General features: G+C 39.8%; 1 protein-coding gene and 4 pseudogenes across 1 annotated transcript; 2 read left to right on the top strand and 3 right to left on the bottom strand.

The window, feature by feature from the left end:
- Positions 1-24,847: 24,847 nt before the first annotated feature.
- On the top strand, positions 24,848-25,423 carry LOC100755712 (annotated as a pseudogene).
- A 3,309-nt stretch (positions 25,424-28,732) lies between these two features.
- On the bottom strand, positions 28,733-29,998 carry LOC100755420 (annotated as a pseudogene).
- Positions 29,999-31,473: 1,475 nt separating this feature from the next.
- On the bottom strand, positions 31,474-32,732 carry LOC100755136 (annotated as a pseudogene).
- A 12,636-nt stretch (positions 32,733-45,368) lies between these two features.
- LOC100762404 (uncharacterized protein C3orf38 homolog) lies at positions 45,369-48,046 on the bottom strand. The gene is given in 2 exon segments (XM_027432594.2): positions 45,369-47,750; positions 47,981-48,046. A coding segment is annotated over 1 exon segment (1,632 nt). The 5' UTR covers positions 47,308-47,750; positions 47,981-48,046; the 3' UTR covers positions 45,369-45,675.
- A 10,680-nt stretch (positions 48,047-58,726) lies between these two features.
- Positions 58,727-59,538, top strand: LOC100762696 (annotated as a pseudogene).
- The last annotated feature ends 12,551 nt before the right edge of the window (positions 59,539-72,089 follow it).

The following is a 72,089-nucleotide window of genomic DNA, read 5'->3' as shown; positions in this document are numbered from 1 at the left end:
GATATGGGAAGAATAAGAACTTGCACAACAACAGAAAAACCAATATGACACAACCAGAATCTAGGGACTCTACTCCAGCAAGACCTGAAAAGCCCAACATAGTGCATGAAGATGAGATGGACCTCAAAAATTATCTCAGCAAGATGATAGAGACCTTCAAAGAGGAAACAAGAAAATCCCTTAAAGAAATAGAAGAAAAAGCAAGCAAAAAATTACACGAAATAGAGGAAAAGACAAACCAAAAAATTCAAGAAATAAACAAATCTCTTAAAGAAGCTAAAGAAACCCAAGATAAAACAACCAAACAAGTGAGGGAAGCACTTTAAACAGTTCAAAGCATGAAAGCTGAAATAGACACAATAAAGAAAACACAGAATGAGGCCATGCTGGAAATGGAAAGACTGAATAAACGATCAGGATCTAAAGACGTGAGTATAACTAATAGAATCCAAGAGACAGAAGAGAGAATCTCAGCTATTGAAGACTCACTAGAGGATATACATTCATCAACCAAAGAAACCTCAAGTCCAACAAATCCCTAACACAAAATATCCAGGAAATATGGGACACAGTAAAAAGGCCAAACCTAAGAATAATAGGTGTAGAAGAAGGTGAAGAAACACTGCTCAAAGGTACAGAAAACATATTCAACAAAATCATAGAAGAAAACTTCCCCAACCTACAGAAAGATATGCCTATGAAAGTACAAGAAGCTTATAGGACACCAAACAGACTGGACCACAAAAAGAAGTCCCCCCGACACATAATAATCAAAACTCCAAATCTACAGAATAAAGAGAAAATATTAAGAGCTGCAAAGGAAAAAGGCCAAGTAACATATAAAGGCAAACCAATTAGAATCACACCTGACTTCTCAATGGAAACTCTGAAAGCCAGAAGGTCTTGGATAGATACCCTACAAGCACTAAGGGAGCATGGATGTCAACCCAGACTACTGTACCCAGCAAAACTTTCAATCATTATAGATGGAGAAAACAAGATATTCCATGACAAAAACAGATTTAAACAATACATATCCACAAATCCAGCACTACAGAAGGTTCTGGAAGGAAAACTCCAACCCAAGGAACATAACTACATGCACAAAAACACAGGCAATAGATAATCTAATTTTGCCAAACACAAAAAGAAGCAGGAGAGCAAAATCCACACACAATGACACAACGAACAATAAATCCAAAACAAACAAGAACCAACGAACCATGGACATTAATATCCCTAAATGTCAATGGTCTTAACTTACCCATAAAATGATATAGGCTAATAGAATGGATATGAAGACAGAATCCATCCTTCTGCTGTTTACAAGAAACACACCTCAACTTCAAAGACAGGTGATACCTCAGAGTAAAAGGATGGGAAAAGATTTTCCAATCAAATGGCCTCAAGAAACAAGCCGGTGTAGCAATCCTAATATCTAACAAATTGGACTTTAAACTAAAATCAATCAAAAGGGATGAAGAAGGGCATTTCATACTCATCACAGGAAAAGTCCATCAAGATGAAGTCTCAATCCTGAACATCTATGCTCCAAATACGAAGGCCCACATTTGTAAAAGAAACATTACTAAAGCTCAAACCACACATAAAACCACACACACTTATAGTCGGAGACTTCAACACCCCCCTTACGCCACTATACAGGACCACCAGACAGAAACTCAACAAAGAAACAAAGCATCTGAAAGAAGTTATGACCCAACTGGGGTTAACGGATATCTATAGAGCATTCCATCCAAACTCAAAAGAATATACCTTCTTCTCAGCACCACATGGCACCTTCTCTAAAATTGACCACATAGTAGGCAACAAAGCAAACCTCCATAGATACAAAAGAATTGAAATAACCCCCTGTATCTTATCAGACCACCATGCATTAAAGCTAGAATTCAGCAACAATACAAATGGCAGAAAACCTGCAAACTTTTGGAAAATGAATAACACCCAATTGCACCATTCCTGGGTTGAGGAAGAAATAAAAAAACAAATTAAAGACTTCCTAGAATCTAATGAGAATGCAGACACAACATACCCAAACTTATGGGACACTCTGAAAGCAGTGCTAAGAGGGAAGTTCATAGCACTAAGTGCCCACATGAAGAAACTAGAGAAAAGTCACATTAGAGAACTGACAGAACAACTGAAAGCACTAGAGCAAAAAGAAGCAAACTCACCAAGGAGGAGTAGACGCCAGGAAATAATCAACCTGAGAGCTGAAATCAATAAAGTAGAAACTAGGAAAACATTACAAAGAATCAATGAAACAAAGAGTTGGTTCTTTGAGAAGATCAACAAGATAGACAAACCTCTAGCCAAACTAACCAAAAGGCAGAGAGAGAGCACACTAATTAACAAAATCAGAAATGAAAAGGGAGATATAACAACGGACACTGTGGAAATCCAGAGAATCTTTAGGTCATACTTTGAAAATCTGTACTTCAAAAAATTCGAAAACATAATGGAAATGGACAGTTTCCTGGATAAATATCACTTACCAAAATTAAATCAAGATCAGATAAACAGTTTAAATAGACCCATAACCCCTAATGAAATAGAAGCAGTCATCAAAAGCCTCCCAACCAAAAAAGCCCAGGACCAGATGGCTTCACTGCAGAATTCTACCAGAAATTCAAACAAGAGCTGATACCAGTACTCCTCAAACTGTTCCGCACAATAGAAGCAGATGGGATATTGCCAAACTCTTTCTACAAGGCTACAATCACTTTGATACCCAAGCCACACAAAGATATGACTAAGAAAGAGAACTACAGACCGATATCCCTCATGAACATCGATGCTAAAATACTCAATAATATATTGGCCAACCGACTCCAAGAACATAGAAAAATCATCCACCATGATCAAGTAGGCTTCATCCTAGGGATGCAAGGATGGTTCAACATATGAAAAACCATCAATGTAATCCACCATAAAAACAAACTGAAAAAGAAAAACCACATGATCATCTCACTAGATGCTGAAAAAGCCTTTGACAAAATCCAACATCACTTCATGATAAAGATCTTGGAGAGAACAGGAATAACAGGAACATATCTAAACATGATAAACGCATATACACCAAACCAATAGCCAACATCAAACTAAATGGAGAGAAACTCGAAGCTTTTCCTCTAAAATCAGGAACAAGACAAGGATGTCCACTCTCTCCATACCTCTTCAATATTGTACTTGAAGTTCTAGCTAGAGCAATAAGACAAGAACAGGGGATCAAAGGAATACAAATAAGAAAGTATGAAGTCAAACTTTCACTATTTGCAGATGACATGATAGTCTACATAAGTGACCCGAAAAACTCTACCAGGAAACTCCTACAGCTGATAAACACCTTCAGCAAGGTAGTAGGATACAAAATTAACTAAAAAAAATCTGTAGCCCTACTGTATGCAGATGATAAACTCAATGAGAAAGAAATCATGGAAACATCACCTTTCACAATATCCACAAGCAACATAAAATATCTGGGGGTAACACTAACCAAAAAAGTGAAAGACCTGTACAATAAGAACTTTGAGACTTTCAAGAAAGAAATTAAAGAAGATACCAGAAAGTGGAAAGAACTCCCATGCTCTTGGATAGGCAGAATTAACATAGTAAAAATGGCAATCCTACCAAAGCAATCTACAGATTCAATGCAATCCCCATCAAAATCCCAACACAGTTTTTCACAGACATTGAAAGAACAATACTCAACTCTATATGGAAAAATAAAAAACCCAGGATAGCCAAAACAACTCTATACAACAAAGGATCTTCTGGAGGCATCACCATCCCTGACTTCAAGCTCTACTACAGAGCCATAGTTCTGAAAACAGCTTGGTATTGGCACAAGAATAGACAGATAGACCAATGGAATCGAATTGAAGACCCAGATATTAACCCACACACCTACGAACACCTTATTTTTGACAAAGGTGCTAAATCCATACAATGGAAAAAAGATAGCATCTTCAACAAATGGTGCTGGCACAATTGGATTCGGACATGCAGAAAATTGCAGATTGATCCATACCTGTCACCATGCACAAAACTTAAGTGCAAATGGATCAAAGATCTCTCCATAAATCCAGCCACACTGAATCTTCTAGAAGAGAAAGTGGGAATAACCCTTGAACAAATTGGCACAGGAGAACGATTCCTGAACATCACGCCAGAAGCACAGACACTGAGGTCTGCAATCAATAAATGGGACCTCCTGAAACTGAGAAGCTTCTGTAAGGCAAAGGACACAGTCAGTAAGACAAAACGACCACCCACAGAATGGGAAAAGATCTTCACCAGCCCCACATCTGACAGAGGACTGATTTCCAAAATATACAAGGAGCTCAAGAAGCTAGCCACCAAAACACCATACAATGAAATTAAAAAGTGGGGTGCAGAACTAAACAGAGATTTTTCAACAGAGGAATCTGAAATGGCTGAAAGACACTTAAGAAAGTGCTCAAAATCCTTGGCCATCAGAGAAATGCAACTCAAAACAACTCTGAGATACCACCTCACACCTGTCAGAATGGCTAAAATCAAAAATACCAATGACAACCTATGCTGGAGAGGTTGCGGAGAAGAAGGAACACTCCTCCATTGCTGGTGGGAGTGTGAACTTGTAAGACCACTTTTGGAAATCAGTATTGTGGTTGCTCAGAAAAATGGGAATCAATCTACCTCAAGATCCAGCCATTCCTCTCTTGGGTATATACCCAAATACTGCATGCCCATACAACAAGGACATATGTTCAACCATGTTCATAGCAGCATTGTTTGTAATAGCCAGAACCTGGAAGCAACCTAGATGCCCCTCAACTGAAGAATGGAAAGAGAAAATGTGGTACATTTATACAATGGAGTACTACTCAGCAGAAAAAAGCAATGGAATCTTGAAATTCGCAGGCAAATGGATGGAACTAGAAGAAACCATCCTGAGTGAGGTAACCCAATCACAAAAAGACAAACATGGTATGTACTCACTCATATATGATTTTTAGACATAGAGCAAAGGTTTACCAGCCTATAATCCTCTTCCCCAAAGAAACTAGAAATCATGAATGACTCTAAGGGATAAATGGACCCCAGGAATGGGAAGTGGCATGAACTCCCGAGCTAATTGAGAGCATGAGGGTAGGGGAGTGGGTGCTGCCACAATAAGAGCACAAGAAGAAGAGGAGAGGAGAAGAAATGGAGGAGCAGATATATTGAGTTGGGGGAAGAATAGAGGAGAGAGAGCAGGATGAGAGATACCATATCAGAGGGAGCCACTATAGGTCCGAGAAGAGATCTGGAACTAGAAAGATCTCCAGAGACCTACAAGGATGACACGATCTGACAGTCCGGGCAGTGGAGGAGAGGATGGCCTACAAGCCCTTCCCCTAGAATGAGATTGATGAGTACTCTCTATGCTATCGTAGAGTTCTCATCCAGTGGCTGATGGAAGCAGAGACAGACATCCACAGAAATAACTGAGCTGAAATCTGGAACCTAGTTGAAGAGAGGGAGGAATGAAGAACGAAGGGGTCTGTACCAGGTTGGAGAAACCCACAGAAACAGTTGGCCTGAAAAAGGGAAAGCATATCGACCCCAGACGCTCTTTGGGAGGCCAGTATGGGACTAATCCAGCCCCCTGATCATGGATACCAATGGGGAGGCCCCTGCATTCCTGGGAGCCTCCAGAGGTGGTCTGGCATTTTGCCCTGGTGTGTGTGGGGGACTTTGAGAGCCCATCCCACTTGAAGGGATGCACTCTGTCTCTGAACACATGGGGAGGGACCTAGGCTCAGCACAGATTTGGTGGACTTGGTGGAGCCCTGGTTGAGGGCCCTACCCTGCCTGGGGAGTGGTGGGTGGATGGGGTGGGGGGTAGGTTGGAGGTGGGGGAGAAGGAATGGGGGTGAGGGGAGGGAGAGGGAGAGGGGAATTACATGTGAAACAAGCCTGTTCCCTAACTTGAATTAATAATAATAATAATAATAATAATAATAATAATAATAATAATGAGAACAAAACCTTCTTTTTATTTAGACAGAAATGAGGATATGATGGGGGAAGTCCGTCTGTGTAAATGTTTGTCTTATTGGTTGATAAATAAAGCACTGTTGGCTTATAGGAGAACAAGTTGGGCAGGACTAGGAGAGAAGAAGGATTCTGGGAAATGTAGGAAAGTGATAGAGTCATCATGTGATCCCGGCAACACAGGACACAAGCCGCTGGTGTCCTCAATAAAATACGTCTTTATGATATATAGATTAATGGTTATGGTGGGTAATTAAGACTGATCTAGCACATAAGAAAGCCTACTCATTGTCATTGTCCAGCAGCATTGTAATAAATATTAAACTCAGTGTGTTATTTGGGGGTCCAAATGTGGTGACAGAACCCAGGCACCTGGCAGAAACAATTATAGTTACAGGGAAGCATTATGTGAAGTTGGGAAGGACTCAATGGTTTTGATTGGTAATTTGCCAACTTGAGAAAAACTAGAGTCATCTGGAAGGAGTGAACATTAACTGAGAAATCACTTTTATCTGACTGGCCCGCAAGGAAAATCGTGAACATATTCTTTATTCCTGTTTAATGTGTCAGAGACTAACCCACTACAGTTCCAGTCAAAATTGTTCAGATTATATTGAGTTATAGAAAACAGCAAGCTTAGAGACTCATGGTTAGAAAGCTAGTGACCACCTTCCCTCTGTGAACTCAGTGTCAGATCTTGACTGGAGTTGGAAAGTATAAACCCTTTTCTACAGGCTTCATCAACATGGACCATATTATCAGATTCTGTGCATAATGAAATTCAGGTGAAATTATCCAGGTGGAATCAATAGGAGTATGCACCAGCATCTTGATTACAGTCCCTGAGACATTAAACTCTTGAGGGTAATGAGCTTCCCACAGTCCAAAGGAAACAAACTGCACAACAGCATTGTCAAATTCCCACAGGTGCCAGTTCTGGCTGTTCACAATGACTATTTCAAACACCAAAGCTGATAGGCTGCTAAGGAGGCCAATCAGCTTGAAGATGAACTTCTTCCCATTGGCATATCTGAAGATGAGATTGAATAAATATATAGTCAAGCCAGGAACTCAAGGGAGGATGGGAAATCAGAATAAGTCATGGGTTACATAGCACACATAATTTTATTTAAGTAGTCTATCTACGTATTAGTATAAATAACTGGAGGACCCAGCCTTCAGTAAGCACCATGGTATGCAAAAAATCCACAAATGTGTTTAGGGCTAGACTTTTCTCTCTAAGGGATAAATAAGGAAACACAGGCTTTCTGTGCTTTACTCTATTTCTCTTTTACTTCACCTTGAAAATCTGTTCTCTGAAAATTTCTCTTGCTTCTCTACATAAGTCTACACAGTTTCCTAGTTAGCTCTACACCCCTACTCCTTGCTCTTTCCAGGAGCTTCTTGCTAACTCTGCAAGAAGCTAGAGTCTCCAATCTCTAGCTCTATACCCTTCCTCCCACCTCCTTCTTCATAGCTCTACTCAGCCTCTCTCTGATCCAAAACTCTGGACAATAATATGTTAGACTTCAGGGCCCAACCTATCCTCATAACACAAGATAAGTTACATAGTTTCTCTTAGGCTAAGGATGTCACATTGATCAGCCAGTGAGCACATAGACTAAATGGTTAGGATTCTCAGACAGAAAGTAAACAGTAGGCTGAACCTTGATCCTGTATCATATACTGAGCCAGGAATTACGTGCAAAAAGCCAATTATTGTAGAAGGTTATGTCTACCAAAGTTTCCTCTAGCCTGACCTTGGATCAGCAATATACAACACCTGGGAAAATGATCCCAAGTATTTGTCTCTAGGGGCGACCAGATATTCATCTCCAGGGGCAATCAGTTTGCTTCAAATATGTTCGGAATTCTAAATTAGCTGTCTTTGAGACTAAGAATCCTATTACTCTCCTATGCCAGCCTGAATAATGAAAAATAGTCTAGTGTTATTTCTTTTCATCAGAATTATACATTCCTGATAACCCATAGCTATATGTGTGCCCAATAGATGGAATATTTACATGAGATAAGTACACAAGCAGTGGGAAAACACCCATAGCAGTTCTTAGGGAAGAAACACACTTCTTAGGGAAGAAATAAAGTGGCACAGGAGACAAATTACAGACAGGAGCAACTGGTTTCCACAGGTATTAATCCCATAGACATTGCCTAGTGGGGCTTCTCAACAGAGAGTCATTCATCTGGTTGGTCGACCTGCTGAATACTAATTTTCACCAAGCTGTATGCCCCCATGAGCCTCTGCACATTTGGATTCACTATACTACAGATAATAGTATAGGAAGCCCTAGACTCCATGACTGTAACAAAAGTTTCCTATATAATTGGTTTTGTTTAGGAATTTCGCTGTATTTTTCAAATGTTACAATGTGTGCATTTGTTAACTAAGAACTTTAATGCTTGAAATTAATAGTGAAAAATAGTTTGCAACATGCTTACTTAAGTTGTGTGTGCAATATGTAAATATAATAAATAACTAAAATGAGAGTTGTACACAAAGAATGCTCAAATATAATTTCTAAATTATGGTCGTTGACTACTACATGATTTTGCAAACTAATGTCTGCTGAATGAAAAATCAAATTGAAAAACGATCCATATGTTATTACCATTCATATATAAACTCCATATATGAATATTTTATCCACGTGTGTATATATACACATTGCATATATACATAAATTCACACACACACACACACACACACACACACACACACACACACACACACACACACAAATATCTGTGAACACAAAAGATACCCCTCAGAATAGTTGTAGGTAGATGAACCTAGCAGTGTAGAGTGACTTTTTATTTGTGCAATTTTCTAAAATGTTTAGTTTAAAAAAACTCTACATATTTTATAATTAAAGCCACAGTGAGCATAACTTAAAAATATATATTTATCTGATCTATGTATATAGATCAGTGGCATAATGTTTTGTGAAACTGTTGGAGACCCTGATTCTATTCCTGTGATCAAAAAATAAAATCTATGTGTAAAAGACAAGGATATATGGACATTTCCATAATTGATCCAGAACTTATCAATTTTCTGATAATCTACTTTATATGATTTTTGTATGTAACACATTCTGACTATATGTGTGGACAACTATAATCTTTATCACAAAACTGAGACTCCACAATTACTTTGTGAAACAGCACAGTTAAATAACTTCTCATTTCAAATCTTTGGATGTGGTGTTCATGCTCATGAGGAAGTATGCCCTGAAGGATGGCACTGAGTACTTAAGAAAGGAAGCAGGAAAAGTTTTGTAGCCTCCAACATGTGGAGAATGTCAATGCCACTGCACATGCAGAAGTTTTCAGGAGTCTGTAAACAGGATCACCTTGTTGACATTCCTTCCCTATAGCTAACTACTGCTCCACAGTCCCTATGGAATATGCATTTTGTCGTAGACAAGATAGTTGCTGTACTATTTGGGAAGTTATATCACCAAAATGGGTTTTCAATTCATGGTGGCTTGCCTAACACCCTGCTGACACCCTCTCTCTGTCAAGGCAGATTTGAGGAAGTGGAGTGAAAGAGCAGTGCCCTTTGAAGCACAATTGAAATTAGGGTGGAGAATGCTGTTGTGGCAGACAAGTGAAATAGCCTGGCAGGATCTGCTTCTGTGCTTGTCAGAATCCCATGGAGTAGATACCAGTGTTTCAGAGAGATCCAATTAAAAACCATCTATGTAACTCATTTTTCGTTTTTACCTTCGCATATCACGGGTTGTGGGGAGATCCATTTGAAGATGCCAAAATCATAAATATCTTCCAAACTACAGGAACTGTTGACCAGACAGAGAGTCACATAAGAGGTAAATCATCTTTGGTAAAAGAAGTTGTATAACAAATATTTCAACATACAGCTATGTCTCCCCAAAGGATAGGTTCACACAAACCTATCCTTTCCTCTCCTCTTCTTTGCTTCATTGGAGCCTCATTTATACACTTTAGGGGTATCAGCCCATCTAATATTACCATCTCTCCAATGAGATCCACACAATCATTATCCCCATTTTACAGACAGAAGAGAAACACATGAATCTAACTCACATGTTCAACTTCAGGAATCCACATAGGGATAAAGGTCAGTACAGGCATCAGAGCCCTCACAGACACCCAGGGATTCCCAGCACTTATAATGTTCAGCAGGATTTATTTACAAGGAAATCACATCAAAGAATAATTAATCATATGCCAGTGACACCCTTATCATTCTTTGTCCTGTGAAAAGAATGAGATTAATAAAAACTACATAGAAAACATATTATACTTGCCTCTGTCTCTTCTATGAAGTCCAAATGTTAGAGACTGCCAAGTGTCAGAACAGTAACTCTGAAAATTCTCCTGTTTCCATGGCCACCAGAGATGAATGGCAGATTATGAGCAATGAACCAGTGTCATGACATATATTTTTAAAGGAACAGAGTGGTTAATGTCCTTCTCATATGACAAGATTTAAAGGAATAATTAGTTTATTTATTATATATGAAAAGATTCCTCATACAATATAATTGGATCAGAATATAAAATACAATTAGATTTTCACCTTTGCCATTTCTATTGAAATCCTTCCCTACATGCATACTTACCCAACTGCATGGGTATTTGCTCAGGACTCCTGCTCTGTGCAAAATCTGAAAACTAACAGAAGTCTATGGAGACAAAAATTACAGAAACAGAACACTAATAACCATCTCTCTAGAAAACAAACTGATAACTCTTGTGTTGGCTAACTCTTCTTGACATGAGACTAACCCTGAAATGTAGTGGATATCCTAGTGATACTACACTGAAAAAATAAAACTAACTTCCTTTCCCAAGCAGGTATCAATTTCAAATAGTTTCTTAGTTAGTTAAAATGCTTTGTGTCCTATCCCAAAGTATATGACAGATTTAGAAGACCCCTATGGAAGGCCTCACCCTCCCTGCGGAGGAGAAAGGGTATGGGATAGTTAGGGTGTTAGTTGGGGGAGCAGGGGAGGAGGAGAGGGAGAGGGAATTGGATTTGACCTGTAAAACAATCTTGTCTCTAATTCAAATAAAAAATTAAAAAAAAATACGTTGTGTCCAATGTACTGTCATGGTGCTGGCATATTATCTGGCTTGAACTTGTGAAGGTCTTGTGTACGTGCCGTTACAGTCTCTCTGAGTTCTTGTGTTGTAACAGTCATGCTGTGTCTGGAAGACCCTGTATCCTCTGAGTCATCTACCACTTCTGGCTCATACAATCTTACAAATTTCTGTCAATGTGATCCACCATATAAACAAACTGAAAAAATCCACATTATCATCTCATTAAATGGTGAAAAATTCTTTGAAAAATCTAGCACCCCTTCACAAAAAGGTCTTAGTTATTTCAGGGATAAAAGGAACGTAGCTAAAGATAATAAAGGCAATATAAACCAAGACAAAAGCCAGCATTTACTAAATGGAGAGAAACTCAATGTGATTCCTCTAGAATCGGGGAAAAGACAAGGCTGTCTACTCTTTCCATATCTCTTTAAAATTGTACTTGAAGTTCTTGCTAGAGCAATAAGACAACAAAAGGAGATCAAGGGGATACAAACTAGAAAGGAAGTAGTCAAACTTTAACTATTTGCAGATTATATGATAGTTTATATAAGTGACCAAAAAAATTCTACCAGGGAACTCCTATAGCTGACAAACAGTTTCAATGAAGTGGCATGATACAAGATGAACTAAAAAAAAATCAGTAGGCAGAGAAAGTAATCAGAAAATATTACCCTTCACAAAGGCCACAAACAACATAAATATATCTTGGGGTAACTCTAACGAAATGAGTGAAAGACCTCTATGACAAGAATTTTAGGTCTTTAAAGACATATATTATAGAAGATATCAGAACATGGAAAGATCTCCCATGTGCTTGGAGAGGTAGGATCAACATAGTAAAAATGGTAATCTTACCAAAAGCAATCTACAGATTCAATGGAATTTCCATGACAATCCCAGCACAATTCTTCAGAGATCATGAAAGAACCATACTCAACTTTATATGAAAAAAAAAAAAAAACAGGATATCCACAAAACCATCCTAACCCTAACACTAACCCCTCTTATTATCTGCATATTCTTTTGTTTGAAAAACCTCAGAAATTGATTCTTTGAGATCATGTACTCCAAAAGGACACATTGTACTACGGAAACCTGAGTTTGATCCAGGGACTGACATAGTACAAGTAAAGAACCCATTCCTGCAAATTATCCTCTGTTATCCATACAGGAACTGTAGCACATGCAATAGCTTCCCCATAATAATAATCAAGTAAAACAAATGTAAAACATCCTTAATAAAAGAAAACAGAGTCTCACAGAGATATTGAAGGGACCAGCTCCCCATTTTGGCAGCCATAACAGCCGAACACGTATTTGTCTGGCCTTGTCTTAGTCACTAAGGTCAGATGCCTGCCCCTTTCAGCAGCCATGACAGTAACACGTGCTTTTCTGACCTTGCCTTGGTCACTAGAGGTTAGGTGTCTGCCTCGTGGTAAGGAACCAATCACAAGTTAGCTGGTGGTGGTATGCTTTATGGCTCTGGGTGTGCTTTATGGACAAGTGCACAGCAATGACGCACAGAGCACAGAGCATAGCAACCACCCTGGGAGGGTCTATGGGCCATAACAATTAGTTGGCCAATCAACACAGGGCAAGCCCTCCAAGCCTGGAGGCACACCAATCCTGAGCCTGTGCGTACCCCTAGACACTCCCCTTATGTTGCCCTACAAGATCTCTAGGCAGCCCCCTCGAGCTGTCTTTGCTAGCCATCTGCCATGCGGGTGGGTGAAAGACCCGAGCTAACATAGGGTTAGCTTGTTAAACAACAATAAAGCCTCATGCTGTTTGCATCGAGCTTTCGAATCTGCCTGGTGATTGGGGTGACCTCAGTCCTGGGCTGAGACCCCGGAGGCCTGAGTTTTCTGGGGGTCTAACAATATAAACACATCCCCATGTTCATTGCTGTATTTCTACATAAAATAGCTAAGATGGGGAAACCTTCCAGTAAATCTTCAGTCCCCACAATGTGGAGGCAGAGAAGGTAGAACTCTGTGAGTTTAAGACCAGCATGATCTACATAATGAGATACAAGACAGCCAGAGTAACCAAGGCAGGGGGGCTCTAGTGTAGCAACCTTGAATGAAAATTGTTTTTATCTAATAGTATTCTCTCTTTTTTTGTTTTTTTTCGAGACAGGGTTTCTCTGTGTAGTTTTGGAGCCTATCCTGGCACTCACTCTGGAGACCAGGCTGGCCTTGAACTCAGAGATCCACCTGCCTCTGCCTCCTGAGTGCTGGGATTAAAGGCGTGCACCATAATGCCTGACTATCCTAATAGTATTCTTTAACACTTTGTTAACATAGGTTTCAGGGGAGAGATGGAGTAGGTGTTAGCAAAAAGACAAGTGTTTTCTAAAAAGAGATGTCAGCCTTAACATGTAATAAATGGAAGTCACTGTCATTTTCCTCATAGGCCAGAATGCATGCATTTCCAGGCATAGAGTTCCAGACATGCAGTTCCAGGATCCTGTGATAGAGTTATTGAGTCCCAACACTGAATAAGTTTCTTTTGCTCTTTATATAATTCCAAATTTGATTGCTGTTCCAAATCCAACTTCATATAAATGGCCCTCATCCTCATCCTCTCACTCACACCTTGCTAATCACAGAACTTGGGCCAATCCTATTGTGGAACCATGGGCTCAACCCATTCACCTCAGTAAGGACCTGTCTGAATCCTATTCATGTCTCCCAGGCTTATTACAACTCTCTATTTCTGTGCTCTGGAAAATATGGAAGATTCTTTCAAGTCTTTCTGAATCTTCCATAAAAGCATCATTCACTCCACTCAGAGGGGCTTATTCTATTCAATGGTTGTTATCTGCAAGTCCTTTTTTATTTCAATTGAGTCTCAGTTCTGCCCTCAAGGGCACCTATTGCTGAGTCATAATGGCTACCTTGGGGGAAGGGTTGAGAAGAGGAGGAGTCAACAACACAGACCCTGAGAGTCAGATTCAGGTGAAAGGAAAACAGAGACTCCCTGAGTCTGTAACATTGACTTCTCAACTCCTCCTCCTCCCCCCCCTAGGGATCCCCTAGGACCCAGCTACAGGCACCCTCTTTTGTTTTCCACACAATACCACAAAAAACCTGCTATAAAATTGACCACACACTCAGCAAGAAAGCAAACCTCAAGTAACACAAAAAAATTGGAATAGCCACCTGATGGCTTCATGATCTTATTGGATCATGAAGGATTAAAGTCAGAATTCAACAACAACACAAATTGCAGAACACCTACACACTCATGGAAATTGAACTCTACAAAATTGCATCACTCCTGGGTCAAGGAAGAGAGGAATTAAAGACTTCCTAGAATTCATTGAAAATGAAGACGCAACATACCAAAACTTATGGGACACTCTGAATTCGGTGCTAAGAGGAAAGATCAATACAATAAATGGCCACATAAAGGAACTGGAAAATACTCACACTAGAGGATTAACAGCACACCTGAAAGCTCTAGAACAAAAAAGAGCAAAGTTCCCCCAGAGGAGGAGACTCCAGGAAAAAATCAAATTGAGGGCTGAAATGAATTACATAGGAAAAAATAAAACAATACAAGAATCAATGAAACAAAGAGTTGTTTCTTTGAGAAAATCAACAAGATATACAACCCTTTATCCATACTAACTAAAAGGCAGAAAGAGAGCATGCAAATTAACAGAATCAAAACTCAAAAGGGGGAAATAACAACAGACAGTGAGGAAATCCAGAGAATAATCAGGCCATATATTGAAAACCTGTACTCCACAAAATTAGAAAATTAAAAGGAAATGGACAATTTTCTGTATAACTATCACTTACCAAAACTAAATCAAGAACAGATAAGCAATTTAAATAGGCCTATATCCCCAAATGAAATAGAAGCAGTTATCAAATTCTCCCAACCAAAAATAGCCCAGGGCTAGATGCTTTACCACTGAAGAATTCTACCAGAAATTCAAAGAAGAGCTAATACTAATACTCCTGAAAGTGTTCTACTCAATAGAACCAGAAGGATCATTGCCAAACTCTTTCTACAAGGATACCTTGGTACCAAAGCCACACAATGACACAACTAAGAATGAGAACTACAGACTAATCCCCCTCATGAACATTGATGCAAAAATAGTCAATAAAATACTGGCAACTTGAATACAAGAATAGGTATGAAAAATCATGCAACATGATCAAGTATGCTTCATCCCAGTAATTCAGGGATGGTTCAACAAGGCAAATCCATTAATGTAGTCAAACATATAAACAAACTGAAAAAGATAAAACACATATCATCTCATTAGATTCTGAAAAAGACATCGACAAAATCCAACACACCTTCATAATAAAGTTCTTGAAGAGATCAGGGATAACTGGAACATCCTGAAGCATGCTAAAGGCAATGTACACTAAGCCAACAGCCAACATAAAACTAAATGTAGAAATACTCAACTTGATTACTCTAAAATCAGGAACAACACATGGTTGTTCACTCTCTCCATATCTCTTCGATGTTGTACTTCAGTTCTAGCTATCAATAATAAAACAAATGGAAATCAAAGGGATACAAATTGGGAAGGAAGAATTCAAACTTTCACTGTTTGAAGATGATGGTATAGTTTACATAAGTGACCCGAAAAATTCTACCAGAAAACTCCTACGACTGACAAACAACTTCAGAAAAGTGGCAGGATAGAAGATTAACTCAAAAAAAAAATCATGAGCCCTACTTCATACAGACAATAAATGGGCTGAGAAAGAAATCAGAGAAATATCACCCTTTACAATAGCCACAAACAACATAAAATATCTTGAGGTAAATCTAACCAAACATGTGAAAGACCTGTATGACAAGAACTTTGAATCTTTAAAGAAAGAAATCAAAAAAGAGACCAGAAAATGGAAAGATCTTCCATGCTCTTAGATAGGTAGGATCAACATAGTAAAATTGGCAATCTTGCCAAAAACAATCTACAGATTCAATGCAATCTCCATCAAATTCCCAGCACAATTCTTCACAGACCTTGAAAGAATAATACTCAACTTTATATGGAAAACAATCACAAAAACCAGGATATCCAAAACAACCCTGTACAATAAAGGAACATCTGGAGGCATCACCATCCCTGATTTCAAGCTCTACTATACAGCTCTAGTAATGAAAACTGCTTGGTATTGGAACAAAAACAGGCAGGTAGACCAAGGGAATAGAATTGAAATCCTTGATATTAAGTCACACAACTATGGACTGCTGATTTTTTACCAAGAACCTAAATTTTACAATGTGAAAAAGAAAGCATCTTCAACAAATGGTGCTGGCATAACTGGATGCTGGCATGTAGAAGACTACAGATAGCTCCATACCTATTGCCATGCAGAAAACTTAAGTCAAAATGCATCAAAGACCTCAATATAAATTCAGCTACACTGATTTTCTTAGAAGAGAAAGTGAGAAGAACCCTTGAGCAAATTGGCAGAGGAGACTATTTTGTGAACATAGCACAAGTAGCACAGACACAGATTGAAAATCAATAAATGGGACCTCCTGAAACTGAGCAGCTTCTGTAAGGCAAAGGACACAGTCAACAAGACAAAATGGCAGTGCACAGAATTGGAAAATATCGACAACAACCCCACATCTGCCAGAGGACTGATGTCCAAAACATCCAAAGAACTCAAACTAATCACTAAACACTAAATAGTCCAATTAAAAAGTGGGGTACAGGACTATACAGAGAATTCTCAAGAAAGGAATAAAAATACTTTGACTTCTTTACTATTTTCATTCCCCTGGTCTCCTTCAGTTGTCCCATAGATCTACCTAAGATTTGACGTGCTTTATTGATTAAGTGTGGAGAGAGTGAGCATCTTTGAGCTGTTTCCTATTTTAATGTCAGTGCTTGGAATTTTTCTTGATATAGGTATAGGTTAGCTGTTGGCCTGATGTAAATAACCTTTATTTTACTGAAGTATGTTTCTTTTACTCCTTGTCTCCCTAGGACTTTTAGCATCAAGTGTTGCTGGATATTTTTTTACTTTTTTTAATTTGAATTACAAACAAGATTGAATTACATGATAATCCCAGTTCCCTTCTCCCTTCTTTCCTCCCCTACCTCGCCCCAACTAAGACCCTACCTATCACATATCGTTTCTTCTAATCTACACCTGACTCAAACTTTCTGCTCCCTCATGACCTCTGCATTCTTCCTTTTCTACCCTTCTCATTCTCGAAGCTCACTCCCCCACTTCCCATGTTCTCAATTTGCTCAGGGGATGGGAACCCCTTTCCCCTTCTCCAGGGGACAAAGTTTCTCTCTTTTAGGGTCCTGCTTGTTTACTAGTTTTTCTGGCAGTGTGGATTGTAGGCTGGTAATCCCTTACTCTATGTCTAAAATCCATATATGAGTGAGTAAATATCATGTTTGTCTTTTTGTGATTGGGTTACCTTGCTCAGAATGGTTTCTTGGAGTTCCATCCATTTTCCTGCAAATTTCAAGATTCCATTGTTTTTATTCTGCTGAGTAGTACTCCATTGTGTAAATGTACCACATTTTCTCTATCCATTCTTCAGTTGAGGGGCATCTAGGCTGCTTCCAGTTTCTTGCTATTACAAATAATGCTGTTGTGAACATGGTTGAACAGATGTCCTTGTTATATGAATGTGCTTCTTTTGGGTATATGCTTAGGAGTAGAATTGCTGGTAGACTTATTTCCATTTTCTTGAGGAATTGCCATACAGATTTCCAAAGTGGCTGTACAAGTTGGCACTCCCACCAGCAGTGGAGGAGTGTTCGTCATTCTCCATATCCTCTAGCATAAACTGTCATTAGTGTTTTTGATTTTAACCATTCTGACAGGAATAAGATGGTATCTCAGAGTTGTTTTGATTTTCATTTCCCTGATGGCTAAGGATGTTGAACACTTTCTTATGTGTCTTTCAGCCATTTTACATTCCTCTATTGAGAATTGTATATTTAGTTCTGTACTCCATTTTTTAATTGGATTGTTTGGTGTTTTGGAGACTAGCTTCTTGAGTTCTTTGTATATTTTGGAGATCATCTCTCTTTCAGATGTGGGGTTGGTGAATATCTTTTCCCAGACTGTGGGCTGCCATTTCGTTTTGCAGACTGTATCCTTTGCCTTACAGAAGCTTCTCAGTTTCAGGAGGTCCCATTTATTAATTGTTAAACTCAGTGTCTGTGCAACTGGTGTTATGTTCAGGAAGCAGTCTCCTGTACCAAATAATTCAAGGGTATTTCCCACTTTATCTTCTAATAGGTTCAGTGTGGCTGGGTTTATGTTGAGGTCTTTTATCCATTTTGACTTAAGTTTTGTGCAGGGCGAAAGGCTAGGGTCTATCTGTAGTCTTCTACATGTTTGCATCCAGTTATGCCAACACCATTTGTTGAAGATGTTCTCTTTGATCCAGGGTATATATTTGAATTGTTTGTCAAAAATCAGGTGTCCATAGGTGTGTGAGTTAATATTAGGGTTTTCAATTCTATTCCATTGGTTTACCTGTCTATCTTTGTGCCAATACAAAGCTGTTTTCAGGACTATAACTCTGTAATAGATCTTGCAGTCAGGGATGGTGATGCCTCCAGAAGTCCCTCTATTGTACAGGGTTGTTTTGGTTATCCTGGGTCATTTGTTTCTCCATGTAAAGTTGAGTATTGTTCTTTCAAGGTCAGTGAAGAATTGTGTTGGGATTTTGATGGGGATTGCATTGAATCTGTAGATTGCTTTTGGCAAGATTGCCATTTTTATTATGTTGACCTGCCTATTCAAGAGCATGGGAGATCTTTCCATTTTCTGATGTCTTCTTTAATTTCTTTCTTTAGAGACTCAGAATTCTTATGGTACAGGTCTTTCACCTTTTTGGTTACTGTTACCCAAGGTATTTTATGTTGTTTGTGGCCATTGTAAAGGATGATGTTTGTCTGATTTCTTTCTTCACCAATGTGTCATCCGTAAATAGTAGGGTTACAGATTTTTTTTGAGTTAATCTTGTTTCCTGCCACTTTGCTAAAGGTGTTTATCAGCTGTAGGAGTTCCCTGGAAGAGTTTTTCGGGTTACATATATAGACGATCACATCATCTACAAATTGTGTAAGTTTGACTTCTTCCTTTCTGATTCGTATTCCCTTGATCTCCTTTTGTTGTCTTATTGCTCTAGCTAGAACTTCAAGTACAATATTGAAGAGGTATGGAGAGAGTGGACAGCCTTGTCTTGTTCCTGATTTTAGAGGAATTGCATTGAGTTTCTCTCCACTTAATCTGATGTTGGCTCTTGGCTTGCTGTATATTGCTTTTATTATGTTGAGGTATGTTCTTGTTATCCCTGATCTCTCCAAGACCTTTTTCATGAAAGGGTGTTGGATTTTGTCAAAGGCTTTTTTGGCATCTAGTAGATGATCATGTGTTTTTTCCCTCAGTCTGTTTGTTTGGTGGATTACATTGATGGATATTCATATGTTGAACCATCCATGCATCCCTGGGATGAAGCCTACTTGATCGGGATGGATGATTTCGCTGATGTGTTCTTGAATTCGATTTGCCAGTATTCTATTGAGAATTTTTGCATCAATGTTCATGAGGGATATTGGTCTGTAGTTCTCTTTCTTAGTTGTGTCTTTGTGTGGCTTGGGTATCAAGGTTATTGAAGCCTCATAAAAAGCATTTGGTAATGCCCCTTATGCTTCTATTGTGTGGAATACTTTGAGGTGAATTGGTATTAGTTGTCCTTTGAATTTCTGGTAGAAATCTGCACTGAAGCCATCTGGCCCTGGGCTTTTTTTGGTTGGGAGAGTTCAGATTACTGCTTTCAATTTCATTAGGGGTTATAGGTCTATTTAAGTTGCTTATCTGTTCTTGATTTAATTTTGGTAAGTGAAATCTGTCCAGAAAATTGTCCATTTCCTTTAGATTTTTGAATTTTGAGGAATATAAGTTTTCGACATATGACCTGATGATTCTCTGGATTTCCTCTGTGTCTGCTGTTATGTCCCCTTTTTCATTCCTGATTTTATTAATTTGCATGTTTACTCTTTGTTGTTTGGGGAGTTTGGATAAAGGTTTGTATATCATTTTGACTTTCTCGAAGAACCAACTCTTTGTTATATTAATTCTTTGTATTGCTCTCCTAGTTTCCATTTTATTGATTTCAGCCCTCAATTTAATTATTTCCTGGTGCCTGCTCCTCCAGGGTATATTGATGTCTTTGATTTCTAAAGCTTTCAGTTGTGCTATTAATTCTCTAGTGTGATTATTCTCCTGTTTCTTCTTGTGGGCATTTAACGCTATGAACTTTGCTCTTAGCACTGCTTTCAAAATATCCCATAGGTTTGTGTACGTATTCTCATTGAATTCTAGGAAATCTTTATTTTTTTTTTTATTTTTTCCTGGCCCCATGAATTGTGCAATTGGGTGTCATTTAATTTCCATGAGTTTTTAGGTTTACTCTATTGTTGTTATTGTTTAATTCTAATTTTAAATCGTGGTGGTCTGATAAGACACAGGGTGTTATTTCAATTGTTTTTACCTGTTGAGGTTTGCTATGTTGCCAAGTATGTGGTCGATTTTAGAGAAGGTTCCATGTGGTGCTGAGAAGAAGGTAAATTGTTTTGTATTTGTGTGGAATGTTCTATAGGTGTCTGTTAAGTCTAATTGCACCATAACTTCTATTAGTTCTTTTGTTGTTAAGTTTCTGTCTGGTGTTCCTGTCTAGTGGTGAAAGAAGGGGGTTGAAGTCTCCCACTATAAGTGTGTGCAGTTTTATGTGTAATTTGAGTTTTAGTAATGTTTCTTTTACAAACGTGGATGCCTTTATATTTGGGACATAAATTTTCAGAATTGAGACTTCATCCTGATGGATTTCTCCTGTGATGAGTAGGAAGTGACCTTCTTCATCTCTTTTGATTGATTTTAGTTTAAAGTCCAATTTATTGGATATTAAGATTGCTATCCCTGCTTGTTTCTTGGGTCCATTTGATTGGAAAATCTTTCCCCAACCTTTAATTCTTAGGTACCTTCTGTCTTTGAAGTTGAGGTGAGTTTCTTGTATGCTGCATAAGGAAGGATTCTGTCTTCTTATCCATTCTGCTAATCTGTGTCTTTTTATAGGGGAGTTAAAACCATTAATGTTGATGGATACTAATGACCATTGATTGTTCATTCTTGTTTGTTTTTGATTTGGTGATGGTGGTGAGATTATGTGTGGGATTCGATCCCTTTTTCCTTATGGCTATTGGTAAAGTGGGTTGATCTATTGCCTATATTTTTCTGGTTGTAGTTAACTTCCTTGGGTTTCAGTTTTCCTTCCAGAACTTTTGTAGGACTGGACTGGTGGATATGTGTTGTTTGAATCTGGTTTTGTCATGGAATATCTTATTTTCTCCATCTATAATGATTGAAAGCTTTGCTGGGTATAGTAGTCTGGGCTGGCATCCATGATCTCTTAGTTTAGGTAATATATCTATCCAGGACCTTCTGGCTTTCAGAGTTTCTATGGAAAAGTCAGGTGTGATTCTGATAGGTTTGCCTTTCTAGGTTACTTGACCTTTTTCCTTTGCTGCTCTTAATATTTTTTCCTTGTTTTGTATGTTTGGTGTTTTGATTATTATGTGGCGAGGAGACATTTTTTTGGTTCAGTCTATTTGGTGTTCTTAGGCTTCTCATATTTTCATTGCTATGTCTTTCTTTAGGGTGGGAAAGTTTTCTTCTATGATGTTGTTGAATATGTTTTCTGCGTGTTTGAGTTGGATTTCTTTACCTTCTTCTATACATATTATTCTTAGGTTTGGTCTTTTCATGGTATCCCATATTTCCTGGATATTTTGTGTTAGGGATTTGTTGGACTTAAGATTTTCTTTAGTTGATGAATCTATTTCCACTAGTGTGTCTTCAACTCCTGAGATTCTCTCTTCCATCTCTTGTATTCTGTTGATTATGCTTTCATCTGTAGTTCCTGAACGTTTACCCAGCTTTTCTATTTCCATCATTCCCTCAGATTGTGTTTTCTTTATTGTCTCTATTTTAGTTTTTAGGTCTTGAACTGTTTCCTTGAGAGATTTGTTGATAACTTGTATTTTGGGGTTTGTTTTTTCTTCCATTTCTTTAAGGGATTTTCTCATGTCCTCTTTGAGGTCCTCTATCATTTTTCTGAAGATGTTTTTAAGGTCATTCTCTTCTGGTTCATCTGCATTATGATGTTCAGGTCTTGCTGGTGTATTGATCCTAGTCTCCGGAGGTGTCATAGTGAGTTTTCTGTTGTTGAATGTGCTTTTACCTTGTCCTCTTCTCATCCTTTCTTCTGGTGGGTGTAGCAGGAGTTTCTTGCTCTCCTGGTGGTTATGGGACCAAGGTTTGAAAGATTTTATTTTACTGAGAGAAAAAGTTTTAAAAGATTTTAGTTCACAGAGAGAAAAGTGTCCCACAGGCCTTGGACCATTACAAGGAAGGTGGCCCCAACCCCGGGCACATTCTATGGTTTACACAGGGGAAATCGCCAAGACAACTCTGTTTGGGTCACACCTAGCTAGCCAGAAGACAATCAAGAACTCTCCAGAGTACATTCTATGGTTTTTCCTTTGTGGAACACCAGGTCACACTTGGTGACCTCATTAATATGAAATCATACTTTGTTATCAATCACTTTATAATTAATTGCTTTGTACCCCTTGCCTGTATACTGATCTGTGGGGTTATTTCCTATATAAGGAGCTTGCACCCCATGCTGGGGTGTGCAGCTTTCCCAATATTGCTGACACCCAATGCGCATTCGTTCAATAAACCCTCTTGCTTTTGCAGCTCTTGGTCTGGTTTCTGAGCCTCAGGGGCTCCTCGGGACCCTGTGCCCCTTAGGGGCCTGGGGGTCTTTCAGGTTCTCTTCTGGTAGATGCAAAGAGATCCAATACTCTGATGTCTGTACTCTTCTCATGGATGGAGGTGTCACTGTTACTGGGGCATCAGCAGTGTTTGGGTGTCTTGGGTCCCTCTGGGCCAGCAGATGGAGACAGAACTGCCACTGGATGCTCAGTGTGTTGGATCCTGCTGCCAAATTCAGTCCATCACGCAGATCGCTCACGTCTGATGACACTGAGCAGTGACGACAAATGGGAACCAGAAATAGCCCCTGGCCTACCTGAGCCAGCTGATGGAGTCAGAGCTGCACCCGGTCCTCGGTGTGTCAGATCCTGCTGCCAAATTCGGTCCAGTGTGTAGATAGCTCGTGTCAGATGACTCTCTGGATATTTTTTTATAATTCCCTCTCTCCATCTAATGTGAAATTGAGTTTCAGTATGTTTATGTGGTGGATTACATTTTTGGTGTGTATTAGACCATCCTTACATCTCTGGGATGAAGTCTAGTTGAACAAGGTGGATAATCATTTGGTTGTGATTTAGATTTGTTTTGTACGTACTTTACTGAGAACAAATTTTTTAATTAGCAGTCATTCATTATTCAAATTATTTAATTAGTTTTGTTTTTTGTTTTGGTGCTAGGGTTATTGTTGCCTGTACAAAATAATATTAAATGATATTTCAGTTTCTATTTTACTGATTAGTTTGACGAGTGGTGTTAAGAATTTTTGAAGGTGTGATAGAGTTTTGCCCTCTACCCATCTGTCCCTGGGATTTATTTGACATGGAAACTATTAATTACTGATTCTATTTCACTAGGGGTTACAGATCTATTCAGACTGGCCTTCTGATCATTGACTTTTATGCCATATATAAAATAATGCATCCATATATTATAGATTTTCCAATTTGTTAACATGTACATTTTTAAAACATATCTGTATGATTCTCTGAATTTCCTTAAAGCCTGTTGCAATGTCCTTTTTTTCTTTTCTTCTCCAAATTCTTTTTTTTTAGAACAGGGGCATGATAGTTTTTAATAACCAAAATTCTTAGTTTATGTTAAGGTTCATTTTTTTATGTTTACTCTGATATACCATCTTATACTTGTCAGAGTGGCTAAAATCAAAAATCCTGAGGACAACCACGAAGCTTCTTCTATGAATGTGGGAATGTCAAAAGTGGGCTAGGTTATGTGAACATCACCAGTGAAACTTAAAGCATGATGGGTGCATTTATGTAGAGGACTTGAACTGGGCAGGTGGTTGAGGGAAGTTTTATTGTGAGGGGATTCAGCAGGGGAAAAGTGTGTGAGCTCCTAGGCAGGAGCTAATATGTGAGTGAAGGGATGGTGTTGTTAAATGGGATTATTTGGAGAACAGAACAAATCTATCATAAGGATGTGCATTTAGTGCTGTAATTATAGATCAGGGAGTATTAGAATCATGCTGGCAGGGGAGGTACTGCAGACCATATTATCAACTGGAACATCATCTGAGTTTACTGCACTACTATTTAGAAGTATGGGCTTGAAAAGGCAGACCTGTTTCTGAAGAAAGAACTAGGGACATATGGTACAGGGACTATTTGATCACAGTTATTCTGTGGAGTGAAGTGATGAACCTGGCTAGTGAAAATAGGTCAATATCACCAGTAAAGTCTGATGTAGGACCTGCAAATAAACACTTGGTATGTTCAGTTGGTACAGGGAGGCATGCATCTGGAGGATGCTGAAGGGAGATTAATCAAAGTAGCTGTAAGACAAGCTGTGTCTGGGACTGTGAGGAGGAAGATGGCATAAAAGCTTATGTTGAAATTCTGCTCCATAGGGTGCAGAAGACATGGGAGTCCATGGGCACCTCCAGGCTCTACACCATGTTGATGGTGCTGCAACCTTAACAAGTTTTCCTGGGAATAAGGAAGATAGGCTGTGATGCTGGCCACTGGGATGACTTTGGTGTCAAAGTGCAGGAAGCAGACACCATTGAGGAGAGTGCTGAGAGGCAGCTTCAGGAAGAGAGTGGTCTGACAGTAGATGACCTACACAAGGTAAGCAACATCTCATTTGAATTTGTGGGTTCCTCCAAGCTGATGGATGTACATATCTTCTCTACTCTCCATGCGCATGTGATGCCCACAGAGAATGAAACATGCACCCTCAGTGGTTTTAATTGGACTAGATCCCCTTTGCAGACATATGGACTGATGACAGCAACTTGTTCAAAGAAGTTCTGTGGTTACTTCAAGTTCCAGTATCAGAACACCATCCTTGACTACTCACTGCATGAGGTGGATGAATTCCAATTCATAGGTCTGGCCAGTTCTGGCCACACTCAAGTTGCTACACAGACACAAGCTGTCGGTCCAAGGGTTCCTCAAGGAGGGGCTGGTATTTTCTGTGTGCAAGGTGTTGGGGTTGGAATATGAAATTTCACTGACAGGCTAATATGCTTGAATGCTTTGTCTCCTCCCACTGTTCCTGTTTTGGATGTTTGTGGCAACTTTAGCAGACAGATCACTTATGGGGAAATTGAGTCACTGGTGGTCAGAGACACATGTAATGGGACTTAAGGATCTATAGGTAGGCCCCACATCCTGTCTGTTCTGTTTCCTGATGATGTGACCAGCCAACTCATACTGCCACTATAACTTTTCTTCCCTAATGGACTGTATCGCCTTGATGGATCCATGAATCAAATACAAGCTTGTTCCCTTAAAAATCAGGTTGCAAAATTTTTGTAAGCAATGGAATGGAGCTGTACCTGCAAGAGAAGCTGTGATTTGAACAGTCTGGGTCCTGGGAAACAATCAGGGAAATATGGTACAGGAGAAGACTCGGTAGTTCTGGGTTTCAGCATGCTGCACTCGAACTCCTGAGATTCCCATCAGGCACACCTAGTGATAGATCCACATTTCCAGAGCTAAACAAGAGAACTGTAATGCAGCCCAGGTGTGTCTATGAAGGTACTTCCCAGGTAAATCCAGAGTAACAGTTGAATGACCAGAGATAGAAGTCATGGTGTGGGAATGTCCCTTTACGAGCAATTTCTGTGGCTCTCATGCAATGAAAACAAAGAGCCATTTATCATGTTTGTCCAGGCATTCATTTTTGAAGTTGAAGCATGGAAGCTGTTGTCCGTGTGGTATGGGAAAGGCATCACTTGGAAGAAAAGTGAGCTGTGTGACTACAGTTAAGCCTACTTGTATACATGGTACAGATCATCTTGATTCTGGATTAATGTGGTATGAAATGAAACAGAAAGATATGGATGACCAGAACTAAAACTAGAAGGGGGGAGTGACAGGGGTAGAAAAGGTTCAAGGGATCTGATGAGAACACTACATGTTTCTATCTGAATTGAGAATCACGAGTTATACCTGGGGCTGTGTTTTTAACATGTGCAAGCTTTGTTCTGGGGATCTTTATAAGGTATGTCCTCTGGGGGAACCTACATTAGGAGGGCTAGCTCTGGATTCTGACAAAGCTGCTTCCAGGAAACCTTTTGGTTTGAGCTCATGTAGGATGTATTCTATCAGAACTCATTAGGGAAAACTGGAGCCTGAGGTAAATAACCAAATCTAAACCTGAGAGTACAGAGAAGGTACACATAAGTTGTTGGGGTTGGGTGGGTATTTTCAGGAACTGTATGTTCAGTGCTAAGTCTGGTGGTGAATGATGATTACAAGCCTAGTTCTGGGGACTTTACTGGAAAATATTGGTATGCCATTTAAGCATCCAGAGGTTGGGCAGGATTATTGCTATGGCACAGTCATGGTCACTTCCTACACTATTTAAAAGGTAAGCCAACACTCAAAATTCACTACCAAAGCAAGGCAGATATAGGAACACTTCTAGAAGATGGGTTTCTGTAATTATCAACAGGCAGCCAGGGTACTATTGGGAGTGTGATAGCAAAGGTCAGCTTGACTCTGGGGTAAACTAACCAAGAAAACTGAGGGGAAACTTACTTTCCTAAATTAGGCCAGGCACAAATGGAGGTGGTTCCAGGTGGTTCTGAGGAGATCACCTAGCAAATAACATGCATGAGCGATACATTTCATGCTATGCCCTTTAAAGTGGAGATGGAACAGTTGAACTTGATTTGGGTCAGGGGTTTGCTCACTAGAGACAGTCATATAATTATTATACAATTATATAGTCATATAATTATTGAAGGAACTTAGGACAGGAATCAATGGAGAATCCTGAGGCAGGAACAAATGCTGAGACCATGGAGGAACTCTGGTGACTGGCTTGCTCTGTGTAGATAACTGCAATTACTTTATAACCCAGAACCACTTTTACAAATGTGACACCACCCACAGAGCCCTGGGTCCTCCTTGATCAATTATTAATCAAGAGGCTGCTCTACATATATTTCTACAGTAGGCGAATTCCTTGAAGGCATTTTCTTAACTAAGATTTACCTCTTCTCAGATAGCTCTAGATTGTGTCAAGTTGTCAAAAATAAATCACAGCCAAACTCCACAGCAACCTGAAGAAAGGACTTGTTCCCCGTACCATGATCCACATGGTATTGAATTTTTGGCAAGGGAAGATCAAATATTATGTAACCAGGCAAAGTGTGTCAGAGCTGAAGTTTTGGCAAGGGGGTCTAGAAAGGCTCTTGCACGAAGATGTAAAGGAGAAGTCCATGCTGCAGCAGGCACCCAGGGTCGTGAGGATGAAAGAATCATGATATGCTTCTTGGTGGAAAATTGCATGTGTGTAATATAGACAGCTCAAGAAAGAGACAATATGCTACAGTCAGCAGAGATGAAGGGGATTAGGCCCTTTGAAGGCAAAATGACTTCAACATATTATTATGTGATGTGGAGATATGGAGCTGCTTGATTTGGGGATTGCCCTCATGGATTTAGGTTTTTATCTTTTTGTAAGCCCTTGCCTTGATATGTCCCAAGTCCTCGCTTTCATAACTGTATTATTTACTCTCTATCATCTTATGTTAGAAGTATGGGAGTAGATTTATGAGTGTCCAAGTTGGACTTCTGAACAAATTTATGACTATTAATGACTATGGATAATTTTAGAAATGGCATAAATTTCTTTTTCTCTTTGAAATTGCCTTCATTCTATTGACAACAAGAATGATAAGATTATATCCATGTCTTACAGGTAGTATGATTGGAGATAGTGGGAGTGTCCAGTGGGTATGTATGTTTGCTAGCAAACATAATGGAAGTTGGAACCTAATGATTCAGAAGGTAAAACAAGAAAAATGAGTCAGACCTGAATTGGCTGTGGACACAGATGGTGCCTTGCAAGACTGTTAGATCTGCAGAAACCACAATTAAGTAGAATCTCACCCAGTGCTAGAGGTACCATCATACCAAGGACTCCTCTAGGTCTGTGGGCACAGGCACAGAAGAGAGGAAAGGAAACATCTCCAAGCCATTCCTTATGGCTGAGGTGGGCAGTAGTAATCCAACTACCATGTGTGACTCATCCAAGATGCCTGGATTTTGGTGATTGGGCATGATTGTGATAAGAGAGTACAAGGTAGGGAGGTAGAAGACATGGAGAGGTAGAATGGTTTGTCAGCTGGAGAGAGGCCCATCTGGAGAGGTGAGGGTGGTGAGGGACAGACAGATGTGAAATATCTAAACACATACCTATGGCCTTCAGATTTTAACATATGAAAACATTCCAAGAAAGAAACACTTTAGACATATACAGGAGGAAGTAATTAAGAAAGGCCCAGAGAATCAAGTTGATGCTTTATTTAGAACAAGTTGATAACTACAGTATTTCTGTGCATGAATAGGAAATTTCTTCAAGGAACCTTCTGACTGATGCTGCAAATGCAGGAGCCCTCACTTCAGGTCTCTTGATCAGCCACTATGCAAGCAGGCTGGGCCTTCAACTGACTATGTAGTTTCAAAGAGCTTATCTCAGGGAGAAAGAAGATCAAACCAAAGAACGACATGGTGGTTGTCAGAACCCCTATTGGGAACACAGCAGTATAGTGTTTGTGTATTAAGGCTTCTTATTTAATTGGGAAGTCAGGTGGAAAGTCAAGAGAGGTTTGGCCCAAATATTTACAAAGTGGTTCCAGCTCATGGAAACAAATGTGAAGAGGATGCTAACATACAAAACCAAGGCACAGTCCTTGTAACAATAAAACTCCAACTCTATGAATGGCAATTTCATGTGGCTGATTTTAATGGGATTGCACCAAAAAACAGAACTACAGGGTTCATTAAAATGCCCACAGACTCAGGGTTTGTGCATACTGAAATTCAGTTGAAATGATCCAGGTGGAATTTATAGGGGTATGCACCATTATCTTAACTGCAGTCCCTGATACATTAAATACTTGAGGGTAATAAGTTTCCCACAGTCCAAAGGACACAAATTGAACAAACTTGTTGTCGAATTCCCACAGGTACCAGCATTAGCTGCTTGCAATGTCTATTTCAAACACCAAAGCTGATAAGCTTCTATGGAGTCCTCTCAGCTTGAAGATGCACTCCATGGTGTTGGTAAATATGAAGATGATATTTAATGCAGCTATTGTCAAGTTAGGAAAACAAAGTAACATGGAAAATCAAGATAAGTCGTGTTTTACAGAGCACTAAGCTCTCCTACCTTGTCCCTGCTGTCACATAGTTGTGTTTAAGTAGTCTATCTGCATGTTAGGGTTCAACATTCTACAGACAGGAGTAGAAGAAGCCGTAAACTCCTTGAATATAACAGAAGATCTCTCTATGATAGGTTTTGGTGAAAGTAGGTCCTCCATAAGAGTGACATACATGTTTCCATGGCAAAGCGGAAAGGGAGATCTCCTGAGCTATTTGCCAGCATAAGCATAGGGGAAAGTATGTTAGAAGAAAGAGAAGGACTATGCAGGGGAGGGGGACAAGAACACCTGAACAAAGTGGGAGCATGGGGCCTGGGTGAAAAAGAAGGATGTAGGAAGGGAAGAAGGGGAATGGGGCAGAGAACAAGAGGACTGAGACAGGGGAGGAATAGAGGAGAGCAAGAAAGGAGATGCCTTGATAGAGGGAGACAGTACAGGTATGGAGAAAGGTCTGGCACAGAGGAAATATTAGGGGATCCACAGGGATGACCACACCTATGAATCCAAGCAGTGGTAGAGAAAATGCCATTGATGCCTTTCCCCTATAATGAGATTGGTGTCTACCTTGGTTACCATTTCTACAGCCTTCATCCAGTAGCTGTTTGAAGCAGAAACATGCACCCACAGCTAAGCACTGAATACCCCTGGAATCCAATTGTGGAGAGGGAAGAGGGATGAGCAAAGAAGCCAAGAGGGTCCTTCAGAAACCCCCAGAACAGTTGACTGTAGGGAGCCGTCCCTGCATTCTCCATTACAAGATGGCGCCTGCATCCGGCAGGCACCGAATGTAAACAAGATTATTGCGCAGGCGCTGGGTAATTTTCCATTCCTTGATCTCTGCCTATTCCGTGGCGTCATATGGCCGGATGAGCTGCAGCCAATCATGGGGTGACACGTCCGAGGCGGCGGTTGCCAGCCTTTATTAGGGGACGGGATTCTTGGCTCGGGGTCTCCGCTCTGGGAAGCTTATGCTCTTTCACTCTCAAGACGCATTAAAGCTTGTCTGCAGAAGGATCCGAGTGTCCCGTGTATGATTTCTTGCTGGCGAGAAATACAGAGCGCGCGGGACAGTTGACCTGACCGAGTGAGAACATGGAGACCCTTGTCATAAAGCTGGGGAAACAGCATTGAACTGAGCTAAGCCCTCTGAATGTGGATGCCAGCTAGGAGTCTAAGACAGTCTATGGGACCTCTAAACAGTGGAACCAGTTTTTAACCCTAGAGCACAAATGGACTTTGGGTGCCCATTCCCTATGGAGGGATATTATTGCAGCCCAGATACAGCAAGGAGGGACTAGGCCCTCCCCCAAAAGATATGAAAGACTTTAAAGGTCCCTGGTGGAGGGCCTCACTGTCCCTGGGGAGGAGTTGGGGGATGGGTTGGGGGGGGTTGGTGGGGAACATGGGAGGATGGGAGGGTGAGGGAATTGGGGGGATAGATATGTAAATATGAGTGGTAATCAAAGAATTTAAATAAAAATATTTCATTAATATTTAAATTTACAGGGAGCTATGCATCCTTCTTTTCATTCAGTACAATTACAAGATTTTGAGATTCACCCAGGTTGCAAATGATACCACTGTGTCTTTTGTTCAGAGTAATCCTGTTTTTAATTAATAGTTTTAGTAGTTTACAAATGACTGATATAACAGCGTCAATGAAAAATGTGTGAGAAAAGTAGATTCTAATATTGATCTCACACTGTATAAAGTATCAAAAATTTTGGTGAAGACAAAGCATTACTTCATTGAGAAATATTTCTGAATGCTAGGTGTTAAAATTGTGGTTTTGGTGCCAAAGGGTGTCCACCCAATACCACTCAAATGTAAAATGAGAGCATGTCATAATCAAGTATGTTGCAATAGGAAAATCTTTTAGTCAAGTTCCTTCCCTTTCTCTTTCTCATTATCTACATCTTCCTGTTTTTGCATTATCATTTCATTATTTTTAATATTCTTAAAATATTAACAGAGTTGTAATTCCATCCTTTCCTCATAAAAACTTCTTGAGTATATTTGGTATAGCATAGCCCTTGTGTACAATGAAATCCTTAAAGGCAATTGTTCCGTAGAGAGTTTCAAGTACATCTGGTTTGTAAAACCTTCTACCTTGAATTTCAAGCAAACTCTTGGGGTCAGTTATAGGCTCTTTACTGGCTATTGATTTCAACTGTTTGGGTTTTTGATATGATGGCCCATAGTTAAACTTCTCCTTGGTGGACTTAACACAATCATGTGGTTTTTGGAGTTCCATCTCAAATATTGATGATGCCTGTTTGGAGAATCTGAAGCCCTTTGCTTAATCCTCTGAACTACTTGAGCTTGGAAGGAGGATGACAGACTTTATTGTCTGAGGATTCCTTGCAACTTGGTTGGTAAGCATGGTCCATGTCACATTGTTGCAACACACCCAAGCTTCCTAGCACTTCATTCCATTCATAGATAACATCACCTCCTCTTTGTGGGTATCTATAATTAAGAGAGTCAAGCAAATTCTGATTTCTGGATATGTTTCTAGAAACAAAATTTCTTTGACATAACCTGGAATTCTCAGCAATTCCAAGATTGAATTTTCTGTGAAGGCATTTCCCATTCTTGTTGTTCTTGTTTGCTTCCCTTTGATTTTCCAAGTTAGGCCACTTATTCAGATTCCAGTCATGTTTTGGCATCTGCAGCAAATTTATGAAGTGGTCTTCAGCATCATCTTCCATTTGAAACAAACGATCCAGATTGTATTGGGTCCTTCTGCTTCCTTGCTGCTCCACTGACATTGAGCAAAGCAGTCCCAAACGCCAGGGCAGCTATCTCTGTCTTTTATTGGTGGCAGTACTGGGTGCTTCATGACAAATTCTGGGGAACAAGGTTTCCTGCATGGTTTGTGACAGTATCTCTTCACATGGGTCATAGTCTCTAGGAAAGTCTTCCTGCTTTTATGAGAAAACAGCCAGTGATTGCCCTCCATGAAAGGAGGGAATGCCAGTTGCTCCTTCTTTTGCTTCAAGACACAGTTGTGCCTGGTCACCTGACCAGGCTGGTTCTCTGGCAGCCTCTGGTCCCCCATGGTATCTCTGGCTCTGAGGCCACTGCTCCAGAATTACTTATTGTTTTGCTGAGGATGCTTAGTTGCTAGGAAACTTTAGATTCTACATTGATGAACAAGATGGAGTGCCCAGGCCCCAACTCCTCCAATTCTATTCTACATCATGTGAAAACAATAACCACTATGGATAGACTGGACTTTTATACCCACCAGAAACTTAGGATAATTACATTTTTTCCACACTGTCCTAGTATGTGGTATGGTTAGATCTTTCAGTTTGGGAATATGTTAATGTTGGTGCAGTGATGTGTCATCATGGTTTTCCTTTGCCTTTTTATATAGCCAATGGCACTGAGCATGTCCATTGGCTGACTTATCATTCATCTTTCTCCATTGGCAAAGTGTATGTTCAGTTTTTTTAACCTCTTTAGATTATAGTGATTGTAAGATACATTTCACTGAAATTTGACAGTTGTTTGTGTTCTGGAATGAATTGCTTTATCAAATACATCACTTATAAACCTTCTTCCTCCCGTCATTTGTCCTCGAATTAGTCTGTTTCAAAGAGCAGAGTATCCAACCTTGATGAAGCTCCCTTCACTCAGTTAGTTCTTTAATAAAGTGTTATTTTGAAATGACCTTAAAGAATTTTTTTCCTTTGTAAAGTTCACGAATTTTAGGTTCTACCTTTCTGGTTTTTAGAGACAGGGTTTCTCTGTGTAGCTTTGGAGCCTGTCATGGCACTCACTTTGTAGACCAGGCTGGCCTCGAACTCATAAAGATCCACCTGCCTCTGCCTCCCGAGTGCCTGGACAAAAGGCACGCACCACCAGTGCCCAGCCTGCATTTTAAGTTTTTTTAATCTAATATTTATTTCTAGGTTTTGCTCAATTACCTATTGAAATTTAATGTTTTTGGATCATGATGATGAGGATTAAAATTTATTTCTTTTTTTAAACCTATGATTGGATATCTGAAAAGCTTTTGTGGCAAAGGGTAAGCTGTTACTCACTGACTACTTTTTTCTGTGTTCTTTCTGATATCATGATTTTTTTTTTAGTCTTTTCAGCAAGCAATTCTGTCCTGCTGCTTCCTATAGATTTACACCCTTGAAATGGAGCTGTTAATTCAGCCAACTGTGGTTTTTCTTTCCAAAGCTTTTGTGGCTGTTGTTTTTGCTGGAACCTTTGAATTTTTTGAGAACTTTTAGCACTGTTTACTTAATGTCTACAAAGGATCCCATTTTGATTTTGATGAGGGTTCTGTTGGTTAGATGGATTAATAAGGATGATTGACATATTAACTGTTTAGGATCTTCTGACCTATGAAACAGGTATATATCTCCATTAGTATATATGTTTTTCTTCTTTTGTTAACATTATTTTGTCTTATGGGGTATATGTCTATCACTTATTTTTTTCTCTAGCTTTTTCTTAAATATTCCACATCTGTGGTACAATGAGTTGTATTGAGAATGTGTTTGAGTGGAGGGAAAATGTATTCTGCTGAAGGTCTTATTTGCTATTGATGAATTTTTTCCTGTGTATGGGAAGAACATGGGGTCATCCAACTACAGCACAAGATCGGAACTCCTTATGTAACTTAAGATGGCCTCAATCAATGCAAACTCCTGTTTCAGCCTCCTGAATAATGGATAAGTTTTGCAATGTGTAAATTGTGTATGTTTTTATCTCTAATAAACTCTGTGTTAATTGCTAGTAGTGCTTTGAACAGGTGGTTCCACTGCTTTCTGACTTGCAATGGTTTTGGTGGGTAGTCTGATGATACTCTCCATTTTGTTTCCTTTTTTATCAAAGCCATCATTTTCTCTGGTTGGCCAGGCATGGTGTGGATACAATGATACCTGCCATTTCTATATGGTGTTTTTTCTGGATCAAGTTACTTACCTGAGTATCTTTAACTTAAGTGCTAGCACAAGTATCTGCCTCTGTTCCTCTTTCTTGAACTTTTTTCTTTTTCTTTTTCTTTTTCTTTAAATTAGAAACAAGCTTCTTTTACATGTCAATACCAGTTCCCTCTCCCTCCCCTCCTCCTCTTCACCCCACTGACCTCTATCCCAACCCCTTTTTGCTTCCCAGGAAGGATGAGGCCTTCCATAGGGGATCTTCAAAGTCTGTCATATCATTTGGAGGAGGGCCTAGGCCCTCCCCCGTGTGTGTGTAGGCTGAGAGAATATCCCTCTATGTGGACTGGGATCCAAAAGTTCATTTGTGTATTAGGGATAAATACTGATCCACTACCAGTGGCCCCATAGATTGTCTAGACCTGCTAACTGACACCCATGTTCAGGGGTTCTGGAACAGTCTCATGCTGGTTTCCCAGGTATCAGACTGGTGTCCATGAGCAACCCCTTGTTCAGGTCAGCTGAACTGTTTTTGTTGTAGTTTTTGAGACAGGGATTCTCTGTATAACAGTCCTGGCTGTACTGGAACTAGAACTTGCTTTGTAGATCAGGCTGGCCTACAAAGATCTACCTGCCTCTGCCTCTTGAGTGCTGGGATCAAAGGCATGCACCACTACTACATAGATTTTTTTTAAGAAATACAGTAAATTGAGACATTTGTGGGTCTCTTTATTTATTTATAACCATTTTGTGTTTTAATAAGGATCAATCTCTGATGCCTGATAACCAGTGGTTGCAAAACTTTGTCCTATGCATTTCCACCATTTTTTTGCTACAAGAAAGAAGAAATCTAGTTTGTTTTATTTGATTGTGCTGAGAAAAGGAGTTGTAATTTGCTTTCATTGGTCTGTTACCACTAATTCAGTGAAGTTGCTTTGAAGTGATCAAGGTAATACCACCCTGTTCTAACTCTACTTTGTGTTTTCTTTAGACGGGTCTCAGCCCCAATCCTCCATCTGTCTGTCAATAAAAAGGACTTCAACCTTTAATTGATATAATCAGCATGGCTTTAATTAACAATCCCACTTGGATTATTTCATTGGTGGTTCCAGAAAGGTCTCTCATACTCCATGGAACTCAGCCTTGTTCCTAGCCTTCTCATTCAAGGAGAGGTTGCAGAGGAACTGCCTCCTGATAAATGTTTCAGGTTCCCAATCCTCTCACTGAGTCTAGACAGGTCTAGAATGACAGCTGTTTTCTAGAACACGAAAACAAAGGAAGTCCTTCTAACACTTCTATGAGGTAAATCTGGTTCTGGTTCTAGTTTCAGGTTCTTGTTAAGGAGGATGAGTCCTAAAGGCATAGGCCAAATTCTGGTGAAACATTTTCTTTTGGATAAGGAAGATATTGAAGACACTCCTCACTGTGTAGGAAGAAAATTCTGATGAGAAACTCTTCCCTAGCCTTTCCAAGCTAAATTGGGACATCAGTAGTGAGGAACCCTGTAGTCTGGTTATGTTTCTCCTGAGAGATTTGGTTTTGCTTTTGCTTGAATGAATGGGGGTGAACTGTGAGAATGACTGAATGCTGAGAAAGTTTGACCCAGAAAGTTGTTTCTTTGATTTTTTATTTTGTCACTGATGTTTCTGTTTTGTCTTGTTCCCTCAAAGAGTAGCATACTATGATAGACTTGTTGATTGAGATTTTGCCAGTTTTCCTAGATTCTGCCACTGTGTGTCACTCTCCATATACCAGTTTTCATTTGGCTTTTTAAAAATTCTTCTTTCCATGCCCATCCCCCCTTCCCCCAGATCCACCCTCCATCTTCCCTCAGAAAAGAGCAGGCCTCCAGGGATATCAACCAAACATTTTATAATATGCTCCTGTAAGACCAGAGACATACTATCACATCAAAACTGCTCAAGGCAAGGAGGAAAAGGGTCCCATAAGTAGGCAAAAGAGTCATTGACTACCCCTGCTCCCACTATTAGGAATCTCACAAGAACAATAAGCTACTTGGCCATAACATATATGCAGAGTACCTAGGCTAGACTACAACAGACTTCCTGATCTCTGAGAGCATCCATGAGTCCTAGTCAAGTCATTCTGTGGGCTGTGTTCTCACAGTGTCCCTGACCCACCTGGTTCCTCTACAGGACTCCCCAAACTCTGTTTACTGTTTGACTGTGAGACTCTCCATCTGCTGATCAGCTGCTAGATGAAGTCTTTATTGTCTCTTTAATGAAGATTTTGAGAGGCTCTGGACCCAGAACCTCACAGGAAGGAAAAACTGTAAGTCAAAGGTTTTGTGGATGGGTTGGTGTCCTAATCCCTCAACTTTAAACCTTGTCTGCTTACAGAAGATGACCAGTTTAGGCTCTGCATCCCCCATTACTAGGAGTTTTTGCTTGGGTTATGTTGTGTGATATTTCATTTGTTTTCTGACAAATAAGTCTTGCCTGGACATCTGAGGGCAGAGCTAGCCACTAGTTAAACATAGAAGTTGGGCAGTGGTGGTATATGTCCTTAATCCCAACACTTCTAATCAAGGCTCACTTGGAAGGCAGAGAGAGGAAGTGATAAGGTGGGGAAGAAACAGGATCTCAGTCCCCTTTTGAATAGAGGAACAAAGATGGGTAGGAAGCAACTGGCAGCTCTTCCCAGTTCTCAGATGTTTCAGGTTTCCCCCTAACATTTGTCTCCTGATTTTTTTATTAAGATTGACTAGATTCATGCTTCAGAGGTTACTTGATCAAAGACCTCAACATAAAACCAGATACACAGAACTTGATAGAAAAGAAAGTGGGGAATAAACTTTAAAGCATTGGCACAAGAGACAACTTCCTGAAGAGAACACCAATAGTGCAGACACTAATGTCAACAATTAATAAATTGGACCTCCTGAAACCCAAAAGCTCTGTAAGGCAAATGACACCATAAATAGGACAAAAAGGCAGCCTGCAGAGTGGGGAAAATTTTTTACAAACTTCACATCTGACAGAGGGCTAATATCTAAAGTATATAAAGAACTCAAGAGCCCAGCCAGAGACTTCCAGCGAGCACCATAGTCCTTTTCTCTGCCCACAGGATGAGATAATCTTGGGCCTGTATACTGCCTGCCCTCCAGTACCCTGCTTGGAGCCACCTGAGGCCTGGGGACTATGGATCCCATTCCGGTGGGATCCTGCCCAGCCAGACTGCCAGCCACCTAGTCCCTTTGTCTGCCAAAGGGAAGAGGAAGAAGAGACCCATCAGAGGATTAGACATGCTTATACACGCCAGAAGGGAAGCGTGGTCCCATACCCACCAGGAGAGGAAGAGACTCTTTCTGCACTGATTGGAAGAAGGGATGGGAAGAAGACTATAAAAACATATACAACAACAGAAAAACCAATATGATACCACCAGAGTCTACACCAGTTAAGACCTGAACATCCCAAAGGAGATGAAGCAGAAGAGAATGACCTTGAAGACTACTTCATGAAAATGATAGAGGCCCTCAAAGAGGATATAAGAAAATGCCTTAAACAAATGGAAGAATAAACAAACCAAAAATACAAGAAATCAACAAAACTCTTAAGGAAAGCCAAGAAAATAAAAACAGTTCAAACAATCCAAGACCTGAAAACTGAAATAGGGACAATAAAGAAAACACACACTGAGAGAAAGCTGGAATTAGAAAAACTGGGTAAAGGATCAGGAACTACAAATGCAAGCATAACCAACAGAATAAAAGAGATGGAAGAGAGAATCTCAGGCATTGAAGATACACTAGGAGAAATAAATTCATCAACCAAAGAAAATCTTAAGTCCAGCAAATCCCTAACACAAAATATCCAGGAAATATGGGATACTGTGAAAAGACCAAATCTAAGAATAATAGGTATACAAGAAGGTGAAGAAACCCAATTCAAAGGTGCCGAAAACAGTTTCAACAAAATTATAGAAAACTTTCCCAACCTAAACAAAGGCATGCCAGTGAAAGTATAAGAAGCCTACAGAACACCAAATATAGTGGACCACAAAAAATTCCCCTCAGGACGTAATAATCAAAATCCCAAACACACAGAATAAAGAAAGAATATTAAGAGCAGCTAAGGAAAAACGTTAAGCAACATAAAGGCAAACCTATCAGAATTACACCTGACTTCTCCATGGAAACCCTGAAAGCCAGAAGGTCCTGGATAGATATTCTACCAACACGAAGAGAACACAGATGCCACCACATCAGCAAAGCTTTCAATCAATATCAGATTTAATCACTGCATATCCACTAATCCAGCCCTACAGAAAGTACTGGAAGGAAAACTACAATCCCAGGAAGTTAACTACAACCAGAAAAACATAGGCTATAGATAATCCCACTTTACCAGCAGCCAATAGAAAAAAAAAGGGAAGGCAATCCACACATAATTCAACCACCAACAACAAATCCAAAACAAACAAGAATCAACAATCAATGGTCATTAACATCCCTCAATTTTAATGGTCTTAACTCGCCTATAAAATGACACAGGGTAACAGAATGGATACGAAAACAGAATCAATCCTTCTGCTGCATATAAGAAACACACCTCAACTTCAAAGCCAGATGGTATCTCAGAGTCAAGGGTTAGGAAAACATTTTCCAATCAAATGAATCCAAGAAACAATTGGGGGTAGCAATTCTAACATCTAACAAACTAGACTTTAAAGCAAAATAAATCAAAAGAGATGAAGGTCATTTCATATTCATCAAGATGAAGTCTCAATTCTGAACATCTATGCCCCAAATACAAAGGCATCCATGATCATAAAAGAAGCATTACTAAAACTCAAATCACACACAAAACCACACACAATTATAGTGGGAGACTTCAACACCCTGCTCTCGCCACTAGACAGTATCACAAGACAGAAACCTAACAAAGAAATAAAGGAACTAATAAAAGTTATGACCCTGTTGGGCATTGGTGGCTCATGCCTTTAATCCCAGCACTTGGGAGGCAGAGGCAGGCAGATTTCTGTGAGTTTGAGGCCAGCCTGGTCTCCAGAGCAAGTGCCAGGATAGGCTCCAAAGCTACACAGAGAAACCCTGTCTCAAAAAACCAAAAAAAAAAAAAAATAAAGTTATGACCCAATTGGCTTTAACAGATATCTATAGAACATTCCAGCCAAACACAAAAGAATATAGCTACTTCTCAGCGCCATGTGGAACCTTCTCTAAAATCGACCACATACTTGGCAAAATAGCAAACCTCAACAGGTACAAAAAAATTGGAATAACCCCATGTGTTTTATCAGACCACCATGCTTTAAAGTTGGAATTCAACAACAACACAAATTTCAGAAGAACTACAAACACATGGAAATTGAAAAACGTGAAACTATACCAATAAAGCAATAAAAAAGAAATTAAAGACTTCGTAGAATTCAATGAAAATGAAGACACAACATACCCAAACTTATGGGACACTTTGAAATCAGTGCTAAGAGGAAAGATCATAGCACTAAGGTCCCACATAAAGAAAGTGGTGACTATTCACACTAGAGAATTGACAGCAGAACTGAAAGTTCTAGAACAAAAGAAGTAAACCCACCTGGCAAAGTAGATAACAGGAAATAATCAAATTGAGGGCTGAAATCAATAAAGTAGAAACTAGGATAACAATAGAAAGAATCAATGTAATGAGGAGTTGGTTCTTTGAGAAATGCAAATTAACAAAATCAGAAATGAAAAGAGGGAACATAACAACTGACACTGAGGAAATCCAGAGAAATATCAGATCATATTCTGAAAACCTCTACTCCACAAAATTCGAAAAACTAAAGGAAATGGACAATTTCTTGGATAGATATCATCTAGCAAAATTAAATTAAGAACAGACAAGCAATTTAAATAGACTTATAACCCCTAGTAAAATAGAAGCAGTCATCAAAAGTCTTCCAATGAAAGAAAGCCAAGGGCAAGATGGCTTCAGTGCAGAATTCTATCAGAAATTCAAAGAACTACTAATACCAATTCTCCTCAAAATGCTCCACACAATAGAAACAGATGGGTCATTGCCAAACTCATTCTTCAAGGCTTCAATAACCTTAGTACCCAAGTCACACAAAGAGACAACTAAGAAAGAGAACTACAGACCAATATGCCTCTTGAATATTGATGCAAAAATACTCAATAAAATATTGTCAAATTAAATCCAAGAACACATCAGAAAAATCATTCACTATGATCAAGTAGGCTTTATACTAGTGAGGCAGGGATGGTTTAAAATATGAAAATCCATCAATGTAATCCACCATATAAACCAACTGAAGAAGAAAAACTACATGATCATCTCACTAGATGCTGAAAACCCTTTGACAAAATCCAACATCCCTTCACGATAAAGGTCCTGTAGAGATCAGGGATAACAGGAACATACCTAAACATAATAAAAGCAATATGCACTAAACCAACAGCCAACATCAAAATAAATGGAGAGAAACTCAAGGCAATTCCTCTAAAATCATGAACAAGAGAAGGCTGCCCATGCTCTCCATCTCTTCAATATTGTACTTGAAGTTCTAGCTAGAGAAATTAGACAACAAAAGGAGATCAAGGGGATACAAATTGGAAAGGAAGAAGTCAAACTTTCATGATTTGTAGATGATATGATAGTCTATATATGTAACCCGAAAAACTCTTTCAGGGAACTCCTACAGCTGATAAACACCTTCAGCAAAGTAGCAGGATACAAGGTTAACTCAAAAAAATCAGTAGCCCTACTATATAAGGTGATAAAAGGGCTGAAAAAGAAATCAGAGAAACGTCACCCTTTACAATTGCCACAAACAACATAAAATACCTTGAGGTAATGCTAACCAAACAAGTGAAAGACCTGTATAGTAAGAACTTTGAGCCTTTAAATAACAAAATTAAAGAAGATACCATGAGATGGAAAGATATCCCATGTTCTTCGATAAGTAGGATCAATATAGTAAAAATGGCAATCTTGCAAAAAACAATCTACAGATTCAATGCAATCCCTATCAAAATCCCAGTACAATTTTCCACAGATCTTGAAAGAACAATTCTCAACTTTATATGGAAAAACAGAAGACCCAGGATAGCCAAAACAACCCTGTATAATAAAGGAACAGCCGGAGGCATCACCATCCCTGACTTCAAGTTCTATTATAGAGCTATAGTCCTGAAAACAGCTTGGTATTGGCACAAAAACAGACTGGTTGACCAATGGAATCGAATTGAAAACCCTGATAGTAACCCACACACATACAAACATCTGATTTTTGACAAAGAAGCTAAAATTATACAATGGAAAAAAGAATGCATCTTCAACAAATGGTGCTGACATAACTGGATGCTGGAATGTAGAAGACTATCGCCATGCACAAAACTTAAGTCCAAATGGATCAAAGACCTCAACATAAATCCAGCCACACTGAACCTATTAGAAGACAAAGTAGGTGGTATCCTCTAATGAATTGGTACAGGAGACTGCTTCCTGAACATAACATCAGTAGCACAGTCACTGAGATTGACAATTAACAAATGGGACCTCCTGAAACTGAGAAGCTTCTGTAAGGCTAAGGACACAGTCAGTAAGACAAAATGACAGCCCACAGAATGGGAAAAGATATTCACCAACCCCATATCTGACAGAGGGCTGATCTCCAAAATATACAAAGAATTCAAGAAGTGAGTCTCTAAAACACCAAACAATCCAATTAAAAAGTGGGGTACAGAACTAAATAGACAATTCTCAATAGAGGAATCTAAAATGCCTGAAAGACACATAAGATAGTGTCCAATATCCTTAGCCATCAGGGAAATGCAAATCAAAACAACTCTAAGACACCATCTTACTCCTGTCAGAATGGCTAAAATCAAAACTACCAATGATAGCTTATGCTGAAGAGGATATGGAGAAAGGGGAGCACTCCTCCACTGCTGGTGGGAGTGCCAACTTGAACAACCACTTTGGAAATCAGTATGGTGGTTCCTCAGGAAAATGGGAATGAGTCTACCTCAATGGTGGAGAGGATAACCTAAACGCCCTTCCCCTAAAATGAGATTGATGACTACTTTTTATGCCATTCTGTAGGTTTCTTGTATTTTCATTGGCATGTCTTTCTTTAGGTTGGGAAAGCATTCTTCTATGATTTTTTTGAATATGTTTTCTGTGCCTTTTAGTTGGATTTCTTCACCTTCTTCTATACCTATTATTCTTAGGTTTGTTCTTTTCACGGTATCTCATATTTCCTGGATAATTTTTCTTTTTGGTTTTTTGAGACAGGGTTTCTCTGTGTAGCTTTGGAGCCTATCCTGGCACTCACTCTGGAGAACAGGCTGCCCTCGAACTCACAGAGATCCACCTGTCTCTGCCTCCAGAGTGCTGGGGTTAAAGGTGTGCGCCACCAATGCCCAGCATTTCCTGGATAATTTGTCTTAGGGATTTGTTGGACTTAATATTTCCTTTGTTTGATGAGTCTATTTCTCCTAGTGTTTCCTCAACATTTTTATTTAGTTTTCTTAACAAAAAGGACTATTTAGCCATGCACCCTGCTATTACACTATGGCAAACAGAGTCCAGAAGATCCCTTAACTGAAACCCCAATTGTTTTAATGATGAAACACCATGACCAAAGCACCTTCAGAAAGCAAGTGCTTGTTTGGCTGACACATCCTCATCACTGTTCATCACTGAAGGAAGTCAGAACTGGAACTCGAGCAGGGCAGGACCTGGAGGCAGGACCTGATGCAGAGGCCACAGAGGAATGCTGCACACTGGTTTGCTCAACCAGCTTTCTTATAAAGAACCCAATACCACCAACCCAGGGGTGGCTTTATCATAATGGGTCGAATGCTTCCCCATCAATCACTAAAAGAATGCTCTACAGGCTGGCCTGCCCACTCTTATGAGCCATTTTCTCAATGGAGGTTCCCCCTCTCTGAAGACTTTAGCTTGTGTCAAGTTAACATAAAACTAGGCAGTACACCAATCAGTCTGTATTTTAAGTGTTGTACTTGCCAAATTTTAACGATTATTAGCTGGGTGGAATATAGCAAAGCAGACCCAGAGCTCACGTCACTGTTCCCTAACATATTCAGCCCTGGGTGGTGAGCCAAAGACGTCAATGCCTGCATTTTCTTTTGGTTCCACACTTCTTGAACAAATTTCAGTTGTTCTAGATTTCTTTCTCTGGACATTTCCTTATACATACATATATATATATATATATATATATATATGATGATTGCCTCAGTCATCAAAAATATCCCACCAACCCGAATACAACTCTCTTAAATTTGAGTAATAAGGAGGCTTAAGTTTTTTTTACATCTACATAATAAATCAACGTGACCAAGAGAGTATGGGGGAGACCAAACTTGAAGCCTCCCCACTTAGTGCTTGTTCATTTATCGCTTCGCCAAAATATGAGGATCTATTTTGAGCCCAGATGCAGAGATAACCCGAAAAACGTAGCCAATCTTCTCAATCTATTAAGAATACTTCATGGGGCGGTGGTGGCACAAGCCTTCAATCCCATTACTCAGGAGACAGAGGCAGGTGGATCTCTGTGAGTCCGAGGCTAGCATAGTCTACTGGCCACTAGCTAGTTCCAAGACAGCTGTTACACAAAGAAACTCTGTCTCTAAACAACAACAACAACAACAAAAGAGTATTTCAAATTTTTCAAGTTGACTTAGTTTTATGTGTAAAAATCTTTGCCTTTTAGGTTTTCTATGCATTCAAGAGTTCAATAATGCAGATAACTAAAGATCATCTTTCTGTAGTACTGACACAAACAGCACAAGGATAGTTTTTAATTTCCTGCTTTTCTCAGGATATTTATATTGATTTATAAATCCTAAATGAGTAGGAAAATCAAACTGAGTTTTCAAAACCTGAGTAGAGATAGAATGGGTAAATTATGACCTGGTTGTCTTACTTTATGAACATATGGTAAGCATTTTGGAGACTGCTGTTTCTTTATAGCTAACTACAGTATACTGACAATATACATAACAGGAAAATGTTTTGTGGTGGTTAAACTTCCTAAAGCTCTCCTTAAGAACTGTGGGATGAAACTAAATAGTTTATTATTCTAATATAGACAAAAAGCATTTCCATCTTTATTAGTTATGTTAGAACATAAAATAAAATGGGGGTGTGAATGCTTAGCTCTTACTTCCAATATTCATACTCAATCACTCTAGATTGTCAGGGTTAAATATAAAAATTAACAAGAGTAATACAGAACCCCATTTTCCCAAAAGTTTTCCAAATAGTAATTTAAAAACTGAAATTCCAAATAAATCCAGCATCAGTAAATAGTTACCAGGTGATGAGAAACTGAAACTTTAACCTGGCAAACCAACTAACAAGTCTAGTAACATAGAGGTAAAACACTTTGCTGGGATATACATATGCATATTTGCATACCTATATTGTAAGTTCTAAATGGGCTTTGTTTTTATTTTGAGGAGGGCCAAGCTCTGCCACCATCAATCAGGAGGAAGAACAGTAATTTGTTTCCTAGGAATTGTGCACACCTTTAAAATTTCAAAGCATATTTCTCATATTCAGGGTATCATAGTAAATGTTCTATAAAACTGTTGGCTGAAGCCCAAGTAGTAACAAGGTCTGTGTTGAGAACAGCATTTATTGCCCAAACTTGTTGAGAAAGTAGCAGATTTGAGAAACTTGCTTGGACTAGAACAGATTAACTTGAAAGAGAAGTTTCAAAAAGTCATCTTAACCTTTTCTTCCCAGGCTAAACTTTTATGCTAAATATCTCTAAAATGTTACTTTTTGGTTTTGTATTTGTTTTTTTTTTAGATGCATTTGTAAGACATCCAATAAGCCATGACTACTACTAATCTTTGCCACTTGAAGGTTCACAGATTAACAGGCTACTCACTAAATAAAGTGAAAATATCACCTATGGTTTCTAAGGCACACGGTTATCTACAACATCTGAAGTGGGATTTATTTGATGGACCGCAATAAGTTCTCAGAACATTTGTTGTAACTCGAGTAGAAATAGGCAAGTATTCACATTAGTCTGTAGTCCAAAGGGTATTTCAGCTAAAATATCTCAATCCTCACATCTGCAATCGCTGAGATGTGATCAGTGTTGTGCTGGGCAGTTTCTGCAGTTACCTCAGGCTGACCGTCAGAGCTCAGTGCTTTAGAGGGTTAGGCAAGTTCAGTTCCTTTTTGTTCAACAAGGCCTCATCTCCACTACATAAAACCTGGTCTCCAGTCCCACTATCCAATGCCTGCCTTATATTAGGTCTTACTTCAGGGTTATTACACAAAGTGATTACATTATAAAAGGATTCCAGATCACTCTGTTCAAATGTAACAGCTGGTTTCAGTAATGTTCCGGGAGCAAGGGAACTGCCGCCAACAATTCTCAGGTTGATAAATTTGATTTTCCAAGTATTTTCCACAAAAGGGCTACAAATAAGTCCAAAAATTTGTTCAAAGATGCCAAAACAAGTATTTCCTCTGTGGACAGTCCCTGCAACTCCAACCATAACTAATCCATGAGGAGAAGAAGCACATTTCAGTCCCTGAGAGTCAAGGTTGGGACTGAGAAAAAGAAATTCCTCTTTCACTAGTGACAGTAATAGAAGGCTCACAATTTCTGCTCCATGCTAGTCTATCACGTTTTGTTCTGAGGTACTATAATAAAACCTAAGCTTGACATCATTCCAGAAATGCTGTGGGCCCCATTCATCTTGAGGTGGTCCCAGAAAAGGATTCTGAGAATTAAGAAGTTCGAAGAACCATTGACAGAACTCTTCTCCTAAGCGACGGAAATCAACCTTCTCAGCCTCTTTATCTTCTTTTGCCTGCTGTTGAAAGAGCTGGGTATCTTCTGTCGTTGTAACTGCTTCCACTGCCTCCTTCAGTTTTGGTGACTGTTCTTCCCAATAACCTTTTGCATACTGAATAAGATTGTGTTTTTCTGTAGTTGGAGGTACAACCACCCCTTGTGTTGCCAAATACTTAAATATGACTTCTCGGTGGACTTTTTTGCACCTCAGAAGTTCTTCTACACTTTGGCTATAAACTAATATTGTATGAATAGCGTCTTGGTGGTCCACTGGCTGCACCAGGCAGTTGATGACAGTGTCGCACAGGGCCATGATCTCGTCGTTGTCCAGCATGCATAGCAGGTCACCGCAGCCCTCTGTCTCTAAGTGGCTGAGCCCCAACATCTTGCCCCCAGGGAAGGGGGCAGGGGATGAAGCCACTAATGTCGCCCTCTCGGCCTGTGGGCCAGCCAGCACCTTGGCAACAGACACCGGAAGTCGGGATTTTCTTATGACCTTTTTGAAGTCCTCTATCATTTTCATGAAAATGTTTTTAAGGTCATTCTCTTCTGGTTCGTCTGCATTGTGATGTTCGTGTCTTGCTGGTGTATGGTTCCTAGTCTCTGGTGGTGTCATATTGGGTTTTCTGTTGTTGAATGTGCTTTTACATTGTCCTATTCTCATCCTTTCTTCTGGTAGGTGTACCAGGAGTCTCTTCGTCTCCTGGTGGGTATGGGACCAAGGGTCCCTTCTGGTAGATCCAAACAGTTCCAATACTCTGATGTCTGTCCTCTTCTCGTGGATGGAGGTGGCACTGTTACTGGGGCCTTGGCAGTCTCTGGGTGTGTTGGATCCCACCGCCGAGTTCAGATCTGGTGAGCAGATGCCTCTGAGCATGGTCACTGAACCAGACCCGGAAACAGCCTGTGGTCCACCCGGGCTGGTTGATGGAGGCAGGACTGGGCTGGTGGATGGAGGCAGAACTGTCATTGGGGGCCTTGGCAGTGTCTGGTTGTGTTGGGTCCCGCTGAACCAGATCTGGTGACATCCCCTGTCCTACCTGGGCCAGTGGATGGAGGCAGAACTGACACCGGGGCCTCGGCAGTGTCCGGGTATGCTGGATCCCGCTGCCAAGCTCACAAACCTCTGGCGTCAGATGCCTCCGAGCAGGGCGGCTTACCTGGGTTCCTTGTTGGTTTTCATGTACTCTGATATTTCATACTAGAGATCACATTGTTTTTATCCTTCAGTTTATATTTAGGACAGACCACTGTGCAGAAAAGTATCAGGCATTCATTTCTGAAGGCCCACGGATCAAAGGAATTCCAATGTAAGGACACAGTCTAAGAGAGCCTTTGCTGACAACTATTTAACTGTAGAAAAGATGTTTTGGAATAGTTTTAGATCTTCTTCATCTCCTTTTTCAGAGCTTCCTGTAGAGATTTTTACCAAGAAGGATATGGTCAGGAACGAAGGGGAACCTGTTCAGATTATTTGCTCCATCAGGTTCAGATATGACTCTTTAATAACCTATGACCTTAATGAATTCCTAGTCATATAAGATCCAACAATAAAGTAAAATCTCTGAAGTAAATGTTCGCTTTGACCCCTTATTTGCTCAAATTTATTAGAAAACATGATAAACACTCAGTAAATAACTTACCACATGTATACCTAATCTGGAAAATATGGAATGTCCTTTATCCTCAGCCTGTTTGTGTCAGGATAACTGGAAAGTGAATACAAAATACAAAATGAGTGTGCTTAGAGTATAATGGAATGATTATAAAAAACTAGACAGAAATGAGGAAAGAATAGAGAAAAAAGAGACTTGAAGATGCTAGACAGAAGGAGCATGCATTAACCCTTGCAGAGCCCTCATGTACAGCCTCCTACCCAAGCAAGCTGTTACATGCACCTGGAAGACTGTGCTGCTGAGGCAAAGGGTCCTCTCTATTTTCTCCACCAATTGACTGCAGAGCTACTATAGGCTACCCCTGATCCCCACCCATAGCCCTAGAGCCAATACTTCCACCATTTTCTTCCCCACTTCCCTATCATCCCAGAGTTCTCCAGAGCCCAGTGTTCCCTGCAAGGCTAGCAGAGATCTCTGCACATACAATAGGGACAAAGAGTAGCTTGAGGTAGAAAAGGTGTATGGAGGGGCCTTTGTCATCTACCCCACAGTATAGTTAATGGAGACCTGCACCTTACCATACTAGATCCCTGTCTCACAGTTCACTTATGGTGAAAGCTTTTTGATTCAAAGCTCTTGAGAACTCTAAGGAAGAGCAAGGACAAATCATCCATGGTTAAATAGGTTCCCGACAAACACCCAGAGCCAGCATCCAAGGGAGTTTTGCTGCACAGAGACAGAACTTTTTCTTCAAGATCAGTCATATCACCTCCTTCTGAGTTTCAGACCCTTCCCACCTTGAAGTCAAAACAAGCTTAGTATTACTTTATTTGGTCTACATCAGAAGACAGCTATTGTTTTATGCTTGCATGTTAAAATGGCTCAAGAAACATAAAGTTAAGCAAGCCTTCTCTTCTCTAAGACACTCTGCTTCCAAGTGCCTCCACTTTGCTATTCACAGGGCCCAAGAACTAGGTGTGGGGTAAGGAAGCTATGCGGCAGATGACTGTTCTTCCCCATGAGCCTTTCCCAGGTGTATAGAGGGAAGAATATGCCTTCTCCTGCCCTTCCTCCCCAGGGAAGACTACTGGTTCCTCAGGGTCTTGTTAGCCCTAGCTCTTGGTTTAGGAGTGGCAGTCTAAGCCTCTGCCCTCATCCTCAAGGAAAAAATCTTCTAGTAATAAAATACCAAACACCACACACATCATAATCCAGGCTCCTACTTTCTCTACTCCCAGTAGATGTGACGTCTGTTTGGGGTTCCCACAACGATAACTGTGTGGTTGAGGTGTCCTCCCTTTGGAATACTGGATGGGGTCTGGTCATCCACCTGAGACCATGTTGGTCACCAAGGGGTATGCTGCAGCTTGGCTCATGAAGATCTAAGTGGTCTTCCCTGCTACCCAATGCTTTGGTGATATCCAGGCCAGAGCTGCAGCTGAGAGCCATGTCTGAGCCCATGGGCCCATTGCAACCAGGGTTTGTGTTGCCACCAAAGGTTCCATGGAAAAGCGGGGTCAGGCCACAACCCATGACCTTGTTGGTATTTGGGGACCATGCTACAACAAGAGCCACCTAGATCTGAGTGGTTTGTGTTTCCACCCAGAACCAAGTTGCTGTCTGGATACAAGTTGCTGCCAAGGGCCATCTCTGTGTCTATGGTCCTGCTGCATCTAGGATTGTGTGTGGATTGTGTCACGTCAGGAAGATATGGAAATCATAATTGAATCGAGAGCCATGCTAAGCCAGCCCTGAACTTTACTGGCCCTGAGACTGGTCCTGCCCCTTGCTGATTGCTGCAGCAAGAGAGGTAGACCTGACCCTCGTGGGACAACTTCTTCCCCTCCCAGGAAAGATGGCCCCATCCTTTACAATAGGCAGGGTAGAGCTGACCCTGATGGCATAGGCATATGAAGCTGGCTCCACCTCTAACCTGAGGGGTTGGCCTCAGTGGCCTGGACTGACCAGCTCAACTACCACCTGTGCCACAGCCAGTCCTAGTGTTGGCTCATCCTAGCATCTACCCCTTCTAGGATCTGCTGGAACTGGTGAAGGGACTGTTCCTGTGGAACAGTACTCGAAGGATCTCCATGACTCAGGACAGCCACAGGATATCTCAGAGGAGTTCTGGTGAGGATCCATTGATGATGGTGTACCAGAAACCAGAGGCCTTGAAACCAGACCAGTGACTCATTGCAATGAACATTTGCTAGTAAAGTTGATTGAACAAAAGAGTAAACTGTGTGACACACCTGAAGTCTCAGTGCTACCAGAACAAGTGAAGAGGTGTTGGAGAGGTGGGAAAGATGGAGGAGGGAGGAGGGAGGAGAGAGGAGGGAGGAGGGAGGAGGGAGGAGGGGGAGGGAGAAGGGTTTTTTGTTGTTGTTGTTTTGTTTTGTTCTTTTGATGTTTTTGTTTTTATTTGCTTGCTTGTTTTGTTCTGATTTATTTTGTTTTGATTTTGATTTAATTTTCATTTTGGGGGATGCTGCATTGGGGAGGGGACGACATGGAGGGACTGGGCATTGAGGAGAATTGGGGTGCATAATGTGCAATTCTCAGACTAAATGAAGAAATCATGCTTTTAAAAAGTGTGAGTCCTTTTGTTATGATTCTGTGTGAGACACACCTTGGCAGGTTGTGTCCAACCACAGCAGGTTGAAGGACAAATACACCATGCAGACAGAGCTTACATGGAAAGTCTATTGGGGGAAGGGGTGGAGAGAGGGGAGAGAGACGGGAGAACAGAGTATTTTCCTCAGAAGAGGGAGGGAGGGCGAGAAAGAGACAGTGAGAGATAGAGGAGCAAAGAGGCAGAGAGCAAAAGAGAGAGGGGGAGGGAGAGAGACCCAGGCAAGGTAGAGAAAGAGGAAGAGGAAGAAGAAGAAGAGAAGGGAGTAGGCAGAGTTACACCATTTAAAGGGACCACACAGCAGGCTAGGATACTGCCTGCCATGTGCACAGGGGTGACCTCTCTGCCAGGTCCCCAAGGGGCAGGGCCAGGTGTGCCTGGATGCTAACGCCTTTAATCTTTTGCCAGCACCCAAATGCAAGCTAATGCCTCAGAAAGTTTATTTGTGTCAAAGCTCAGGGATATATAATTTGCAAAGGCAAAAACCATAATTACATCAATGTTAGATGAGGATCAGAGTAAACTTGCAACATTTGTTTTGGCACCTAAGTTTCCAACTCCCATCCAGAGCAACCTCTCACTGTTGGGTCCCCTCTTCTGGCCTCCAGGGAAATTTTTCTCTTTTGGGTGAATTTATATTTTTAATTATAAAATACCCAATTTTCAGAGATAAAATTTTATTGTCTTTAAATTACCACATGGGATACAAACTGTCCTCATTTAGAACGTTCAGACTACCTGATACACCAGAACTGTCTTTTTGTACTGGACAAGATTTAGTGAGTTCTTACAAGCAAAAAGGCCCAAATTTCAACTGAGGTTTCAGTAGCAAAGAAAAATAATTCTACAGAATAGCAGGGTGGCCCTGAGGCACGGAGGGAATACGCTTCAGGGGTAAAAATAAATTTACAACCCATTCTATCAAGGTGAACATGAAGGTAATTTTCTACCAAAAAGTCCTTCCAACAGTGTAGGAAAAGGGTTCTCTGTAACACACAGTAATCTGGTAGAACTTCTCAGTGTTCCATCCATGTGTCAGTACTCAAGACAGGTGAGCAAGTTCATTGATTCATTTATATGTTCATTCAAATGTTAAAACATTCCTTCCCATTTTCTCACAACTTTTTGAAGATCCCTGACTGGTTGTCTTCCTTTATGAAGACCCTTTAGGTGGTTATCTGTTGGGGTCACAGCAACCACCAAGGCCAGCAGAGTTTCAGACCCAGGGAAGTAAGAAAGAAGTCTGATTCAACATGACTCAGTAGCCAGTGTTGGTTCAAACTTCAAGAGTCTGATACTACGTAGTTCATTTCAGGTATATTTAAACACAGCAATTTTGGGAAAAAGAAGTTTCTCAGTGATAATTTACTTAATGCTGTGTGTACAACAAAGCTTGAGACATAATTATGTTGAAACTCTTGTAAAGTACTAGTGACATCTTCCACAAAGATAGGTTTTAAGCAGGGCAGTGGTGGCACATGCCTTTAATCCCAGCACTTGGGAGGCAGAGGCAGGCCGACCTCTGTGAGTTTGAGGCCTGCCTGGTCTACAAAGCTACACAGAGAAACTCAGTCTCGAAAAACAAACAAACAAAAAGATACATTTTTATAGATTAACTGGGAAAGTAGGCTCAAGGTAAACAAAGCTCCTGATAAGGGTCTTAGGGAGGGTGGTGTTATAGATTGTCTGAGATAAACATAAGACTCGGGGAGAGCCAGTGTGTCCTGGCCATACAGATAATGCAGAGGTCACCTGGTTATTAATCACATCTGCTCCCAGCCTTCTGGGCAGAAAACAGTCTATACATCTTTCCCTTTGAAGAGACAAGCCCATGTATTTAGCATTCCTGATTTCCCTAGTGCTTATCTGTGAGCACAAGGACCTGCTTCCTACAGGGATCAGTTTCCTCTTCTGTCCAATGGAACAGACCTGGTGAGCAAAATCCATGCCCAGGGACTTATCTTGTCCTGTTTTTTTTTTTTTTTTGGCTTTTCAAGACAGGGTTTCTCTGTGTAGCTTTGGAGCCTATCCTGCAACTCGCTCTGTAGACCAGGCTGGCCTCAAACCACAGAGATCCTCCTGCCTCTGCCTCCCAAGTGCTGGGATTAAAGGCGTGCACCACCAATGCCCCGCTTGTCCTGTTGTCTTTATGGCAAGTTAGCCCTCTCTATTGAATCTAGCCAGAGCTAGGCTGTCTAGAGGGTTGAAGCACCATTCCAAAAAAGGACCCGAGAAACTGCCACATGGTGCAATTTCTCACTTATTGTGGAAATGCTCCACCCCTGTCCAACCAAGCTGCTGTTCCAGTGGCCCAGTTGACATTTTTGCAATCTCTCTGGGGCCTCTGTATGTTGCAAAAAGCAAATCTTCAGAAAACAAGCATGCATTTGGCGTGTTTGAGAACTCATCTTTTTTTCTTTTTGTAATTTTTTTGTTATTTTTAATTACTCATATTTATATATCCATCCCCCATTCCCTCACCTTCCCCTCCTCCCATGTTCTCCATCCAAGCCACCCCAACCCCACCCCCACTCCTCTCCAGGGATAGTGAGGCCCTCTACCAAGGACCTTCAAAGTCTGTCATATTGTTTGGCTTGTAGCCCAGATACATCTTTTTTTTCTTAATACATTTTTTCATGCAATATATTCTGACCATTGTTTCTCCTCCTCCACCCACTCCCAGATACTCCACACCTATCCAAATCCATGCATTCTGTCTCTTTCTTAAAAAATAAAACAAAAGGCCAGGAAAATTATAAAAAGAAATTAAAATAATAAAGAAAAAGCACAAGAAACACACATATGCATAGCTCCAAACCTATAAAACACAAAATCAGAAACCATAATATGTAATAGACAAGCAAAAGAATAGTAAGATAATAAATGTCAAACAAAGCATTATGAGACAAAATACCACTGATCTCATTCTGTGTTGGCCATCTACTACTATACAGGGTTACATTTTAAGTGTGGTTTGTACAATGAGTGAGACTCCATTGTTGAAAACTAATTTTCCCTTTTCAAGTGGTTTTCATTGGAGATAGCTTCTTGGTTAAGGGTGGGAGTTTATGTTCACTTCCCCCCTGTCAGCACTGGGATCCCATCTGGCATGAGTCTGTGCAGGGTTTATGCATGCTGCCCCAGTCTCTGTAAGTTTACATGTGAATAAGTTCTGTTATGTCTGAAAGACACTGTTTTCTTGGTGTCATCCATCCTCTTTGTCTCTTAAATTGCTTTTCTGCTTTTTCTCTTCTCTTCTGCAAATCTGCCTGAGCCAAAGGGAGGAGCTTGATGAAGATTGGAAAAAAGTATCTTTATTATGCTGGCAGGCCCAGCCAGCAGACCCAGTGAGCTGGAGAGTGACTGGGCAGCAATCTACACTTACAGCATTTGTAGACCATATGGCATCATTTTGGCCATCCTTAGGATTTGTTTATGTGGAATTTCACATAGCCAACTGGGAAACAAATTGAGGGAATACATTTTTTTAAACTGAAAAATGTAAAGTCCTAGTGCACTATTTCCTTATAGAAGTTTCTGTTCATTTTGGAAATGATTTCTTTGTGCCCATTATTATTAAGACAGGGCAAAAGAAAAGCACTCCCTCTGTACTAAAAGATAAAAGCATGATCCACCATGAACCATTTGTTATTGGTGGTTTGGGGATTTGGATTTTAGCCTTCTTGCTAAGGACCATAAGCAAGAATCTTTACAGAATCAAAAACAATGAGGTTAGAGCAGTTCTTTTGTAACTGTTTTTCTCAAGGTAAAGAGTAGCCGAGGGAGAAAAGAGTGGGAAGGTGGTGTTAGCTGAGGCAGTTGTAAGCTGCCATGTGAACCCTAGTCTTCTGCAAAAACATCAAGTGATCTAACTTCTGAGCCATCTCTACAGCCTCAGACTTGAAATATATTATTCTTATTTGGGGGATTATGAGAGAAAACATGACACTTGCATTTCTGTGTCTAAGTTAATTTGCTTATAATAATTTCTAGTTTTATTCATTTTTCTACAAATAACTGTGATTTCTATTTTCCTTATAGCTAAATAAAATTCCAATGTGTGTGTGTGTGTGTATGTGTGTGTGTAAAACATATTTTCATTATGCATATATCTATTGATGACCATCTAAATTGGTTCCAAATTTACACACAACATAATGGGTTTTATCATCACATTTTTATATACACCCTTGTTCATATTGATTCTTCTCATGCCTTCTCCATTGCATTTATGTTTCTCCTGCTTCCCCCCCACACACTCCCATAGTCCCAACTCTTTTTTATCAATTACCTCCTGTTATCTTCATCCCCCTTTCCTCAAGAATGCATTTTCTCCTCTGATGGTTCTCTTTCTAGTTCCATGTCCTATATTCACCCCTCAAATATGCATAAAAATTAAAATCTGGTATTATGAGAGAAAACATGACACTTGCATTTCTGAGTCTAAGTTACTTTGTTTATTGTAATAGTTTCTAGTTATATTCATTTTTCTACAAATAACCATGATTTCCGTTTTCCTCATATGTAAATAAAATTCTGGTGTGTGTGTGTGTGTGTGTGTGTGTGTGTGTTTAACATATTTTCATTGCATATTTATCTATTGATGGCCATTTATATTGGTTCCATTTCCTGATTATTGTGAATATTGCAACAATAAATATAAATGTGGAAGTATCGTTGAGATAGAAATTTGGGTATCCTGTAATGGTAAAATGAGAACATTATATTTCTGCATTTAAGTGTATTCTTATATAATATGGCTTCAGCACCACCTCAGCTCAGGTCTTTATTAGAAATATGCCAATGTTCATGATATCATCACCGTCAAGCCAGGAGATTAAATACAAACTCCAGAAGCTAGAGTAATCTTATATCTCCCATTTGTTACTAATCATCTGTTAGTGAACATTATTAATTAATCCAAAATCTAAGGGGAATATGCGTACCTTTTTCTCAAGTTCCACAGCCTCTGCTGCATTTCAAGCCACACTAGTCACTCACACATACAGGATACAGTGTGTCTGAGATGATTAATCTTGAGCAGTAACATGAGTGAATTGAGAGAAAACTGCAAATTTGGTAAAGCAGGAGCTGAGGAGATTGCTCAGTGGTTAAAAGGACAATAATACATCAGTCACATACAAAGAATGATAGAACATGAGGCCATGGCTATAAATCATAATCGAGATAATGAACATAAAGCTTAAAAAAGCCTAGAGTCTTAAAGCCTATAAAATAAATACTTCGAATAAAGTAGTAATGGGCAGTTGAAGATTAAAGATCAATTAGTAGTCACACAGTTATAAAAGGGGATATACTAGGTTTGTTTATACGATCAGAGGGAATATTGCTACAATGGTCACCTGTAGGTTGACCAGCTGAGAGTACCAGTACTTCTGCAGTGGAAAGCAGGTGGGAGACAGAAAAAAGAGGAAGCAATGAAGGAACCTCGGCCCAAGGCTGAAGACCTGGAAATTTCTGTAATGTAAGTAGGAGTTCAAGGGCATCAACAGAATATATAGTCAAAGGCCCACCAGAGAGGCAGCTGTAAATATCTCATGTTCTTGAACAGAGTCCAAAATGTGTAGACATTAGTTATATTCTTCAGCGTTTTGTTTCATCTAAAGTCTCAGCCTATTTGCTTGTGCTGCTCATATTCATTGCCACTAAGTTTGCTAGCCCTCATGCTAACACTCTTGGGAAACAGCATCAATGACACAATAAAAACATGCTTACAGATTTTGCAGGTGTTCCTCAATCCATGCCATTGACAGCCAACTTTAATCATTAGAGAGCCATTTTACCCTATGCACTGAGATATTAGAGAGGCTTGAAATATAATGGAGGCTGTAGAAATAGAGATAAGGTGATATACTCCAGTTGCATTTTGTGCAAGGCAAAAATATTTGCTACATCAGGGCAATAATGAACTGTGGCATGGGGAGTTAATATTGTTTCAGGGGGTTCATCTGAATATGGCTTGGTAGTGAAGCTATTGTTCATGAAGATAGGAATGTTAGTAATAGAGCCCTCATCTCAGGGTGGTGAGAAGAGCATGTCTTGTAAATATTATTTTCTTAAAACCTAAAAGTGTAACTGCAGTACACTTGTAAAAAATCAACAATAACTTTTTGCAGAAGTCCAGTTTTATGGTTAGGTTTTGAAATAGACATATGGACATTTGACATAGATACTACCAAAGTCATGTACTTGTACAAACTAACCATAAAGACCACAGTGAGAAAGTCCATCCCCAAGCCCAGGACTACCAACATTTAGCAGAAGGTTCACATTTTGGAATACTCAGAGCTGCTGCCCCAACCTTGGTCGTTACATTTTTACAGGATCTAGTGTCTGTTCTAAGTTTATCTCAAAATCACCTGTTCCTATCAGTTCCAGTGTGGCATCTGGCATCTCTTTTCAATATGCGGGAAGTGTCTTTCTTTTAATCTATGTTAGTGACAGTGGGTGGGAAGACATTATTTCCCAGTGGTAGAGAGCTGTTTCTTCAAGTTTTTTGTTTTTGTTCTGCTCCTCTTCAAATACCTTCCCCACTCTCTGAACAAAGAAAGTAGATACATCTTCACCAGCATGGATAGGCATCATCCATTCTGGTAAATATAAGGCTAGACAAAAAAGATGGAGGTGGAAATTACTACTCATTCTGTCCTTGAATTGTGGCAATCATTTTCTCTTGTCCCAAACATAGAAGGACCTAGTTCTCATAACAATAGAATGAGTCTGAATTATTCCAACAGTTTTACTGGGTCTCCAGCTTACTAACAGCATATGGTGAAACTTCACAATTTCTGTATATGTATCAGACATCATATCATATATAAATACCATTTATCTTCTCATTTGTGATCTCTTGTAATTGTTTCTCTGAAAGTCTCACTAAGGCAGGATTGAACGCATGTATTTTAGATGTGAAAAGGAAATAAGGTTTTAGGTAGGCATAATAGAACATCTGTAAACATTCTGGATCTCATTACATGAGTTGAAAGCCTACTACAAACTAAATTAGTGGAGAGTCTGATCTACCTAGCAAGACTTTGAAAAGGAAGGAGGCATCAAATTAGGGAAGACATGGATATAATAATATAAAATTGTTTAGATTAAATATACTGGTGATCAATTCCAACTCACCAATAATGCATCAGTGTCTCATTAGAAAAAGAAAATGAAAAAAAGCATGAGTCACTTAATCAAAAGCCAGTCATGATTTGAATTCTCTACTTTTCTTCTTTTGTCTTTAGTTACCAGTCTCCCTGTTGTATGAGTGTAAATCTGTGCCTTCCTGAAGGCTATCTTGAGAATCTGTCCATGTGTCTGGATCTGTTCTTGTATTTGACTCTCTCCTCTCTCTCTCTCTCTCTCTCTCTCTCTGTGTGTGTGTGTGTGTCTGTCTGTCTGTGTGTCCGTCTGTGTGTGTCTGTACCTAACAAAGGTCTTTTTCTCTGTATTTATTGAAAAGTATAGAAAGCATAGCATGCAGAAGCAATTGAATACTATAAAGATCATTAACAGAATTTTACAAGGGATTAAGTCACTGGTTCTAACATATCTCAACCAAGCCTGACAACAAACACTACTACAAAAATTGTTGTTTATCAATGAATATCCTTAAATGGATACTCATTTTAGAAGATTACTTTCAATTTCTGTATTTATTGCTTTTAGCAAATAATACAATGCATTGTTTGGGGTTGGGGGCATAGAAAAGTAAATAATTTAAGATTATAACTATGTACTAGATAAGGTTGTAAAAGTTGATTATGTGGGAAATCCAAGACAAGTAAGGTTGACTGTTATATTGTTTTCTTAAGACAGGTTAAGAGTCTTGCAGCAGCCATCAAAGAGGAAGGAACTGCAGGCGCGCACGTCTCTCTGTGTGTGAATGTGTGTGCGTGCCCCTGTGTGCATTCGCAGGTGTGTGGACTAGAAGGTGGGGGCAGCCGAGTTATTCCCAAGTCATCTGACTCCATTTGCTATTCTTTTTTTTCCTCCCCCACAACGGGGTGGTAGTGGGTGTTCGCCTTTGTTCATCTTTTCATCTATTTTCATTCATCTCCAGACCTTTAGAAGTATTTTAGGGTAGGGGGTAGTGCAGAGGGCAGGAGAGGGGAAAGGAGGAGGACATGGAGAGGAAGAAGATTAACCTGGAGTTAAAGAACAGAGCCCTGTAGGAGGTGACAGAGTTAGTCCTTGAAAGCTGATTGTGTGTCAATGGGGAAATCGAAGGCCTGAATGACACCTTTAAAGAACTGGAGTTTCTTAATATGTCCAATGAGGAATCAAGTTCCTTGGCCCAGCTTCCCAGCTTAAACAAACTTTGAAAGTTGGAACTTAGTGACAATATACATTCTGGAGGCTTGGAAGTCCTGGCAGAGAAATGTCCAAATCGTACCTACCTCAGTCTGAGTGGAAACAAAATCAATGATCTCAGTACAGTGGAGGCCCTGCAAAATCTTATAAATTTGAAAAGTCTTGACTTGTGAGATCACAAACCTGAAGATTACAGAGAAAGTATCTTCGAACTGCTGCAGCAAATCACATACTTAGATGGATTCAATCAGGAGGACAACGAAGCACCAGACTCAGAAGAGGAGGAAGGAGATGAAGATGAGAATGGAGATGAAGATGAGGAAGATAAGGAGGAAGATGAAGCTGGTCCTCCTGAAGTATATGATGATGATGATGATGATGATGATGATGAGGAGGAGGAGGAGGAGGAGGAGGAGGAGAAGGAGGATGAAGCCAGTTCAGAAGTGGGAGAGGGAGAAGAGGAAGTGGGCCTTTCATACATAATGAAAGAAGAAATTCAGGATGATGAAGATGATGGTGATTATGTTGATGAAGGGAAGGAGGAGGAAGAAGAGAGGGAGAGGTTCTTCGGTGAGAGAAAAGGAAGCGAGATGCTGAAGAGGATGGAGAGGAAGATGATGACTAGATCCCTCAAGGATGAGGTTGTCTGATGCTCTTGGGCGTGCAGTAGAGCAACCATATGTCTTTGTTTCTTCATGTATGATAGTTGTCCCTATATGAGATGATATGTAACTTTTTATAAGGAAGTGTGGTTTTACTGTCTTTGCCTTATCATTCTGATTATGACTTGCTAGTTTGTTAATCATAATGTAAGTAGAAAAGAATTTTCATTCATCTTCCCATTGTGAAATTCTCTAGCACTGTATTTAGATTCTGGATTTTTATAATTCATGCTTAATGTATTAGACATTTTTAGCCCACAATTAAACATGGTTGCTTTTACACAGGGGTAGTTTGGTGCATTTCATTCATAATGTTTTAAAGTAATTTATAAATTAGCAAATTACATGCAGCTGTAATATTAATGGCAATAGTCTCTTGAATGACACAGCTGATTGATTTTTGTTTTTAGAGGTGATCCAGGTATCGATAGCTTGAAGGCAGTTTTGGGGGCTGGGGTGGTATTTGAGGACTTTCCTGTCACAGTTTGGGAAGCAGAATCAGAGTGAGAGGGTTCTTTTCAGCAGCATAGGCTATGGGCTCGGAGGTTCTCTTTAGTGATACTGCTCAAGGATATCACAGAGTGATTTTATGGAAGTCCAGAGACTTGAAGGCAAGCCCTTGCTGTCGGTGGTGCAGTGCCAGCAGGTTGCTGGGTTTCAGGTGTGCATTCTCATCAGCTGTTTCTCTACCTTTACCTTCCATTCTCCATTCCTTTCCACATCCAAAAGAAAGCTGGCAAAAATGTGGATACCCAGGACACTGCAGCCGTCTGTCGGTTTCAAACAAGTGACCTGGGATAGTTGAGATGCAGTGATGAGCATTGGGGGTGTTAGGAGACAGGCTTCGCTTACCATTGACAAAACACGAGGCTGTGACAGGATAAAGCAGCACATTCTCCTTCCTCAGAGGCCAGACTGATCACCTGCTGAGAACTATAATCAAGTCTAATTATTAAGCTGTTTTGCTAGGTAACTGAATACCAACACTGTGAAGTATTTATTGCATTTCTGAAAGGAACCTTTAATATTCTTCCTATAGTTTGAAAGTGAGATCAAATATAGCATTTCATTGGAATATAATGGCAGTTGGATGACTGTTTGAAAATCAATATTAAAGTCGGGGTTTATTTCAGATTGATATCTGTTAACAATAGAAAAACATCTGGGGTAAGCCTATGTGCTTCTTCATGGATACTAAATAAACATGAGGAGACAGGTCCCTTTTCTTTTGTCCCAGAGGATCCATGTTCTAGGAAATTTCTTTTTAAATCTTGGCTACTATTTTTTTTTCCTTTTGTATATCTGAGAATTTTTAAGTTAGTTTCAGCAAATTAACTGAAGTTCTGCCTCTACTGGGACACAGAAATTGTTCATAATAGTAGGGATGTTGCTTTTTAAGATGTTTGGCATGGTGTTTTAAAATAACAAATATGAAGTTATTTGCAGAGAAGCTAACAAGGTGGCATATCTGACTGAAATAAACTTGTGGTATATTCAGTGCCAGTACTGGGGTCTCCAAAGGACTAACACTTTCCTCATCTCAATAACTGGAATGTCTGCTTTCAGTCCCTAAGAATTCTCTTGGCACACTATGCCAGGTTCAAAGTAAATGCTTATTTTAAAAAGCAAATTAATATTGACTTTTTTAAAATCAATCATCTATTGTGCAATCAAAATTAGAGTCCTTGGGTTTAAAAACAACAAATAGGGCCTCCAGATAACTATTAAGGCTTTTTTAGCTTTGTGGGTGGCATTTTCATGCAAATAAGAAAGGGTGGGCTTTCTATTCTGTACAAGTTCTGGGTTCTGTTTTATCACTCCCTGTACTGCGCATGTATACAGTATGTTAAGTCCTTAGAGACTTTGAATACTTTTATTCAACTGTATCTTGAATGAAGCCACCACAGTGTTAAACACAAGGACAGGCAATGCTGATTGTGTTCCTATTTCGTTTTTATTTTTCTGACTGCTGTAACTTTAAGTTTTGAAATTGAATTTCTTTTAATAAATTGAAGAGTTGTTAATAATGAAAAAAGAGAGGTTAAGCAAACAGGATGAGTATAGAGCAGGAGAACAGTCTTAGGTGACCTAAGAATGTACTGTTAACTTTAGTGGTGAGGTCAAGTGAAAGTTCCAGACTCAAGGCATACAAAATATTTTAATAATATTGCATTGCAACATAATATGAGCATTTCTGGCCCTTTCTCCCATAAAATTTCCTGACATTATGACACTGTTTGGAGATACCAGGATGTCTGTCTGCCTTTCTGACTCTGTCTCTCTCCACACTCCTTTGTGTACACCTCATGTCCAAAACCCTTACTAGAAATGAACCCTGCTGCTGCTATGCTTTCTAGTTTCTAGCTGTGTGTGCGCAATTGGAAATAAATTTCTGTTGTTTCTGCTACTGAATCAATGGTATTTTGTTATGACTGTTAGAGAAGATTAAGGGAGCATGGATACATGGGGAGATGGGAAATACTGGTGGCTCCATTCTAAATCACTCAGTTGTACCTTCATATATCTATTGGATCAGACATAGTAGAAATTCATACTCACTTCAACATTATTCAATTTGTAGATATTCAGAGTGACTGAGACACTTATCACATTGACATGTACACACAATTTTGCAGTTTTACCAATTTGTTTCATCAAACACTAATCTATCTGTTAAAATGGGCCCTGACTATAAGCTATCAGTCTTTTCCATTAAAGAAAATGTGAAGGTTATTTCCACCTGACAAAACGTTACACGAAAATTTGAACTACAGTTAAATGAAAACAGGCGCTATTCCATTTGGAACACCAACAACAGCAACAGCAATGAACTCAGTGCCATCTTTCAAGGTTCCTTGTCTTATAATGTCATATCAGGGTTTGTTTTTTTTAAATCAGACATTATTCTCTTTATTTTATTTTTTCTCTTCTTTTATTTAACCTACAGGGACTTTGGGTATATGTCATGGCTTTCCATTTTTGTGTTTCTATGGGATCTTTAATGTGCAAAAGAGTGGGTGTCTATGGCTATATTTGTTTCTTATGCCTTTTCTTGGACTCTTTTACTTCTGTTTGTTTTGTCCTATTTTGATATGCTTGGTTTTTGTTTTGTCTTATTATATTATATTATTATACCTTAGAAACCTGATTTTTTAATTAAAGACAGAAAGGGAGTGGATATGAATGGCAGGGTAGGTGGGGAAGAACTGTAAGGGGTAAAGGGAGGAGAGACTGAACAGGATATATTACGTGAGAAAAATTATCTTCACTAAAAGAAAAATAAAACAATTCTATAATCTATGTAAGAGTTATCTATTTTTTGGGGGGTGGTTCAAGACAGGGTTTCTCTGTGTAGCTTTAGAGCCTATTCTGACACTTGCTCTGGAGACCAGGCTGGCCTCAAACTCACAGAGATCCTCCGGCCTCTGCTGGGATTAAAGGCATGTGCCACCAATGCCCGGCAGAGCTATCTATTTTTGTTACTATGTACATGGATATTTTACATATGGATATTATGGAATTCCACTACATATTAGATAACGTCACAAAATTGCAAGTGCAGAAACATATAGTCCACATGTGTGATGAAGACAAAAACATAAGGAGTTTCACAATTTTATTTTGTACGGTAAGGTTGCTTTTCCTTGTTATTTGTGGATATCCAAACTTATTAACCAGTTTATTTAGCTATAACTAAAAGCCTGTTTTTCAGTCATTTGTGTCCTATGTGTCTGAAGTAGCTTTAACTGAGAAATGTGGCACTGTTTCACTCTCTTTTTTTTTTTGCAGGGTGGGGTTTCTAAAATTGAATACAGGTGACTGCTCAAACCATCAGGAAACTTGTCTAGTGAGAATCTAGTAGTATCATTGTATCTAGAGTAAACATTAGAATGAAATAGTTGTTTCTCACTGTATCTAGGGTTACAGTAGAACATATTAATGTTGGATGTAAGACTTTGAAGAAATTGTAATAGAGAATAGTGATTGTTTTGTATGATTTATAGAGCTATTTTTCTAAAGGGGTTTCCCATATAGTACATGGCTTTAGTCCATGCACACTTGGAATCCTTGAATTATTGAATACTGCAAACAGTATACAATAAGGCCTAAAGCTTCAGGGCTGTGATGATTTCCTTCTGAGAACATATATAACAGATCAAAGGGGCTTTGGTAGGAAGAACTTCTTGTTCCCGAAACACAACTTTTGTGTACAATCAATAAATATGCTTCTGTAAGGAAGTTTGAAGGTCTGTTTACAGAAACCATTCCCTTCAGCTGCCAGAAGCCTGAAATTAAATTCTGGAGTGACACTCCTTCTTTGAACGTCCTGTGAAACACATAAAATGCAATATTTTGAACCAACATGATGGCTCAGAGAGTAGAGGGGTCCTTTACTGGAGGTAAAGTACGCTCAGGTGTAGGCAAGACTCCGGGATAGGGAACAGATATTGGGAATTCCCCATCCCAGGAATGAAAATGGAGTGAATGTGAAAGAAAATCTGCTTACAGTGCTTTTGGTATTAGTTAAAAGGCAGTTATTGGTTTCAGGCAACTTCTTGTGTTCAGATAAAACTGGAAGTAAGGGAGGAAGTGTTGAGAACTTTAAGGAGAGCTCATCAGGGAGGTGAGCCAATACCAGTGAAGATTTGGTCTTTAAGTAATTGGATGTCAAATGCTTCGGAGCCACTGCAGAGTGAGGGGTCACAGAAAGTCCACTCTGATGTGGAAAGGGGGAGTAAATAGGAAAATATTCAGGCTAGAAACCATCAGTAGAGGAGAATGTTTTCTCACAGAAAGATAGGAATGCCATTTCAGAGCAAGAAGAAAGGACAAGATAATGAAGATAAATTTCTTCCTCCTGTAGATGAAACAGACTTAGAAATGAGAAGGGCTAAACACTAGCTGCACAGTTTCAATAATTAATGATACAAATAGAAATCTCCTGAAAAAAAGAAAAGAGAAATGAAAAAAAATGAATCTTCCCAGTAGGAAAGAGGGAAGGAAAAGAAATTTAAAAAGAAAATTTTCCAGCTTAAAAAAAAGGAGGAGCATTTTAATCAAAGGCCTACACTGCCACCTTATGGAAGAATAGAGAAAACATTGCCTAAGGTCGCAAAGACATCTCCACAGGTGTTTCTAATTACTATGCACAAAAAGCCTGCAAATAATCAGTATCTCAGGGCTATGATCTTATTGATTGGAAACATACAGACATGATAGATTTAAGATGATTTAAAGAAGCAGTGGTGGAATGTGGACTGCATTCACCTACTATGTAAGACAGGTTATAAATAATTGGGCTACATAGAATAGAATTATCCAACAAGATTGGATAAGGGGGTAGGATGGGGGTAGGTGGGAGTGGGAGAAGGGGAGGGAGGGGAACTGCCGTTGGTATGTAAAATGAAAAAAATAAAAAATCTCAGACTGCTCAAGGCAGATCCCATCCCAGAGGGATCCAGCCCACACAAAGTCTGCCAAGGCCCCATGCCAGTCCTGCATCCATCCATGGGACTAGGTAAGCTTGGGCCTGTTTCCGGCTTGCCTTCCTCTGCCCTTCTCAGGGACACCTGAGGCCTGGGGACTGCTCATGGCAGTAGATCCCATCCCAGCAGGACAAGGCCACCCAGAGACTACCAAGGCCCCAGTACCAGTCCACAGGAAGAGGAGAGACATCAGAGTATTGGACTTGTTTGCACCTACCAGAAGGGAACCTTGGTCCCATACCCACCAGGAGAAGAAGAGATTCCTTCTACACATACCAGAAGAAGGGATGGGAAGAATACAATATAAAAACACATTCAACAACAGAAAAAACAATATGACACCACCAGAATCCAGGGACTCTACACCAGCAAGACCTGAACATCACAACACAGATGAAGCAGAAGAGAATGACTTCATGAAAATTATAGAGGTCCTCAAAGAGGAAATGAGAAAATCCATTAAACAAATGGGAAGAAAAAACGAACCAAAAATACAAGAAATCAACAAATCTCTCAAGGAAACAGTTCAAGACCTAAAAACTGAAATAGAAATAAAGAAAGCACAATCTGCCAGGCGTTGGTGGCACATGCCTTTAATCCCAGCACTCAGGAGGTAGAGGCAGGTGGATCTCTGTGAGTTCGAGGCCAGCCTGGTCTCCAGAGCGCGTGCCAGGATAGGCTCCAAAGCTACACAGAGAAACCCTGTCTCAAAAAACCAAACCAAACCAAAACAAAAAACAAAGAAAGAAAAGAAAGAAAGCACAATCTGAGGGAATCCGGGAAATAGAAAAGCTGGGTAAACGATCAGGAACTACAGATGCAAGCATAACCAACAGAATACAAGAGATGGAAGAGAGAATCTCAGGAGTTGAAAACACACTAGGAGAAATAGACTCATCAATCAAAGAAAATCTTAAGTCCAACAAATCCCTAACACAAAATATCCAGGATATATGGGATACTGTGAAGAGCCAAACCTAAAAATAATAGGTATACAAGAAGGTGAAGAAACCCAACTCAAAGGTGCAGAAAACATATTTAACAAAATCATAGAAGAAAACTATCCCAAACTAAAGAAAGACATGCTAATGAAAGTACAAGAAGCCTACAGAACACCAAATAGAGTGGACCACAAAAAGTCTCCTCGACACATAATAATCAAAACCCCAAACATAGAGAATAAGAAAGAATATTAAGAGCAGCAAAGTAAAAAAGTCAAGTAACATATAAAGGCAAACCTATCAGAATTACACCTGACTTTTCCATGGAAACTCTGAAAGCCAGAAGGTCCTGAATAGATATTCTACCTACATTAAGATACCATGGATACCAGCCCACACTACTATACCCAGCAAAGCTTTCAATCAATATAGATGGAGAAAACAAAATATTCCATGACATAACCAGATTTAAGCAATGTTTATTCACCAATCCAGTCCTACAGAAAGGTCTGGAAGGAAAACTCCAACTCAAGGAAGTTAACCACAACCAGAAAATCATAGGCAATACATAATCCCACTTTACCAACATCCAAAAGAAAAATGGGGTGGAAATCCACACACACAATTCCACCAACAATAACAAATCCAAAACAAACAAGAATGAACAATCAATGGTCATTAATATCCCTCAATATTAATGGTCTTAACTTGCCTGTAAAAAGACAAAGGCTAGCAAAATGGATATAAGTACAGAATCCATTCTTCTGCGACATACAAGAAACATACCTCAACTTCAAAGACAGACCATACCTCAGAATAAAGGGTTGGGAAAAGAGTTTCCAATCAACTGGACCCAAGAAACAAGCGGGGAGCAATCCTAATATCTAACAAATTAGACTTTAAACTAAAATCAATCAAAAGAGATGAAGGAGGTCACTTCCTACTCATCACAGGAGAAATCCATCAAGATGAAGTCTCAATTATTAACATCTATGCCGCAAATACAAAGGCATCTAGGATCGTAAAAGAAACATCACTAAAACTCAAATCACACATAAAACCTCAAACACTCATAGTGGGAGACTTCAACACCCCACTCTCACCACTAGACAGGAACTCCAGACAGAAACTTAACAAAGAAACAAAGGATCTAATAGAAGTAATGGTCCAATTGGGATTAACAGACATCTATAGAACATTTCATCCAAACACAAAAGAATATACCTTCTTCTCAGTGCCACATGGAACCTTCTCTAAAATAGACCACATACTTGGCAACATAGCAAACCTCAACAGGTACAAAAAAATTAAAATCACCCCCTGTATCTTATCAGACCACCATGCTTTAAAGTTAGAATTCAACAACAACACAAATTGCAGAAAAACTACAAACTCACGGAAATTGAATAATACCGTTCCTGGGTCGAGGAAGAAATAAAAAAAAGAAATTAAAGATTTCCTAGAATTCAATAAGAATGAGGACACAACATACCCAAACTTATGGGACACTGTGAAAGCAGTGCCAAGAGGAAAGTTCATAGCCCATATGATGGAACTGGAGAATATAGTAACACTAGAGAATTGACAGCAGAACTGAAATTTCTATAACAAAAGGAAGCAAACTTACTTCAGAGAGGGATTCTGGGCAGATAAATAAAATTTCTGTAAAGTTTCTGCCTTTAACACAATCTGGTGTTCAGAGCCCCTAATAGTGTAATAAAAGCATTTTTATTGTTTATACATTCCTCATCTGTTGGTATCTTGTTAGAGCTACTCCAAGATATGAAAAGAAAACTGTTTTTTTGTTTTCTGAATTCTTATTGAAATATATTGTAAAAACAGGGGAAAGAATCATAAAACTATAAGCTTCCTGGATTTTTATATACTGAAAGAAATCATCATATTAGTATTTTGACACAGGTTAAAAGCATCAATTTCAGGCTCATTCGACTTTACTACAGACTACTGAGAAGTAATATAAACAGCATATATGCAAATTCACACTCAGCAGCAACCTTGGCCTTTATTTGAGTGCTTTAACTACTTGAAGTCCTGTACTACACTGACATCTGCTGGTGGTTCATGTGATCCTTTCACACCCAAGCAGTGAAAGGAAATAATGCTTTTTATTTGTTTTTTTTTTTTTTTCAGTTTTTCAAGAAAGGGTTTCTCTGTGTAGCCCTGGCTATCCTAGAACTCACTCTGTAGACCAGGCTGGCCTCAAACTCACAGAGCTCTTCCTGCCTCTGCCTCCGGAGTGCTGGGATTAAATGTGTGTGCCATCATTGCTGTTCTGTAATGCCCCTTTTTAAGTGATGAAGGTTTTACTTTTTTGATGGTTGATTTAACAAAATTGAATTTGGTTATTTTATGTATTTGCATTGCATATAGGAGGGAGAGACAGAATGGAAAAGAATAGGAATTAAAAGCATATTCTACAATGAGCTGTTATACTTACAGAAAGTGTGACAGGATACTAATATGATTACCTTAAAATAATCTTCATTTTGAATTTTGATCCTCACAATTTTCTTAAACAAAGTATCCTCAAGTCCTACTAGTAATTATCTTACTATAAAACATACTTAGAGAAAGTCTGCTCTGTGCTGGTAATAAAGTAATTGTTGAGGACTCCATTAAGTTTAATACAAATATGCCTCCTCTGTTTATGTCCATATCACTCTGAACAGAGCTGGTCTCATTTGATCACAAAACGAATATGAGTCCTCTTCTCTTTGAACTTTCTATATGATTACACAAAGATTTAGATAGGTTTTACTTAAAAACGAAGAGCCATTTCTGCAACACATTGTGATGTACAATAAAAAAAAACTGCATTGCACATAGCAACCTGAAATAGACAGTTTTTAGACACGAAGAAGCTCCAAAGCTCTGACTTGCACCAAATACTGGATATGGTCATTGTTTGGTAGTGTGCAGCCAGTCTGAGCAACTGGAGTTTTCTTAAAAATGTATGAACAATTACACCTGAGAAGTATACTCAGCAAATTGATGAAATAAACTGAAAATTGTCAAGCCTGCAGCTTGCACTGGCCAACACAAAGGACCCAATTCAACACCTAAACACAAATAATACAAAACTTTCAAAACTTGACTAAGTTGGAAAGATACCTTAGCAGGTAAAAGCATTTGCTTTGCAATCCAGATGAGCTGAGCTCAATCCCAGGAGTACATGTGAAGACAGAAGGAGAGACCTGACTCCAGATAGTTGTCTTCTGATTTCCATGAGTGTGCAGGGTCATACCATGCCATGTCCATGTCCATGTTAAAAATAATAAGTAAAATTTTAAAACATACTTTATAAAACGGAGAAAATAGGAACCCCAAGTGCCCCTCCTTTCCTTGTCACCTTGTCCTGGCCCACACTACTGGTAGAAGCCTCCTACTCCAGCAGAGGCCAAGCCAGTATCTTGAACTCCAGATTAAGACTGCCCCCTCACCCCACCTGCACTCTCCCATCTTCTCCTCATCACCATATCCCAGCCCACGTCTCTGGCAGAGGCCTTCCATCCTATTAGAGGCCAGGCCAGTTTCCTGAAAACCAGTTAAGCCACTCCCCACTCCACCTCCTGCACTGCTTGTGCCTGCTCAGCATAACCGCAAGCTCCTATCATTTCTAACAGAAGCCTCCTACTCCAGCAGAAGGCAGGCCAGCATCCTGAACACCAGGTAAGACTGCCCCTGACCCAGCTTTTTCTTACCAATCCTAACTCCAACTTTCCCTCCTTTCCTCACCATCATATTATGGCCCACACCTCTGGCAGAAGCTCTCCACTCCCTCCTGAATCCCGAAGACCAGGCCAACTCGCTGAAAACCAGGCAGAGCCTCCTAATCCACCAGAAGCCAGGCCTGGATCTTGAACCCCAGAGGACTCCCAGCCATATCAGAGGCCACACACACAGCCAGAACTCCAGCCACAAACTTGGGCAGCCACCTCTGCTGTACTAGAGGTTGCACAGGCCACAGCATCCAGAGGAACAGAGAGAGAGGAAACAGAAACCAAGGAAGAAAACACCCATCCAACTAAGAAAAATCCAGAAATTGGCACCTACAACTATAATCACTCCAAATCATGATGCATAAACATAAACTTAAGAACAGAAACAATAGCCACAGCAATATGTCACCACCAGAGACCAGCCATCCCATTACAGCAAGCACTGAATTTCAAACATCGATGAAACACAAGAAAAGACCTTAAAACCAAATTTATGATGATGATAGAGGTTCTTAAGGAGGTGAAAAACTCCTAGAAATAAATCAAGGAAAAGACAATCAAAAAATTGGAGTAAATAAATAAATATCTTAAAGAATGTCAAGAATATCAATAAAAGGCAAACAAACTCTTATATTTTTGGTTGTGAGCCTAGCCTTTAATAGCCAAGCCATCTTGAATCCACAGGCATGACCCCAACTAAGAATCTAGGCAGTGGTGGAGAGGCTGCCTTTGATTTCCTTCCCCTATAATGAGATTGATGACTACCTTGGTTGCCATTCCTAGAGCCTTCATCCAGTATCTGACTGAAGCAGAAACAGGCACCCACAGCTAAACACTGAGCCATACTTGTGGAAACCAGTTGCAGAGAAGGAGGAAGGATGAGCAAAGGAGCCAAGATGGTGCTGGAGAAGTCCGCAGAAACAGTTGACCTGACCTAGTGAGAGCACGGAGACCCTAGTCGTAAAGATGGGGAACCAGCATTCAATGGAACCAAGACCTCTTGGGTGCCAGCTAGGAGGCCAGGGGAGTCTATGGGACCTCTAACAGTGGAGCCAGTGTTTATCCCTACAGCACAAATGGGCTTTGGGAGCCCATTCCCTATGGAGGGATACTATTGCAGCCCAGATACAAGAAAGAGGTCCTGAGCCCTCCCCCAAATGATGTGGTGGACTTTGATGGTCCCCCATGGAGGACCTCATTATCCCTGGGGAGTAGGTGGGTTGGGGGGTCAGTGGGGAGCATGGGAGGATGGAAGGGGGAGGGAATGGGGAAACTGATATGTAAATAAGAGTGCTTCTAAAATGAAAAAAATATTTAAAATAAAAAAATCAAACAGTTGATGAAAATGAATAAACTTTTCAACACCTGAAAATGGAAATAGACACAAGAAAGGAAACAAAAACCAAGGGAATTCTGGAAATGGAAATCTATGTAAGTTAACAGGAGATATAGATGCAGACATCATCAACAAAATACAAGAGATGGGAGAGAGTTTCAAATGTTAAATGTAAAAAATTCTTAACATAAAACATCCAGGAAATCTGGAACTCAATGAAAAGACAAAACCTAGGAATAACAGAAATAGAAGAAGAAGATTCCCAGCTCAAAGGCCTGGAAAACATTTTTAGCAAAAATACAGAAGAAAAATTCCTATCCTAAAGAAGGACATTCCTATGAAGGAATAAGAAGTTTATAGAACACCAAATAGATTGGACTAGAATAGAAAGAACACTTGCCACATAGGAACCAAACACTGCCCATGAATAAAAAAGAAAGAATATTAAAAGTTTCAAGAGATGCCAAAGTGATTCCCAAAGTGGCTGTTCAAGTTGGCACTCCCACCAGCGTGGAGGAGTGTTCCCCTTTCTCCACATCCTCTCCAGCATAAAACAATCATTGGTGAGTTTGATTTTAGCCATCCTAACAGGAGTAAGATGGTATCTCAGAGTTGTTTTGATTTGCATTTCCCTGATGGCTAAGGATGTTGAACACTTTCTTATGTGTCTTTTCAGCCATTTTAGATTCATCTACTGAGAATTGTCTGTTGAGTTTTGTACCCCACTTTTTAATTGGATTGTTTGGTGTTTTTGGAGACTAGCTTCTTGAGTTCTTCGTATATTTTGGAGATCAGCCTTCTGTCAGATGTGGGGTTGGTGAATATCTTTTCCTAGTCTGTGGGCTGCCATTTTGTCTTACTGACTGTGTCCTTAGCCTTACAGAAGCTTCTCAGTTTCAGGAGGTCCCATTTATCAATTGTTGATCTCAGTGTCTGTGCTACTGGTGTAATGTTCAGGATGCAGTCTCCTGTACCAATTAATTCAAGGGTATTTCCGACTTTCTCTTCTAA

This window comes from Cricetulus griseus, chromosome X, assembly GCF_003668045.3.
Source record: "Cricetulus griseus strain 17A/GY chromosome X, alternate assembly CriGri-PICRH-1.0, whole genome shotgun sequence".
Classification (NCBI taxonomy): domain Eukaryota; kingdom Metazoa; phylum Chordata; class Mammalia; order Rodentia; family Cricetidae; genus Cricetulus; species Cricetulus griseus.
Note: the sequence above shows the minus strand (reverse complement) of the source record. Positions and strands in the feature narration are given on the sequence as shown.